The following is a 67,504-nucleotide window of genomic DNA, read 5'->3' as shown; positions in this document are numbered from 1 at the left end:
GTTCGCTGTGGTTGATAACTATAGTTCTTGTCATTTTTTATTATAGATGCTAAGACATCGAACTCATGGAAATACACAGTTGGACTATTAGTCCAACTGTGTATTTCCATGAGTTCGATGTCTTAGCATTATTTTGTACGGTGTTTTATAGGTTTGTTGATTTAAAATCAACAAACATATAAAACACCGTACAAAATAACTTAAACACAATGCACCCAGTATCACGGACTCAAAATTCTGTGTAATGAGCGTTACACACATTAATCTTGCCATTGAGTATCAAAGGGTTAAGATTACTTTGTTTGATAAACGTTATTAACATTGTAGTGCCCATATTGAACGACTGATACAATATGATGTAATAATGCAGTTTATTCGACATATAAAACCCCCGATCATTACGTTATGTTTTATAATTGTTCGGTAAACACGGATGAATCAGTCTAAAACCAAGATCATGAATACTGTACACTATAGGGGCATACCATTGTGCTGTCACAGAGATTCCACTAATATATGTTTTGCGCTTCTGGCTCTATTAACTTCGTGGGAACTCCGGCTCTTGCTGAACAAAGAACCCAGACGGCTAAAAACTTGAAGGGGTATAATGACACTGCATGCCCCAGATGACTTCAATGGATTAAAATTGTGACATCAAACAAAGCAACAGTACAAATTTTGTCGACTGAACTTCATATGCGCAGGCATTATAGGAAGTTAACGAACGTTTGGATGTAAGTTTCATGAGAGTTTTTTTTTTTTTTCTTTTACAAAAACGGTATCAAGATTGACCATGACTACACCATGACGTAGGCTTATTGCGTAATCATTACACGATGATGTCAGGGGATTAAAATGGAGTCACTTGTGGCATAAGTAAAGGCCAATTTGAATTGGTGCTGCTATGGGGCTAAGACACATTGTTCTGATGGGTCAATGACACTATTATGCTAGGGAGAAGTTTGAAATACTCTTGATGGCCATTATCATAAATATCTGTTACGCCTCAAAACAGGTTATTTAAAGGGATGGTATAGTATTGGTGGAGATGAGAAATGCCGGCTTTTGACTTTTTGCGAGATATTAAGAAACCACTTGTGAAAATAACACAGCATACCGTTGTAAGAGGAATTCAAAGTTGTTGTTTTTTTTTTTATTTAAAAAAAAAATCGAATTTGAAATGACTGAGACATCCAAAAGCAAAGTAAAACAAAGCGATCGTAATAAAAGGTGGGTCCAACCTTTTATTAGGATTGCTCTGTTTTGGGTATATCAGCCATTTCAAAACCTATTTTTGATCAATAATAAATGTTAAATTCTTCTAGGAATAACATGTTCTTCCATATTTCATAAGAGGTTTTTCATTACTTCATCCCAAAACAAAAAAAAATGTTAGAAACCTGAAGTTAGGTCTCAACTAGAACTATACGTCGATTTTATTTTTTTTTCTTTTTAAATCTTGCTGAGGAACCGTCACACAGCCTCACAAAATTATGTGAAAGTAAACAAGAAACCTTTCTTGTCTTTTTATTCTTATTATCATAATAACACTAGATATATGAAAAAAAAATGATTATTCACGTTAACAAGGAAACATGTCCAAACTCTAAGGCCAACGTTTCACTTCATCAGGGCTGTTATGTCAGTTCCGACTTGCAGGTATTACAATAATCATGGCGAGCATCAGACTGTGCTGAAATAGGACACTAGGAATGTTCGAAATAGCTTTTTATTGCAGCACTATGGCAATAAAAGATATCATATTTCTATAGCAACAGCAGTGATGAATATAAAATTACTTTGAACGAAGCTTTCGCACATGCGGTGCTGCGGTGCCAAACAAAATAGTTAGGTTTAAAATTTATTTCAAAATCTATACCATAGACCGAGTTTGCCTCGAGCTTGTGGTTAAAACCTGTAACCATAAAGGGCCAAGCAAGTACAGCGAAAAAAAAAATAAGCTGCCCATGGAAGCTACATTGGCTTAACTTCTACATTATGTAAATTGAACAGATTAATAATCATGGATGTGTTTGTATTGGTTCCCTCGTTTCTGATGTTATGATGATAATGTGATGTTGTTGATGATGATGATGATGATGATGATGATGATGATGATGATGATGATAATGATGATGATGATGGTGATATAGTTGAGACTGGGAGAAGGATAGAGAGGCGGTGGGAGACGGAGAGGGAGAGAGAGAGAGACTATAGAGTCAGTTTACTTTCCCTATTAAAGGGAATATTTTGGAAGCGAATGCAGTGTGTTCTGGAAACCCAGGCACATTTGCCGATTTCAGTACTAGTAGTTAAAAGAGCGCCATCTAGTGACAATCAATGCGTTATTTTTTCCCCCCTCGTCTATCATATAGAAGAAAGGATGGGGGTACTTAGTATAGCAAGTATTGTACGCTGAAAGGCATGAGAAGAATGCAAAGCCATTTTTATAAGCCATTATTAAGCATGCGTGCACATGAAGTGTTTAAATGTAAAAACCGATATATTGATATATAATAATTTTATATATATTTGCATCTACTTGAAAAAGCCGAAATTGAAACTTCTTAAGAAAATAGTTAAGATAATAGTTTTGTAATCAAACGTAACGATGTTTTTATTTATTCTGGTTATAAAGAAATATAGTGTAGTATCATTGAAATGATAATATACATAATCAATTAATACAACATCAATTAATAACACGAGGTTGATATGAAATGTATCGAATAATATGCAATTGATTATGTATGTTATTATTGGAGTCTGTTATATAATTACGGATTGATTGATTACATAGTCATTATAGACTCACGCCAGTTAGATTTACATTAGTATATGTATATGAATATATACCTATTAGTGTAGCCATACGAGTGAGTCATTTTTGTATCATTACAGCCCTGATGAAGGTCCTAACGGGACCAGGTCCTAACGGGACCGAAAGCTCGGCAATAAACACGCACGTTGACCCTAGCTACGTCCACGATTGCTCTTCTTTTCACACTGAATATAACTAATGAAGGAGCTACACTGGTACTGTAAATGGTCGAGAACCCTTCTCGCAGTCTATATATATATATATATATATATATATATATATATATATATAATATATATATATATATATATATTATATATCATTCACAACATATATATATATATATATATATATATATATATATATATATATATATATATATTATATATCATTCACAAGGAGATTCTATGTCAGAGTACAAAATGTTTTCAGTTCATTGGTTTTCTTTATTATCTAGTTTACTGAACTTTGACAACAATAAAGACACCAACGTCGCATGTTGTTATGATAAAACCATCTACTCTTTAATGAAAGTGCAACTAGTGATAGAATTAATATCAAAATTGCTCTTCCGAAGAAAAGCGTAATCTCGAACTCATTATTGTAAGTACAGTTGAACCTCTATTATCCGGCCTCCCTTTATCCGGATCTGTCTATTATCCGGACGCAATCTCGCCGTGATTTTTTTAATCTTTTTTTAATAATTACGGGAGGAAAGGGGGATTCCCAACGGATACATTTCTTAATAATTATTTAGGTAAATCATCCCAAGAATTTATAAAAGAAAATGATTTCATTCTTGCAAACACGAACCTCTATTTTGGGGTCTGTTACTGTGTGTAACAATGAAAAGGTTGCAGTATACACATTACTACATGTGGTACTGTACAATGGGCTACATCAGTACATGACGATTGGGTATGTATATGTAGACTCTACATGTATAAAGCATTGAGTCTCCCGTATCCGGCCAAATCCCTTATCCGGACGAGCCCCGGTCCCGACTTGTCCGGATACGAGAGGTTCAACTGTACTACCAGTATGTGTCATCTATAGCACTCCTTGAAACTACAGGAATGGGGGTCGGAACTGGAGTCAAAACACAGCCGCTGCGCTTCATGCATATATTGACATTATTATTGTCCGTTTCCTTATAGAACAGAAGGAGGAAATTTACGGACGGGTGACATTTTAAAATCCCTTCTGGTTCGGGTGCACGTTATACGAGGTCGACACCCACGAGGCAAACCCCGACGAGTTATACAGCTCATTAGTCCTACAGTCCTCGTGCTAGACACAAGGTGAACAAGGCCCACGCGCTCGACACTTGGTGAGAAAGACCCACGAGTTCGACACAAGGCCAAAGATGCCCACGAGCTTGACAAAAGGAACAGCGCCATCTATAAACCAATGATTTAAGTTACGTTGTGTCGAGCTCGTGGTCCAGGCCTTTGTTGTTGTTGTTGTTGTTGTTGTTGTTGTTGTTGTTGTTTTTGTTTTTGTTGTTGTTGTTGTTTGTCAAGTGTCGATCTCATGTGATGGGCCCTATTTGCCAAGTGTCAAGCTCTTGGGCCTTCTTTGCATAGTGTGCAGCTCGTGGGCCGGTACCGTTTTACTTGGTGTCTCGCTCGTGGGGTATATGACTCGTAGGCTGAATGACTGCTCGATGGTGTATGACTCATGGACATATATGTTTTTCAAGTATCTCTCATGGGCCGTATGAATCATGGGTGTGACTCGCTCATGGTATGACCCCTCTGGTTTGCCCCGAGAGGCTTATTAGGCCTACCAATATGAGTATACCCATATCAAACTTGCACCTTGTGCCACATTGAGGAAGATGAAGACAGTTAAGTCAATTCTATTATCATTTTGTCGACACGGGGAGACTCTAATCTCTCTTGATTTTGAGTCATTAAAATGATGGCTATGTTTTTAATAAAATTCATACTGTGATTACGGATCAGCTAGCCATGTTTGTTGTAAGAATCCTTCACTTTGCAATACGATTAGACGAAATCGCAATATCATTCTTCTACTACTTGTTTTCACTCTGACTGTGTAACACAAAAACACACACAAGAGACGAAAAACGAAATAATGACAATAAACAAAAGAATATCAAAATACTTTGGCCGACATGTTGCGTTGTGATTCATTTCAGTTCACACACGCGAGGCTCATGATGAGTTGCTGAATTTTACAATGTCGAGGATTTAAAGCGCATGATCGAAAAAAAAAAACAACGATATTATTATAGAGTCTATAAACCATTTGATTGCGTTCCTTTTGTTTCAATTACCAATCCACGTAAATCTCTTTGACCGTATCATGAATAAGGAGAAGTCATTGTTGTAGCAGAAAGACAATAAACTCGCAGCTCTACGCAGGCTGAACTACATAATGGACAAGAATATTATTATCATACACTAGTTTATAGGTGGCAGCTATCGAGCCAGGTGAAAGATTTTTCAACCTGTCGACTCTTGGTTAGATATCCGAAGATATCGACAGTCCTTGAGTTCGTTGAACAGGTCGCCGAGGGACCGCGTCTTCGGAAGCAGGTCATCGCCAATTACTCGCTGAGGACCGTTGCTAGTCAACGACCGATTCGTTGGCCACTCCCTTCTGATCTTCCGACAGTTTTCCTCCATAGACGTGGTGCCTGAAAACCGACGCATCTCTTCAATGTGGACCAGCTCTCCGACCACCCGTGACACGCCACGCCTTGGTGTGGAAGCGAACGTCTGTTTCATGATACAGGGGGAGGATTCGCTTTGCGAACCGCGTCGCAAGGACCCAGTGGCGCGCGACACGCGTTTAGACGCGCCCGGAGAAAGAGGCGGAGACCTGCCATGCGTCAGCGACCCTCTTGGCCCAATGTGCGCATTGGAAGCTGCAGGGGAAAGCGGCGGGGACATAAGTTGACTTGTGGACGCGCGATGTCTGATGACTGGATGTCGGAGAGGAGGCAAATCCACAGAAGATGTCCTGAATAGCAGGAGCTCGGAAGTTCCGCTTGCCTGCTGGTGAGGTGCGCAGAAGGTCGGATCATTGGTGCTATGGCGCCGAGCGCTGCCGTTACTCCCCTGCGTCATGGAGAGACCCACCGGTCGCGCAATGTCCGACACACGTCTCCTCCTCACCAAGAGTGCAGACTTACTAGTCAGATTTGATTGGGTCGAGGTTCTACTAGGATTGTCCGTCGGTGGAATTGGCGATTCCTCCGCGGATTCAGTATGGGGTTGAGGGTCACTGCTTGCTTTACTGGTGTCACTGAATACCGCAACATCGTCATCGTCCAGACAGCTCCCCTCTTCGCCTCTCTCGTCCACTGACGTCGTCTCTCCGATCATCTCCAACTCCCTACCGCTGCAGAAATTTGGCATGTTCGTCACGGGAATGGAAGCTGCGTCGGCAGCGATGCTCTCGTCACTGATGTCACTCCTCGACATCGCAAGGTCGAGGTCACTGTCGATATTGTCTGCGACGCTTGTCTTGGCAATAGAAGCCGGGGACGAATAACTGCGCCCCATCCATATCTGTGGTAGGGGTGCCATAACAATATTCCTCCCACTCGACAATGATGACATGTGCAGACGATTGGACGAGTTAGTTCGCAATAGGTCTGTCACCTGCGTAGAGCTGGCAGTGTCCATCGCAGGTGAAAGCTCACCACACAGCGCCCTCTGGTGTTCTTTGCGTCTCACCGCGTCGTTCATCCTCACAGCTTGTCGCCTCATCTCGCTAGCCTCCGAGTCCAGTTCATTCATGCGAGATCTCATTTCCTTTGACAGTGCCTGGAGATGTTCTTCCAGCTTGCGCTGCTCCCTCTGGGCAGAGCTGTGGAGACTACCAGCCCGCCCTCTGACAGCCGATTGACTGTCGCCCATCAAACTACTTGATCGTTTGTTCTGATAAGCCATGTTTCTCCTCTTCTGTCTTCTTAGTTCTGTAATAGAATGAAAAGAAGAGATTGTCAACAGTGCCTATTTGAGTATATATATATATATATATATATATATATATATATATATATATTATATATATAAAGACGATGAAGACAAACAAGTTGACATAATGCATTAGAATCCAACTTCATTTATTTGTAAACCAAATTTTCGACCCTTGCACGGGTGCAAGGGTCGAAAATTTGGTTTACAAATAAATGAAGTTGGATTCTAATGCATTATGTCAACTTGTTTGTCTTCATCGTCTTCATGCTCTTATTCCAACACGCGGATAATAATACCATTATATATATATATATATATATATATATATATATATATATGTTCGGCAAATCAAAGAAACCCGCATCCATTATATGCGTTGTTTCGCCCTCTTGTGACGATAAAGACCATTCGTACTAAACCTTTGCTTGAGAATGCATCTGCCGTGATATGGTAAAAGAATGCATCTGAGCTCCACACTGCTGAGATGGAAAAAATGGCTATAATGTTTTGTCATTTGCACCAAATGCGCATTTCCCTCTAATACTTTCTGGACCGACTAAGTGTTTGTGTAGTGTAGTATATTTTATTGTTTGCCTTGTACTTCAAGTCTTATCTGTTACTTTTTCAAACTATTTAGGGCAAGGAGTGGAATCATGTTTATCAAGATACACCCTCAGGCCAACTGGGGCTTTGACCAAATAATTGCCGATTTAGTCTCTTTATGACAAAAAAAAAAGGACAATGAATCTGCAAAATAATACACCATGTAAATCCTTCCTCTCGCCAGCTCTCGATATGCAAAAGGGTGTACCTAGAGACACACCCTTTTGCCCTCACATTCATCCCCCAAATTTGAAAATGACTCGACAAAGCAGTATCATTATACAAGAAACTCATCTGGACAGTTGGCTAAACGGATTTTTGACCTCAAATACCCTTATGGCCAAATTTTCATATCCATGCAGATACACCCTTTTGCCATTACTGCCGCGCGTATTTCTTATTAGGATCTTATCGCTCGTGTCAGTAAAGTAGTTGACGATTTGATTTCACAATTTACATGATTCAATTGCAGTGATCGACACTGTTTCTCATTCATCTCAAAGAAAACTAAAATGTATTTCTCGTCAGTCAAAATTCTTCTTTTGAGACACATGGCAAAGACTGCGTGATGTCTTTTCTTATTGCAATGTAACTAGATTGTATGTGAATCTAATAAGCACTCTTGCAAACAACATTGTTCTGCCTAGACAGTTAAAAGAAGGCCGAATCGCCGAATATCGTTCTATGCAAAAGCTTGAGATGATTTCACTAAATAGGGATACTATGGAGTGCAATCATCTTTCAAGTGGATGACGGGAACGTCCTCCTAAATCCTGCGTTGTCATAGCAACCCGCGTCATCCAAATGAGCCGAAGTCCGCCAAATGATTAACCGTATTTATGGATCTCGGTAAATTACCACTCTGCGTTTTCAGTCTAGCTTTGTAACAAGAAGGCACAAACACGCTATGTCAATGATTTATGCACTAAAAACCCTGAAAGTATCCTTACGTGTTTATATTCTTAACGAACAATCAGTCCAGTTTTTTTTTTCTTTAATGCTGTGTTAATGCTGCTGTTGAAATTTTCCATGAATGCTGTTGTTTTAACAAACTTGATTTTGTAATGCATAATAATATTATATAGACTACCGGAGAGCGATCAAAGGCGAGCACTGATGTAAATGCCTTGCTTATCACTGATTCTCCTGTTTGTTATTTTTAACTGATTCATTACTTATCTAATATATCCAGGCTGCTATTTTCATCAGCTGATCAGAGTGCAAGAGACCTTCTGCACAAAGAGAAAATCAAGTCTATATCTAGATGATAAAACACAAGTTTAATGTTTCCTCGAATTAAGTTATGCACTCTTGAGGAACAGTAAAGAACAAAATGGGAAAATACGTCAGAACTCTCTGTCTATACTACAAAAATAAAGAAAATATAATGAGCAGCAAAGTAAACGTATGTATACCAGAGGTGCTAAGTGTAACTTCTTTTATGAGATTCATTGTTGATAAGTTAGAGATTCAGCGATGGATGGAAAAGGCGTTGCTTGTTTTATTTTGTCGTTTTTTTTTTTCTTTTTCTTTTTCTTTTCCGTCCTGTGTTGATTTCCCTCCCAGTCTCGGTATTCAGGAGCGTGGTTTTGTTTACCTATCAAACGCTTCGCGGGAGTACAACGAAAAATACACAGTCGTATAGTTTTCGGGAGCTTTCTTTACTTTAATCAGAGGTGTTGGAATGCCAAGCACATTCTACATTTCCTGCCGAGGACATTGGTGACGCATTAACTTTGATGATTCCTCGAAGACATTTTAACGGCTAACAAAGTGCATTTCCCTGGAATGAATGTGGGAGTGGCGTGAGGAACAAACACGAAAAGAGGGAAAAGAAAAAAAACAATGTAAACTCAATGTTTCCTCAAAGGCCACATCTGTTTCTCAAGCTTTGGGTTGTATCTGCTTTTCTTTTCGGCATCAAAGTGTTACGAGGAGTTCAAAACATCGCAGGTAAATCTGTAGCGATTGTCAGGATAATGGATAAGGGGGGGGGGGGGCATTGCATTAAGTGTAGTATGTAAGCCGTCGTGCAGTAAGTGTATGTAACGAAATAAAATGAAAAATAAATAAAAAGGAAACACATGATATTTCAGTTCAAATTTAAGGGTAAAAATGGTTTTCTTATGGTTATCAACGAACCTCCATACTCTTTCCGTGCTCGATCATAAAGAGGAATGATAGAACGCACGATTAGTTTGGGAGAGAATAAATAATGTTGTATCCCGTTTAATAGACGACATTTAAGTTAAATGAGTTATAACCACTTTATCATTCACGTGGCAGTTTCAGTGGTGGTCAAAGCTGAATGTGTACTCTGGATAGTGTATTAATAAGAATCAGAGCGTAAAGCCCCTTTTTGCCCTCTTAAAAGAATAAATAAATAAAGCACCTTTACAAGTGTGATTAAATTTTCGTCTTCAATGAAAATGAAACGTTGAAAAACTTTCTCCTTTTGCATTAAAAGAAAAAAAAAATCTTCGACACGGCATACGTATAGAATACAAACTGCAGTTGGATTTTGAAGCCTCACTGGCTCATTGCAGTAGCAAATGAATATGCTTACCGTTATTTTATTGGTCAATATCTTAGTCCTGTCGGCTGTTTGTAGCTTTGTATTCATTTTCAGCAAGTATTTCTGCTTTTGTATGTGCCATTCATTTTATTTCGTTAAAGATAGAAAGTCATATAACTGAAAAACGCTTTTAAACTATTCAGTGAAATTATTCAAAATAATAACATTTTTTGGCCTTAGGTATATTCATGCTTATACGATGTTTCATGAGGTCCATGCTTTTTATAATCAGTTTTGATGTAAGTGTCTGCCCAAGAATTTCGAAAACAACGAAATAAAATAAAATGAAAGTAATGAACATTGCATAAATGCTCGAAAGTTTTCACGAAAACTCAAGTTGCCCCATTTAGATAGGAATGTTAGGAGCGCAGCAGCAGTTTTGTAAATTTAAAATGACCAGAAATAAATATTCTTCTGGAGACAAGCAATTAAAGGTGCTTTGTTTGTTAAATCCCAAGATGAAAACAGTTCACCCGTCGAGATCAAGCCATGCCATTACACATTAGACCACCTGCCAAATATCACGTCCTAATGTTTGACATGCTAATTATAGGACGAATACTTTATCATTATAGTTATTGGTATCTTGCTTGCTCTGAATGACATCCAGTATCCAAAAGAAAGAAAAAAGTTTGTAAAAGATGTAAACCTAACTTCGTCACAACATCATAACATATTAAGACATGTTAGTGTTGTTTCACGCAAAAAAAAAAAAACAAAACAACCTCGCCATTGTATTGTAACAATAACTTTATGCTTTTTTTTTTCTTCTTCCTCTTTTTTAATCCGAGACTAAAATTCTGTATCATTTCGTTTTGTACATAGGCTACTTAAAGTTTCTTTACTCCTACCTTTCTGCAAATTAGCCGCGGCATCACTCAAAGGTAGCCAGGAGCACCTGACAGACTACAATAGCCACCTGCTGGACGCCATTTCAAGATACCACCGCACCGTGGGGAGAGCGGGGAAGCCTCGGCACCGGTAGCCCGAACTTCATCGTCAACAGGTGGGTGCTTGAATACCACAGTCAGTCGAAGTAACTCTGTCATTACCACTGGCTCCAGTAATGTATCAAATGAATGTCAGTGGTACCAATATAAAGGTTGTCATCTTCAAGATCTTGGAAAGGTTATCGAAAGGCTTCACGAGTGTGATTTATCGAGATAGAATATCAAACTTCCTCTTCCGATTAACGCTAACTGATCGATTGCTTATTCAGTGAAGAAGATTACTGTTTGTTGCGTTCAACAACTGAAATAAAGATGCAGGTGATAATTACACGGAGCTAATTAGTAATAGGTCCATATCCAGTATGAGTCCGAAGAGCGGAGATACGAAACCGTGTATAAACCGATAACCAAGTCCGTTTGGTGCGATTTTGTTATCTGATGGTTAAGGGATCTGGGCTGGGAGATTTGCATCGTGGACAGCCATGGTGCCTGCATGGAATCAAAGTTTCGAATAATCACCCGCTATGGCTCCGTTACGTTACCGATTACCGATGAGTTGATTCACGATATACATCAAGGCAAAAAAGCAATCGCATTATTTTGTTTCTCGGTAGTCTGGCATTCCCAGGCAAGCGCAGACGACCTGTTATTGTTAAAATACCTGTTGATGAAACAGAAGTCGACCCGCGTGCAATTACCGCGAAATTCTCTTGCTCCCGCAATGCTTAACTGACGGCGTTACTGCCTGTCACATTGCCGTCTGCTGCCGATCGCTGTGTTCGATGACGGACATCCGATCAGTCTCGCCCTGCCGATATCAATTGCCGCTATCGATTTCGAGTTAGATGTTTTTGAAGTTGTGGAGAGCATCCGTGTTTATGGCATCGTCTGTTTGTTTCAAGGTAAGAGGGGAACAGCAGATTGCTTAAAGGTAGCTGCTAATAGCTGCTGCTTCCCATCGACGTTAAGGTCCCTGGATTTCTTTGGTCATAGCCAGGAACACGAGGAATGCGACTTGCTTTTATTAATGATTATTGTCGTCAGCGTTATTATGATATCGTTTGTTTTTGTTTGTGTTTTTTATTCGATTGTAGTTGAAAGGAGCAGGAATCATGGGCTGTTCTCTTTACGAATAGTCACCCTACATTATGGCATGGGAAGGACATGACGAGGATATTTACATACGAAATAATAAAACACAATAATATACCTTTGATGTTAACTGTGGTTTGCAATGCAATCATCCGCGGACATGGCATAAACATGTATGAGAAAGGTTTAGTGGAAAGCGATTAAATGGAGCAATGGACTATGAATCTTGATGAGAAGATGCCAAGGCTACGTAATAATCCGAAGCCTTCTACGCATTCCCACGACATAATTATGCTGTTGTTGTTATATCTCCAGACGGATTTTGACGTTTCGCAGCTTTTCCCCTTTAGGAATTGTGTATATCTCTGCGAATATGTCTGTTACGAAGAATCATATCACCAACAACTAATCAAGGTCAAAATTCCCATGATATGTTATTTGACGGAAGTAACAATTACACTGAATCTTATGATTAGCATGCTGAATGATGCATCAGTATATTATGTGTATGAATACCTATATATGGTCATTAGTATAATCATCATTACCATAAAGCTTGGTTTTAATGTATACATATACGTCTACATAAAGATATCGTGTAGATGTATAGTGCAAGCATTGAGGCATGATAATTATGTGCATGTATTTGTGTGTTTTATATAACATGCTTATACGTAATTTATCATTTGTGAAATGTGTGCATGCATTATTATGCACATTATCATGTTGTATTTCTGCTTTATTCTTAAATGTTCTGAGATTTAGAATGGTATGAATTAAGTAGGTTTTATCACATTAAATGACAGAAGCATGCATACGATAAAATTTAAGTTGATGTTGGCTCTTCATTCTGTTGGTCGGCGAATGTATTCACTTATTATTATTTTTTCATATTGATCATTATGGAGCGTTGTATGCAATAAACCCGCATGAGATCAACAGCTCCAAAATATTATAGACTGGGTTATTGGAGATCTACCCGCCTCGCTTAGAATAGGATATTAGTCCCCTTCAATGGATTAAACGGTCCCTGGCCAAAATCTGCCTTAATGTGCCGTTGTGAAGGCCTCGTCATTTCCTCTCTGAGAAAGATAATTGGCTGTTTTATTTGGGAATTTACTGCGTATCCTTGTTGACGCAGGACAAACACGGGGACTTGTGATTCCCCCTGAGATACCTTAAAGGACGGAAGCAAGTTCAGCTTCTTCTCCTGATAGATGAATAATAATGAATTAATGCACCACCTTCTTCCAGTTCTGTGCATCATCCAGCAATATTAAGAGTCTACTAGTATGCGGTCAATGAAATGTAAAAGCAGACAAACAAACGTAAAAGCAAACATTAACTTGACGCAGTCGTTTAAAATGATTTCGTGTTTTCAAAATGTTTTGTGGTGTGCTGGTTCTGTTCTAGACGAAATGAGACCAATGAGAGTGGAAGTGATGAAAAATATCTACAAATGATGATGATGATGATGAGAGAGAGGGGGGGGGGGGTATGGAGCGGGAGAGGAAGAGAGAACAGACGTTGGGCCTTTAAATCGAGCTATCGGTTTCTGAAGAAGCCGACTTGGTTGCGGGGAAGAGCAGGGTAAGGAAATACAACCCGCTATTAAGCCACCGCATGAGCAAACACAATTAGTTTCGTGTCGCCTGATTATATATTCGACGACTTAATGCTGCATTAACCGAATATAAGGCAGATAATTCTCTCACAGCAGACGATCAGACTGTTGTCGAATAAAAGATGTTAGGTCGAAATTTTAATGAATAGTACAGGGATCATACAAAAGCTTCTACCTGAAGGAGAGTTTGGCATTTTTTTCCTTCTCAAATTGGTTATGGCATTTAGAATAGAAATGTGATGTTTTGATTTTTTTTTTAACGTCGCTTCGAATTTGATTTTAGAATGAGCTTTAAACCCGCTGTTTGAATGAATGATGCACATGAAAGCATTACAACGACTTTGAAAAGCATGACAGTAACTTTAAAGCATACATCTGGCGCCTTAACAATCGATCCTGTGGAAGATGTCGAGATAATCTTTGCAGGTGTAAAAATTAGCTGCCAATATCAAACAAAGAAAGGAAATTGTAGATTTAATCATTAAGTGGTATCCAAGATACGATATGATTGTCCTCACTAAAACAGGGAAGGTGGGTATTTCTTCTTCTTCCGGGTAAGTGCAGCCCACCATCTGGTGTATTTTCGCACTGTTTGGCGGGTCTGGTCGCAGTGGAAATAATGCTGTCCTTTTCTTTTCGTTTTAAGACTGAGCTACATGTTGTTGTCTTCTACTAACGATCAAAACAGCCTACATGACAACGATCAAAATGATCATACAGCGCACTGAACGATGAACAAAATAGCAAAACTTAATCACTATACACTATATATATATATATATATATATATATATATATATATATATATATATATATATATATATACGCTTTTAAACTTACGATTCAATGTTTTATATTTACTCCAAAAATATATCAAAGATTTATTGTTGTCATTTGCTATATGTTAGTTATCTTCGAACGCGCTTTAAGTGTTTTTGTGACCTGCTCGGCGTTCTGAGATTGTCTCTCTTATGGGTAATCTGTTATCTTTTTGAATTGTCATGTATTTACCCATTGGATTATTTTAAAACTAGCACCATGATCACTGATGATAGATCTCTTCACGAATTGATAGATAAGTGATCTGCTGAATCAGTAAAATGATCAAGTAAATGCACTCTACACTGCGTACATGATAATGAAAATTGGAGAATCTTTATATCCACACGATGTGTTGGATATGGATCGTAAACGTTACAAATTAGCAAAACTGGTACGCTGTATCAAAATTAAGATTCGTCTCTTGATATCGCTTGTTACAATGTTATCATGTTTTATATCAATATTAAAAGTATTTTTCATTTACACACACACACACACACACAAATTACTCTTTACAATATGTTTCGTATGCTTCTTTCTCCGTGTAATTTGCAGTCCTTTAAAATCTGGGCTTACATAGATTGAAAAAACGTCAAAGTGTAGTGTTGTTTAGACATCCATTATACATTGTACTTGCCATGCAGGTGAGAGAACTACGTTATTTTGAAATACTAAACACCACCTGTATTTTGATAGATACACTCGATGCATGCATCTGTCTCGGTGTCCGGGGGGGGGGGGGGCGGGGGGGGGGGGGGCATTTCATGAAGCATTTTGTCCATCAAACTTGTCGGACAAATTTGCTCTCAGCCAATCAGACACAAGGATTTCAGAAACTTATAACAGTTTGTCAGAAAAACTTAATACTTAATATCTAAGAAAATGCTTCATGAAATGCCCGACGCGTAACATACAACTGCCAACCAAACTGACATTTATACTGTCGAAAAATGAGAGACTAATAAAAGGGGCGTCTCTATGTCCTTGCTATAGGTACCTGATGCGGTTGTAATGTGTGTGTGTGTGTGTGTGTGTGTGTGTGTGTGTGTGTGTGCTATCTTTTGCTTTAGCTTTATTCTTTTTTTTTTCAGTATGTGTAGCCAATATTCTTTCCTTACCGCAAGAAGTCATCGTGGTCATGGTATCAGATATTGAAATAAGAAGCGAAGGTGATAGAGCAATCTAAAGTTAAACGTTTGGAGGATATACAAGTAACACGTCTGTTTGAAGTGATACAATTTGTAACCACCGGTATCAAGCGAGTACAGAAACAAACCGGGCTCTTTTAGATCTACAATGTATTTGGTCATTTGCTTTCGAAGTAATCGCAACTAGGAGTTGTCATAAAAACTTTCATTAAAAAAAACTTTCAAAACTTTGAAGAAAAAAAAAAACACCCTCTCATTGTCCGACTGAAAAACTAAGAGATGGTAAATCACAACTTGGGATATACATGTATACAACAGAGGCACATAAGACAAGTGTCCTAAAGTAACATGTACAGAAACCGACAGTGGCGGGCTCACGCCAGTTTAATCAATCAATTTTTTTTCTTTCACTTTTCCCCCCAATTATGAGTTTTTGGTGTGAAAACATAGTACACGTATATCATCATGATACACTGATACTTTTTTTGATATATTCTTTTTTTTTCCCCAACAAGATATCATCACTCATTTCTCCATTTCTTTTGTAAGAACGCAATAATTACGGGACGAAGAATGGCATGAACAACACAAAGATATAGAAACACTGCAAGACGCAGTGCTTGGAGTTAAGTAGCACTTAGAACATATCAATAATCACTTTAGTTTATTCCAAATGTTAATATTTCTACCTGGGTGATCACAATTCTATAAAGAATTCTAATTTGCAAGCACAATTAGAGGAAATCTGCATTCAAAAACTCTTACATTTTCAACAAGTCATTCCCACTGAAGATTACAATATGCACAAACATGGCAGCTACACAATCACTGAAAAGAATGTTGTTTTCTCATTCTTTTGTTTTTCTTGCTAATCTAGCAAATAACAAGGCACCTACTGTTTTGCCATATGAAGACCAAATTAATGGCCTATGTCATCTGAAGACTGGATTTCTTTGCTTTAGAAGTGAAAAGTGAGAAGAAGTGTTGTTTAATCCTTAGTGTTGATGCATGAGTGCAGAAAAACGTTTTTGAAATGTGCTTCAGGGATGTGAGAATTGAGTTAGATCTACATCTCCCATAATCCACACAAACAGGTAGCTATAAGGGGGCCTCATCTTCTAACTTGACTCTGGTGACAAATTGACTACACTAAGTGTAAAAACCTGTGGAAAGACAACTGAGAAATAAGAAGTGATTGAAGATATTGAACATTTTGGAGGACGACAATAAAAACTACCCTTCATCAAACTTTCAAACATTTACAAGCATAGTTCCATCAACCAAAATCGATCTCACCTTGAATAAACCTGACAATACCCAAAATAATGCACAGCTTGCTTCAGAAGCAATATGGAGATATTCAACCAAAATTAAAAACCACATGTTCATACCATGTTGCAAACACTGTAAGGTAAAAACAACGACTACGACAAAACATTACAAATAAAACACATTTTCCTGCTTGAATGACATGATCATTCAGCGTCTCTGTATAGAAGTACAGAATAATTAGTACTCAAAATGCATGTACATGTATTCATACCATGTGCTGATTGAGGACAAAAGACTTTGTGATATGAGTGTATGAAATATGGGTATCTACGAATCTTGAATTTGTTGGCAATTTAAACAAGAGTTTATAAACATTGTATCCAGCATCTGAATGACAGGAATGATAATTATATTAAGTTCAAACTACAGAACAAATCTGCCAATAAGAAAAGAACAGTGTGTAAACTGTGGGATTTTTGTTTGTTGTTTTCTTTTTTCCTTTCATGGTATCAAACTGCATTCTCCATTTGCCAGTTACACTGACATTCTACGTTGAATAACATCCAATAGCAACTGCAAAATAAAAGCTACATTGCGACATCAAAGTTTGAGTGACAGAATGTGAAGATAAGTGTCCCAAATTCCGAAGTCGTGTAGCAAGTGAAAGCATCTGCCTCCAAAAACTGGTTCCAAATTTACAACTTCCTGCATGAATATGAATCATTATCCAATAGCAAAACGGCACAATAAACACTGCATTATCGATTATGACATCAAAGTTTGAGTGATCAAATGTAACAATTTGTTTCCCTGAATTCCCAAGATGTTTAGCATGCGAGGGCATCTCCTTCCAAACCAGTTTAAATGCACAATTTGCTGTGTATGGATTGTGACAAAGCAGTAAAGCGTATAAAAGACTATTACATTGTATTTACATAGTGATGTTATATCGGTGACAGTTCACAGCCCTAATTTGTGACAGAAGTGCAAAATGCCCTGATATACATGTCTCATGAGAATTGTGACTCATCAAAACTCAATCTCCTCAATGTTCAGTCTGTATCAGCTATTTGCAGATAACTCTCTAGATGAGAAAAAAAAAGTCAATGAGATTTACAGATCACAAAACGTCATAGAAGTGCTCTGAAAATACAATGTATAGAACAATGCTATACAAACCAACTGCACTCAAAAGAAGCTACTCTGTGCAGAAGCATCATTACCTATGGTAAACAGAATTTTCAGCTGACAGTCTGAATAAATGATTCCATTTTTGTCATTGATGCACTTCCAAATATACTAACAAAGTGCTGAGCATTACATGTGAAATATTACAAATAAGTTAAAGGGGTATATCACATATCAAAGATGTTTGGGTTCTAAATGGAGAATAAAACACCTCATCATTTCTGTCAGAAAAGAGGCAAATCAAAGTCTAGACCTCCTAGAAGCATGAATTAGCAACTTTTGAAAGATCACAATATTAAAATAAAAGGTCAGACAGGTTTCCTTCTAGCTACACCTGAATCAGATCTCAAGAACATCTGGATCCCTTCACTAAATTTTATTTTCTTCTCTGACCTCATCTTCTTGCCTCTCTCCTTTCCTTCTCCTTAGATCTTTCCTCCGTCAGGTGCCCTTATCATTCTACATGCTGTCCCACAAGGAATGATCACAGACACGAGTTAGGAAGCATGCAGGGGTGGTACGGTAGTTCCCAGGTCGAAGCTCAAGGGACGGCCAAGCCGAACGAGGGAACAGCCAGGTCTGTCCACATCGAGGGCAAACTTCTTTTTGTGCAGCCTCTGGCATTGCGTGCCTATCAAAAGGCCAGATTACCTTCCTAACCCTAGCTTTCATCTCAACCTGGTACACAGCATGCTGTGAAACTGTGCAATGCCGTGCTTGGGTGGCAAACATCACATACCTGTCGTCCAGGAGGAGTAGGGTTACATAATTCTCACCCCCCCCCCCGGCCAATTCCTTAAGATGGTAAGTTGTTACCTTGAATTAGCAACATTCAAATCTGTTCAAGTTCAGTGAACCCTTGAAATGGGTGCCAGTAAGAAGTCTGGAACTTGTAGAGTACTCTTTCTTTCTTTCTTTTTTAAGATCAAGACTATATCACGAATTAGTTTTTTCCTCAATCAGAGAACAAGATCATATTCTCGGGAATGCTTCCACAGATATTCAACCTGTGTGCAGCAACACTGTACTTGAAAAAAAGAAATAAAATAAAACCTTCAATACTGAAACATTCATTATCAATTTGTGATCTTAAAATGCTGAAGTATACAGCTTCACGGACTACGTCAGAAGTTAAACTTGAATCTGAAAGTGTGAAACATTAAATCCACAAAATACTGAACGTTTGCATCACCTGCAAAAACACAACACACGTAATTTCAGCCTGATCAGCACCGGTCCTGTGTGACCAGCTACTGATCACACCTCATAAAATGAGGCATAAATCTTATCCTTCCATAAAACAACCCCCAATAACTCAGGAGACACTATCTTTGCTATTAAAGTATCGTGCATCATTCATTTCATCATCGGACATGACAAGTATAATTACACAAGACTGAAATTAACACATACAGTACAACTCTTTTTCCCCCAAGAAACTCTTGCATAACAAGAAGATGTCAGCTCCATGCACAGGAGACAGAGTGAAATATGGATATACGCCAGTGTTTTTATTTATTTATTTTTTACTTCCTGCAACAGTCAAGGGCTCTTCTGCAGATATGCCACAAGCGATTTGAACCACAAAAAGCCCGAAGAACATTAAGAAAGTGTATGAAGAAGAAAAAAAAATCCTTGGTAAATGCTTCCCATTCTATGTGTACATCATGGCCATTAAAGAGTTTATTGCAGAAGTCCACGGATGAATAACTTATACATGTATCAAACATCTCGGCAGGTCAAAGTTCAGAGTTCATCCTTTCCTGCGTCCTCGTCATCATCCATGTCAAAGTCACTGAGGTCGATGTCATCTTCCTCCGGGAGCTGTAAGACGAATGGTTTGGAAAATTTAGAACAAAACAAAGGCAGTATTTGAGTATTACTGAAAGCTTTTTTTTTCTTTAACCATTACTACTGGTTATCCACATGCTCAATGTTAATACTGAAAGTACACTTGCAGTGTATGCAAAGAGTCTGCACTGCTGATACAGACAAACACTATCGATATCATGGGGTAGAAAATGGATTCTAAAAAGAAGGAAATTTTGCTACACTGAAACTATCACATTAAGAAATAGATGGCCAGAGTAAGGTGAGATTAAGATGGGATGGTGTATGCATGTTTTCATTTCAGACCAGGGCTTGTATCATCGTGGTTGGGATGGGGGTGGGGGGGGGGGGGGGGGGAATCAAATTTTGCATTTCAAAACATTGCGAAAAATGTTGGGGGGGGGGGAGGGGGAACATATTCAGTCCCTCCACTTCTCCAGGCTAATAGGATTAAGTTTAAAACCATTCCACAATTAATTCAACATTAGGGAGCTTTAAATTTTCGTGACACAGACGTTCAGAGGAAAAAGAAAAACCTGTTCTGCACATACACAAAATTGATTTTAATATCGAAATCGATCTTGTGCCGTCTTAGTTTTCACAGTGGATTCTGGGCCATTTCAGCTTCCGTTCCATTCACGACGCAGAGAGCTACTCGATGCAATGATCATAATATGGGGATGCCATTTCACTTTGAAGAGGTTGCGTCCTCGCGTAATCTAAAGCTGTGTTTGTATTCTGCAATGTGAGGAGAACGGCTAAAGCAATTGTCTAAACGTCCGCCTCGCAAATCTAAAGCTCCCTTTTTATCTTGTCTGTAAAGACGAGTCGGACACTTGTCTTACCACTCCATCTTTGCCATCCCACGCCTCCACTGTTACTACCGATGGCAGACCTTCCCCTCGCAGTTTTTCCGTGGACCCTCTTCCAACGGCTACAGCCCTGCAGATATGAAGGACAAAGAGATGGATTAGCATTCACAAGATTTGGCAACGAAGACACAGCTTGATATCACATTATTGTGGTACACACAGCTTCATGAACAGTGTCAGTACCACAACATTGTTATGTTATTCTACGTAAGTTTACATTTTCTTCTACTTCAAACTAATAGTACTGCTTACGATATGTTTTATATTGTAAGTCTCATGATCTTAAATGCTTTAATGGAACATACAATTGTATGATTTAGATTAATTTGGGATATATCATAATTATATGTTTTTGTATATTGCTGTAATATAAAACTGATTCATCAGACATTGATGGTAATATTGTCTGAAGCAGTCTTCATTCAAAGGTAAAGGAAAGCAAAATGTTTCAAAGGACAAGTTCACTTAATACACATGTGGATGCAGATTGAGTGAATGCAGCAATATCAAGTAGAACATATCAGTGAAAGTTTGAGGAAAATCAGATGATCCATTCAAAAGCTATGAATTGTAAAAGTTTTTGCAGGAGTCACTGCTGGATGAGAAGACTATTACAGTTTGAGATGTCACACCGATAAAACGATAGGGCACATTCCCTTGACATAACGTATGTTAACCCATTGAAGATGTCATTGAAGATGAGTCCCAAGTATACTTGGGCAGATGTCTATAGACCGATTCTGTGACGCGCTATGTGTATTTGTGGCATGGGCAGCACCATTACTGCGGTGTCTCAGCCGATCCCCCCTCCTCTCTCCCCACCCCTCTCACGCTCGCGGAATGAAAAATTGATGCATGGTTGTTTTAGTCAATGGGCGTCTCGTACCGAGTGCGCGAATGCTTGCTTAATGCGCGAACCTTTGTTACAAGTGTGCGATAAACATGTTGCCCGTGGGGTGGGGGAGAGGAGGGGGGTCGGCTAAGACACCTCAAAATGAGCTTATGGCTGCGCCCAGTGCCACAAATTGTCTGCTGCCCTCAACGAACCCGAATCAGTCTATAGGAAATCTGTGTTATATGGCAAATCAGCCCAACCTCAATGGGCTTAAATAAGGCTAATATGATTCCCCCTGCCTTCTGAAAGAGGCAAGTCAAGTGCTCTTTTATTATGGTAGATTTAAAGTGAAAATATGTTGAATTTTCTTTACTGTAAAAGCGGATATTTTTGCGCGACTAATTTTTCGCGCTCGGTGGGGTAAGAAGAGTTTTGCGTGTTTTTAATTCCGCGGAATCAAGACATCAACTACTGGAACATATGGCAAGCAAAAATATTTACATGCTTTTATTTTCACGCTAGTTTTGGGTTGCGCAAAATGCGTGAATATTTCAACACTGCGAAAATTTCCCCTTTTACAATAATACATCGTGCTATACACGCGACATCACAATCTGTAGTACTCTTTTCATCTAGTGATGGTGGCATTTTTAACAATTTCACTAATGTGTTCTACTAATACTGCGGCACTTATTCAAATCTAGTTTATGTGAAGGTGAACTTTAACCCGTTGAAGACGAGTCCCAAGAATACTCGGGCAGGTGTCTGCGGGAAATGTGTGTCAAAGTAAAATCAGTCTGACCTTTTTTCGGGTTAGGCGACAAACAGCTCACCTTAAAAATTCATTGATTCCTTCTTTGCTGAAAGATCCCTTGAGGGTCATGGAAACTTTTTTCCTGTAGTTCAGGACCGAGAGGGCAGGGTAGCCAAAGCCGCCAATCCCGAGAGCCTCTTCAACCTTTGACTGCTGGCCCGCTGCCGTCCACACCCACCTGTTCAGGAATACAGATTGCAACAGAGACCATAACATTAACCCTCTGGCTACTGCAATCGAAAGTGCCATATATCAACACTATGAGAGAATACATGTAAATTTGTAAGTGAGTTTGTTCATAGTATTCTATGCTACATGTATTACATACCTGCCAACATTTCAAGATGAAATATCTCACTCGTGGATTGCAAAAATCTTATTCTACATGCAAACTGAAGTTAAAAATCTTACTTTCTGTCAAATCTTCAGAAAATACACATGAAAGGTATATCTAAATATTTTTTTAAAAATCTGATTTTTCTGACAGAAAATCTGATTGTGCTATTTTTAACGTAAAAAATCTTACTGAATCTGATAAAATCTTACTAGTTGGCAAGTATGCTATTACAAGGGACAGCTTGGTATTGGTTGAGATGAGGATTGGGCTTTTAACTTTTTGCGAGATACCAAGAAACCACTTATGAAATAGTACAGAGCATACCATTCTAAGAGGAATTCAAAGTTTATTTGATGACGATCGGTTTTGGAATGGCTGAGACATCCAAAAAACAAAGTAAAACACAGCGATCATGATAAAGGGTGGGTCCAACCTTTTATTACAATTGCTCTCTTTTGGATATCTCAGCCATTTCAAAACCAATTTTCATCAAATAAACATTGAATCCCTCTTGGAATTACCTGCTCTTTCATATTTCATAAGACGTTTTTCATTATCTCACCAAAATATGTAAGAAAAGAGAAGTTAGGTCTCAACCAAAACTATATGTGACCCGCGACAACGGTTTCAGGCAAAAGTCGCAAAAACAAAAATTCCCTCCTAGGCGGGGTACAAACATTTTGACCATTATTTTTGTCGATTTTGGGTTTTTGCAGAAATCGAATCCTTGATATGTTTTCTACATCTACACTAAGTTTCATAGCATAAGACTAAGTTTTTCCTATCGAAAATGGAATTTTAAACACCCTATGTTGGAGCGCACTCGTCAGTTTCGATCTTCTTTCGAACGCTGCGCCACTATGCCCAGTGTTGCTAAGGCGCGGCATCTCGCGTGCGATTGGATAGTGCGTCGCACACATTTACATAGTTCGGTTTTCAGAGATACACCTCGCAGCGTGTCGGAAATGTTTTGTCCACGCTAATTCTATTACGTAATACTCGTATAAGTCTTCAGAGGTTAGCATTTCCCAGGTGTTTAAGGCAGTGAAGTCACATAATGAAATTCAAAGTAGGTAAAAATTCCAGGCAGTCCCAGTTGGCTATAAATACCCGTGTCAGTGAGCAGTAAGCATCTTTTTCAAGTGTGACGGCAGTGAATTATACCAGGGAGGTGAGACACCTCCCTGATTATACATCTCAAACTCCAATGTCTAGTGATCAGGAAGACGACGCTACCTCTCAGCCCCCATCCCCGCGGGGAGATCAGGGCATGGAAGGCCGCCTTGAAGCTCAACTAGAGAGACCGAGATACTCTCCCGCTTCATGGATAGGGCGGCGGCACACCGTGGTAATGACAAACGGCATGCGAGCCATGCCAGCTGGTGTAGGAGAGCTTCTCCTCCCGGCGATTAGTCCGGACATGCGAGCCATGTCCGCGGGGACAGGGGCGCTGCCCCGCCCATCGAAGACTTCAGCGAGCTAGCCATCCCCATCGGCAGCTCAACAGACGACGATATTCTCATGTCAGCCTCCTCCCTGACAAAACTGATTGCGTTGCCCTGTATGGGTGGCCTTGACTCTGCCCTTGTGGTTATGGTCATTTTGACAACCGAATTGATCCGGATGCCATGTCCTTACAGTCAAACCCTTTCAAAGCCTGGTACCAAATTTGATTTTCTCATTTGGGCCAAATTTAAAAAATGGCTGATTTGCTAATGAAGGCAGTCACACTGCCCATATCAGAAGGTAAGTGCTCTATAAAATCGCGAAGCAAATGCTCAATTGCCATCGAATGCCCAAGCAGTTCTCACACCAAAAATCGAGAGCAAAATTTGGGCGATCCTCCTTCACGAGGCCTTGGGTCTTGTGAGCTCCCAACTTCTACAACAAAATGTAGTGAAGGGACTTCTACCACATAGATAAATCCTTTCTGAAATTCACAGATCATGCACGGATAATCATCCATGCAATTGACACAACGAGAATTTTAACAACTCATGTCACCATCGATGGCCTGACACTCCCGGGCTTTGCTTATCGTATGATCTGAGCATGCACCATCGAGGTATCTTGAAACCCCTTCTCAACCCTTCTCAACACACTTGCGCAGCAAGTCGATTCCACTTGGTAGAAAGTTGTTCAGAAAGACATCTGAGAAAAATTAACAAGTTTCACATAAGCATACATCGTGTGTCATGAATGCCTCTACGCAAGCCAGCAAAAAAAAAAAAAAAAGGATGAGTACTGTCCAAAACCGTTCAGTGCTGGAAATCTCAAGCTTTCCAAAGATGACTGGTCAAAATAATTCCCGAGCCTTGGATATTGGTCACAATATTTGGCTATGAAGCCAATAATTTCATTTCAACCCCATACCAATAAATTTTTCCTCTACAAAGCGTACATTCTACCGAGGAGGAAAAGGCAACCCATGAAGAATTGTCTCCGAACACTCTCGCAAAGCAAGCTATTAGAGAGATTCCTCACATGGAGTATCAACCCTATTCTAGTGCTACCAAAGACTAGCGGTCTAAGTCCAATCATAAATTTGAAAAACTTGAACAAATTTGTAAGATACGAACACTTCAGAGTGGAACAGTTTCGCTTGATTACGGCCTTAATTTTGCCCCTCCAAAGGGTGCATATTTATCCGTATCCGTTCACCTTGTTCATCAAGCATAGCCTTTCGAATGGAAATACTAAGTAGTATTTTCACTGCATTCCTTCAGTGCCTTCCATCTGGCCTTAATTCGACCCCACAGAATTTCCTTAAAGTTATGAAACCTGTCTTTGCCTCGGTGAGTAGTGGTATTAGAACAATCAACTATTTCGATGATATCCATATTCTTTCTCACACCAGAGAAGAGTGTCTTGACAAAGCCAATGATCAACTTGTCACCCTTAAAGAGTTTCAGTAAGGATTTCGACAAATCCAGTTTCAACCCAAAGCACGTCGAGACCTTCCTTGGTTCTCATCCACTAATTCCCAGCAAATGATTTTCAGTTTTTTCCTCAGAACAAGATTGACAAGGTTACTGCCTTTGGAAATTCAATCTTGTATGGCAACGAAACCAAATTTCGGGATTTTAATGCCTTCCACAAAGAAATTTACATTCTCGTCACTTGGGACTAGAAAAAATAAATCAACTAATGCTCTGCGTAAAGCAGAAGATGACATCGACACAAAGTTTGGTGTCGTTATCTAGTCATGCGATACAAAACATTCTTTGGTGGTGGCTGTCTCGCAAGACAAAGAATTATTTTCCACCTTCATTAGCATGATAATTTCAAGCGATGCTTGCATCTCAGTATGGAGCTCTGAACAATGACAATTCCTTTGCTCAGAGAGTCTGGAGTGCCAAACAGAATTCCCCGCATAGCAATGTGTGTAAACCTCTTGCAATTCAGAACGGTCTTGAAGCCCTGTGTGGCTCGTGTACAAAAAATGTGCTTATTTATATTCATAATTCAGTCAGACATTTCTACAGCTAGTAGCATACCTGACCCGAACGAATTCACGGCCAACATTGGAACTGGTGTCTAGCAATTGGATATCAGCTTCACATTCAACAGATGTAGATAATTCTGAAGTTTTCTGCTTGTCTCGCAGAGACATGAACAACTAATTGCTATTTTACATGTTTTTCACCACACAATCCACAAACTCTACATATGGATTAGCAACACTCCTCATGTCAAATGGAAGCCAAGTTTTATTGCCCTGAATTTTGATGCCTTTTTCCTTACCCTAGAACGTTTTCAGTCCTCCACAAGCTTCAACTGAACAAGGTGACCTGAGCAATCCCCACTGCCCCAATGGTGGCGGCAGCCATGGGTCTCATTATCGCTCAAAATGCGAATAGCCCCACCTCTATTACTCCAAGAGAAAATTCTTGCCCCACACCCTCACCCACCGACGAGCCTCCAGCTCACACTAGCCGCCTGCATGGGTGCTCTCTGCTAGCGATGACAAGTGGCAGACACATCGCAGCACATTGCAAAGCTCCTTTCATCATCATGGCGAGACAATACCAATAAACAAAACAAATGAGGGTGCTTGAAGACAGTAGCAATGTCTGTATTCTGAACAATCTTGTGATCCTTTTTAACCCGTCTACAGAACACGTTGTCAACATATAAGCCTATAGCATAGCTTTTCAACAAAGCCCACTCCACGATTTTTTTTACTCATAGACCTGCTCGGTCTTCCATACTACCCGAAACCGAGAGCTATGACATAGGAAAACAGCCCCTAATATATAGTCAGACTTATGAAGGGCGTATCTAACTCCGACCCTCGCAAGCCTAAATACAACAACACGTGGGATGTTTCAATTGTTTTGAATCACCTTTTATCGTTCCAAGATACCTATGAACTATAGATTCCTTCAGTGCCTTGAGCCAAAAACAATTTTCCTAGCTCGTTTCGGCAAAACGTACACAAATGCTGAGACATCTAGTTCTTATGACATTACCGGAAGATGATGCCACGTTTGCACATTAGAGATATGGAAGGTATATCTCTAACCAGGTAATTTAAGTGCCTTCTCTTACCTCCAACCCTAAACTCTGTGTTCCGATCAACTCTTCATGAGTATATTAAATGCACAGAACATCTCCAACAAGCAAGTTCAGAAAGCAAACTCATAATTTCTCCGAAACACCCCAACAAATCGGTGACGACAAGCATCTTGGAGCGGAGGCTGAAAGCCAGTCCCTCACAGCTGCTTGTATAAACACTTAAAATATAACTAATATATACTGTCAATAGCTGTACATATACATCCCTGTACACTGTACTGACTGCTGCATACAATTAGGTATGAATGTATTGTTGCTATGGGAACATGTACCGAGTTTGTTTTGTCTTCGAGATCAGTATGAAAGGGTACCACAGGACGTACCTCATGTTCATATACATAAGGATTTGGGAGCACGGTCATCCCGCGTTCATCCCAGACTCTGGTCTGGTAAGACATCCACGGATGCTAATAATATGAAAGTTGTATCACATTCTCAGCTCATAGCTACAGAAGCGCCGCAACTTCTAAACTTTCGCGCATGAAGTATAAAGGTCATTTGAAATCTTGTCCACAACTGACTGGACGAACGCTGGTACATTTTGAACCTTCTACCTTCTAACAATTATTGATTCCACATTAGTTCAACAATTCTCAGTTCCGCTGAGTTAGAAAGATACATGCAAATTGTGATAGTATGAGTATACCTGTATATTTAGTATCTCAGTTAAGAACAATGTCATAATACGAGTCAGATAAGACACAAGACCATAAATCATGTTACGTTGTGCATTGGAAAATGGCGACACATTATTCGGCCACTCGTTTAGGAGATTCGGTCCACCAAACTGATGAATTTAAACTCTAATATCAACTCAAAATGCAATGGACTTGCCTCTAATTATTGCTGCAATATTACTATGCCGAGTATGAACTGGTTAATGTCTAATTCTTCCTTCAAATTGTACATGAATATTAAGGAACATGATTAGGATTATGTCTTGATTGGAAAATCGGTACAAGAGGTCCATTGTATTTGATTAATTTGTCTGTGCGATATCATGCTTAATCCTGCTCCAGTTAAAGCACGCAAGGTATCAAAATGATATCATACTCAAAACCTATGCCTTGCACCTTATGCTACATGCAGTAGGTTCTCAAGCAAACTTAGCTCGAGTTCTTCTCTTGTTTGCGACAATGTGTGTCACCATCGATAGACATTCTCTATGCATGAGGAGTCATGACCAAAGTTTCAACCTTGTTGTGAAAACTGTCCATCATCCTTCTTGTCCTCTTGCCCTCACTCATGCCACTAGACTGACTTCTGTACGGAACTTTGAACATGCTAACCTCTGAAGACTTATACGAGTATTACGTAATAGAATTCCTAAATTATACAAGTAATAAGAAGTATAATTAGAATTCTATTAGTAATAATGAAGTATAAGTCGAAGAGGTTCCCACCCAGCATCTCATTTGATCGATACTCTTCAGTTCTGAACCCTCCCTTTACAACACTGTACAGAAGTCAAAACTGGTGGGCCCTTATACGGTATGCTGATGTTCTGCTTATTGCTTGACTTGAGATGTCCATACGTATAAGAATGCTCCGTGCCTTTTGAACAGCAATGATTGTGCTTTATTTATTGCTTGTCTGTATGATGAGAAGGACCAGTGAGCTAATTGTCTGCATTGCACCCAATACTGCATGGTGTTGCTGGTCTGTCTATTTAAAGCCGTATTCTCTTTGAAAAGATGCTTACTGCTCACTGACACGGGTATTTATAGCCAACTGGGACTGCCTGGAATTTTTACCTACTTTGAATTTCATTATGTGACTTCACTGCCTTAAACACCTGGGAAATGCTAACCTCTTCGACTTATACTTCATTATTACTAATAGAATTCTAATTATACTTCTTATTACTTATATAATTTAGGAATTATGCACGCATGCTCCATTGTTGTTGCTACAATAGATACCAGTACGCTCGGTCTTTAGTGTAAGCTCTTCGTTTGGCTTTCTATCCGAGCTTCTTTACCGCAATGTTTGACAACGGAATTAGTGAAACAAAAGTGAACAGCAACACTGTATAGGCAGCACTAACTTAATGTGAAAATAGATACGATAGGGAACATGATTTAAGAGTATCAGAGTGGCAAATTGCCACACAAATCGTACAACGTACGATCGGAAACTGACGTCGATACTGTGCGTGTAGTAAATATGACAGCAGGTTGACTCAAAAAGACAGCAGAAGAGAGAAAAGGAGTGGTCATAAATGACCAGTATTCAAATAATACACTGTAGTAAACGTCAAAATTGCACCAAACTAAGTAAAGTCCTGTTTGTTTGTTTGCTTGCTTGCTTGTTTACTGCACAACGCAACACATGTACAGCTTTAAAAAAAAAAGAAACTACAGAAAGCATGATCCTTTTCATCCTTCTGCCTTCGAAAGGGTCCCCATGATGAAACTTACAAGACAAATCAAGCACTATAAAAACGTGATTTGTAACGATGTGGAAACGAATGTGCTACCCGCTCCCGTAACGTATACACAAGGGCATAGCGTGTGGATGCCATTGAGTAATACGTGCATCATGCACACGTAACCAGCAGCTTGTAGTTATCGTATCCGCCATCTTGAAAGACGTACTGGTAAACAAACCCGAGCGAAACGCATTGTGCATTCGGCTCCATACGCTGAGTTCCGAGGAAGGTGCCCGGGAAATTTGAATCTCTCAGTGAGCCAATCAGAAGCCGCTGTGGTTGCTAGAGGCGGAGCTTAATCTCGATTGGCATCATTGTACAGATGGGTGATTCTCACCTCGCATCGCCGCCTGGCATTGTCTTCGAGCATGAGGGGAATCTTCAAAGCCCGTTTTCTCGCAATTTTGTCAGGCTAACAAATTAAAAAGTGCATTATATTTCGCTTCATATGAACACTCACAGTACCGGAGAATACAAGTGTTTTATATCAATGTAAAGCATAGGAAATGGGCAATTTGATTCAATGAAAAAAGGAATTTTCAAAATTTCTGACTTTTGCCTGAAACCGTTGTCGCCGGTCACATATGATCCCTTTACTAATTGACTCCATAATGAGCAAACCCATACCTCAATTGCTACTCTTTCCAATACCACTATTGCATTTACCACATGAACTGCTGAACTGCTGTTTGTCAAATGCTGTTGTTGGGTGTTATTTTGGGAGAGCAGGATGAAATTGTCTTTGGTTGCAGACGGCAGCTGTGCAGTGGTATTCATTCCTCACATCTTTCACTCCACTTCCTCCTCCTCCTCCTCTCAATACAGATGTAACAGCAGTTTGCAAAATAAATGATGATGCTACAGTAGGGTTGAACAGAAATTTCTGATTCCTCTTATTAGCTCAATTTGCCCGAAGTTCATGGCCTCCGATTTCCCTTTTCATTTTCTTTTTCCTTCCTTGCACGACCTGAGAAATTCAATGTTCCAACTTCTGTCACAATTATCAGTTAATATTTTCTGGTCTTTCCTCAATTATGGCTCTTTTTCTCTCTTCCAGGGACTCAAGATAGTTGATATAGAAGTTTCCATGCACACATTCACTCCAATGCATGTTCTTCTAGCCTTCCACCAACTACCCCACCCCCCTTTTCTCCATTGTTGTTGTGCTGGTATCTACTCACCCCCAATTTTTGTTCTTGTACTTTTCCCCAAGGCCCTTCAGAGTAGCAATGTACTGGTTCCTCCCCTCAGCTCCGGTATCCAGGATGTCTGGTAGAAAGGAGAGGACACACAGGGGGTGCTCCTGGCACGCCTCATCCAGCACCTGCTGCTCCGTCAGCTGCCAAAGCAATGCGGTGAAATGGGACGATTAGCACTTGAAGTTATAATGTAAGTGGTGGTGGTGGTGGTGATGATGATAATGGCAGTGGTAGTGGCGGTGGTGGAAGTGTCGGTGCTGGGGGCAGTGGTGGTAGTGATTGATGGTGGTGACTGTGGTAGTGGTGGTGGTGGTGGTACAATGTAGTGGTGGTAATGGTGGTGGTAATGGTGGTGGTGGTGATGGTGGTGGTGGTAGTGGTGGTGATGGTGGTAGTGATTGTGGTAGTGATGGTGGTGGTGGTGGTGGTGATGGTGGTGATGATGGCGGTGATGATGGCGGTGGTGATGGTGGTGATGGTAGTAGTGATGGTGGTAGTGATGGTGGTGGTGATGGTGGTGGTGATGATGGTGGTGGTGATGGTGGTGGTGGTGATGATGGTGGTAGTGATAGTGGTGGTGGTGGCCAAGGAGATAGTAGTAGTGGTGGTGATAGTAAAGGAGGTGGTGGTAGTTTGTAAGGGTGGTAGTGTTATTGTGAGTGTACATTACAGTATTGTAAGTGATCAAAAATGTAATGTAACATTTGACTCAGATGTCGTTAATTATGTTATTAATTAATTAATTATGTTAATTATGTTATATGTTGTTAATTTTTGGTAACATATCCATCTTGCTTTCACATCCTGCAGTTATGTTCAGGAATGACTGCTAAAATGAGGCAGCGAATGAAGAGTTTGAATGCAAAAACCAATTACCAATCCTCATCATCTTGAGATTTTTTTTAGACTGAAGCTGCAGCAGAAGAAAGATAATTATGTAATTATATAAAACATAGATGCATGTGAAATTTGCAACATCTTCAAAAATATTTAATGTTTAGTTAATGAGTGCAGTATCATTGGAAAGATCAGGGGCCCGTTGCATAAAAGTTACAATTATGGTAACTTTGCCATCCAATGGTAACTTCCATGGAATTCTTGATTTTGATTGGCTGTTGAGTATTGTTGCCAAGGTGGTTACCATTGGATGGGAAAGTTACCATAATTGTAACTTTTATGCAACGGGCCCTGATTTTTCTCTACGTGATGATGACCTTACTTTACAGACTTTGAAAATGGCATTTCTTTGTTTTTGCATTCATACCCCTCATCTATACTTTCCTCTCTCCAATTCCTTCCTTTCCTGAGACAGGTATGTATTAGAAAGACAACGAGTCTTGGTGTTCCATGCAAACAAAATAATTCATATGGAAGAGCACAAGTCTTACTGGTCGCACTCAGATTGTTCGTAGACGAATACTGATTGCCTGGAATATTTACTACATCTGAACAAGTCACAAAAACTTATCGGTACTCTTCATAAGTCTACTGACCCATACTCAATATTTTGGTGAGCTACACAAGCGCCATGCACACAGTAAAATGGGTCATCAGCGAGTCAAACTGATCATTACAGTGCACTCCCGTTATAACGAACACAGTTACAATGAAATTCCGTTTACAAGGCAGTAAAAATTCAGGCTACAATATCATCAGCTGTATGTTTTTTATTGTCTTTTGTTTGGTTATAATGAAATTTCATATATAACGAAATAAAACTGCCAGTCCACTGCCCCCCCAAGGAAAAACGCAGTATCTACATCCAGCTCCATTTCTAAACAACCGAGATATTCACCATTTTATCTTTTTGCCAAAGCCCCTGGAAAATATACTCTTTTGAAAAATTCCTTCATTGTGGAATTTTAGTCTATCTAGCTACCAATTTTCCTGGAAAATATCATTTTGTGTTTTTGTTTTGTTTTTCAGTTATTGATGAAAATGTAGATACTTTGGGGAAACCCCACGCAATTGACTGATTTCCCCAAGGAAAAACGCAGTATCTACAATGGAACGAATTTCCCCAAGGAAAAACGCAGTATCTACAGCGGAATGACTAGGATTAATCTTCTGCCATAATTATGTATGCATGTACATTGTTCACGTATTCTCTGGCCCTGGGGGATGCATCCTCCATCCCCCCCCCCCCCCCATTTATCCCCTGATTACAGAGTAGGCTTCATAAGATTATTAAATAACAGATCGTTCTTGGAACGTTTTGCTTAAAAGTGTATCCCAGACCGATCTTGCTGTAGGCCTAACGTTACGTCGATACGTGTTTAATATGAAGCTTGCCAGGGCTGTAATGTGATGCTACATGGCCTAGCCGCTAACTAGCATCTAGAATACTAGATCTAGATCTGTACAGTCTAGGTTACAGTCTGTCTAGACCAAAATAAATCTAAATCGGATGTCTGGACCTAGATCGATCTAGACTAGGTCTAGTTTTTATATCGTTTATTCTAGGCTGGCTACGTAGCCCAGCAGGCTACACGAGTCTACCGCCTCAGGCTATACCGTACATGCACGATGCTCACAGAAAAAAAAAAATAGCCTAACGTTAGAACTGCAGAAGGTTTAAGCCCTACACGAGCCAGGACTCTTTGATTAGAAAAAAAAAAAACACATCGAGAACCAGTCTAGAATGAAGTGACATCCGCTCTCTAGGCCTATTCCTTCTGGATTGAACCTAAGTTTAACGTAAATAATTGAACATTGACACTTCACTAGACTTAGGATTCTAAAAAGTGGTTAAGTTTTAGACTTCTTACTACAGGCCTGCCCTAGAGTAGGCCTATTCAAGTCCTACACTAGATCTTTCTTTAGACTTTCGGAATACGGACCCTGAAAGTTCTGATTAACGTTAAGTCTAACATTAGAAAAGAGACGCAAGACTCAAACGTTAGGCATAGCCTAACTGTCTAGACAAGTCTAAAAGACTTAGGCCCTATGGCCTAGACTTAGATCTAAGGCCAAGGGAGGGTGTAACATACTAACATGTTACATAACCTGACGTTTATCCGATACAACACAAATAGATCTATTGCCTTTCGAAGAAACTTTCGGATTCGGAGCCTGAGGAATTTTGACAAGGGTCTAGGCCTAACAAAGTTACTTCACAACAAGTTACAGTACGGATAATGTTCATCATTGAGGTAGAATATGAAAGAATAAAGCTGATCGTTTATCACACGAAGCGAAGTAAACACAAATGTATGCATTTGTGTTTACCTCGCTTCGTGTGACAAACATGCATTGTGTTTACTTCGCTTCGTGTGACAAACAATCAGCTTTATTCTTTCAATATTGAAATAGTTTTGAATAACTTACTCATTATCTGCAGATAAATTTTTCTTGAGGGCTAGGCTCACGAGTAATTTTCCCCACGACAACATTTTGTTTTATTCCAAGTACACACTCCCACTAATAGTATGCTGACTAGCCGGGCCCTGTGCTGACTGCTGCACAGCATCAGTGCAGCTGTGCAGCTAGCTGCAAGCTGTCAGTGTTGTGTTGTATCATAATGTGCACTCGGTTAGTCTTAATCACACACTGTGTTTTATATTAGGATCACGATCTCATCAAAATATTTACTAATCAGTATTGTTTCGGTTAGATATTTTGAACATTATGTCTTATTATTGAGCAAGTATATCTAAAGAAAGTAATTTACGTTCAAATTACAGAACAACCGGCAAAGTATTCACATATATAAATAACAGTGTCTGGTAATTAAGACTAGCTTTGTAGATACTGCGTTTTTCCTTGGGGAAATATTCATCATGTAGATACTGCGTTTTTCCTTGGGGAAAGTGCAAGTTGAGTGTAGATACTGCGTTTGGCAGTTACGGAAAAGTGGCTTTCTAAACATTTTTTCAAAAATCTGAATATGTCATATGAAGAAGGATTGCCCACTGACTATATTTATGCAAAAAAGTGAAAATCGCCAAAAATGTTAGATACTGCGTTTTTCCTTGGGGGGGCAGTCCAGAGGATTTTGTTGTAAGAGGAGTCCACTGTATAGATAATGCTGTTGCAAGATTCATCACAGTTTTATGAATACAACTGACACATAAGTGCAGAGATTGGGTGAAGCCCGGAGAGGAGTATGATGTCCTCAAACAGGTTGCTGCTTACCTCATAGACCTCGGGTGGCGGGAGGGCCTCTTGAACTTTGGACATACACCAGCTGACAATGTCCGATGCGGTCCTACCGCCATCATAATCCTCACCATCTGAAAATGATTTTTTGCCAGCTGCAAAGAACTTGAGGGTGGGGTATCCTCTAACCTGGATGGAGTAAAATAGATAAATTAGAACACTCTGTCCACAATGTACCATCAGTTTTAACCCTAACTAGGCCGGGGGGGGGCCTCCGAGGCCCCCCCCCTCGACGTTCCGCGCGATGTATCGCTAACGTGAAAAGCTATCGCCGCGACGTTTCATGACTTTTTTCTGTCGAGTCTCCCGCATCTTTTGACACCAAATTTGCGATGCCCGGGCGCGCGGTTCCGAAGTTTCGCATAAATATGTACATGCATGTCAGACCAAAAATTGCTCAAAAACGTGAATTCGTGTACAATTTCAATGGAAACTGTGCTTACAGTCAAATTTCATAAAAGCATGATTATTTTGGGGTTTTATTGATTAAAATCAACTAATAACATATTTTCTCGTTCAGAACAATGTCGCGGACAAGTTTCATCAAAAAAACAATGAAAAACATAAAGTCGAAAAAACAAGGAAATACATAAGAAATTCAAAAAACAATAAAATACTTAAGAAATTTTTTTGGATGGCTCAATTTTTTTCGCTTATATTTGCTTAGGACACTAAAAAGAATATTTACACAAAAAAATGTACCCATTTCGGGCTTTATTTAGTGATTTATACCAAATTGTCTGATTTCATGCATCATTATGTATAAATTAGCATAATTTAGCATAAATGACAATTTTTCAAAAATCTAACTTCGTAATACTTTAGATTACATCATAGGCAATGTGTGTGCAAATTTTCGTCGCGATCGCGCGGTCGACGGCCGAGATCTTGAGGGGGGACCTGGGAGGCCCCCCCCCCCCGGCTCTATGATCTACCTAAATAGCCCGGCCTAGTTAGGGTTAAGGAAAAAAAAAACAGGCCTCAAGGAAACAAAGTTATCAACTGTCTCTGTGTCGTGAAAAGGTATTCAAAAATCATCACAGCATAAATTGGTAATTCAGACATTTATCAATGAAATTTACTGTTGAATAAGGATATTGAAAGTTCAATAGACTCAACTTGGCCGAAGGAATTGCTATTGGCTGTGTTAAAATTGCGATTGTGGAGTACAGTATTGAATGGAGAAATGTGTATGTGACATTCATATCAGGCTCAGAGTCAATATTTTTGTGTTCACGAATAGCACTTGACTTACGAAATTTGTGGAAAAAAAAAACCTCGCAAAATATATGGTGTATACAGTACAGACTGTATATGATGCCTCCAGTGGTGGCAACACTTACCTGGAACCTGGAGCTGATGACGGAGTGCGCTGTAGCATCCACTGCACCAAGTTTGACCTTGCCCTTGAGCTCAGTGGCCGCCTTGGCAAACTCGGGGGCCAGCCTCTTGCAGTGACCGCACCAGGGGGCATAGAACTCCACGAGCCAGAGGTCAGTGCTGCTCAGGACCTTGTCCTCAAAGTTGCTGTCGGTCAGCTCGACGACATCAGTCTACACGAAAATGATAAAAAAAGATGGGTAAGTGATGCGCATACATCATATATGCTCATTTGCCATATGGTGCGCATATTTTGTGAAGCAGGTCTTGCACAAACAAGTGTAGCTGTGCATATCGCTTTTATATGTTTTCCTCACCAAGAATTAGAGCCACAAAAACATAATTTCTCAAAAAGTGGTGGTCTGGCATCTACTTCTGGTGGCTACCCCTACCACAACAACTCATCGCAATTCATCACCACTCATTATAATATCGCCACCGAAAACTCACTTTGTGATCATTCAACACTCACCTTGCCCCCGGAACCACTGCCACTCCTGAAACCACTGCCCGTGAGACGACTATTGACCAGATTTTTGGCTGCTTTCATTGCTTCGTCGACGATCGCCGCGGCAGTACGGGCTCCTGTTCAGTAAACAAGGGAGAATAGAAGAGCAAGACAACTGTGAAGCACAGCAAAGACAGCTTGGTAAGATTCAGTGCTTGAATAGACCCGATACTCCAGAGCCTCTTTTCTCAGTACACACTTTTACAGAGTATACATGCTTTCTTTCTAGTAATTGCATCTGTAGTTGGGTTGGGAGAGTCCATTTAAATTGAGTTATACATCAATCTGCCCATAACTAACAAGAGACCCGCGGGTCTACATTGTAGCGCTCACCTGAGTATCGCAAGTTCACCTTTCACGCAGTCACTAATCTAAATTATTCACAGCTCTACTAAAATTTCTTCTCAAGTAGAAGATGAAAATGTACAATAAGGGCCGAAATTTTTTAAGATTCCTTAATTTGGGGGGATTGGGGGCCCTCTGGGGCCCTCTGGGTGGGGCATGGTGCCCATTTTGATAAATTGAGATCCTAACCCCCTAGGGATGCTACCTGCCAAGTTTGATAAAAATTGGTCTTGGGGTTTTCAAGAAGAAGATGAAAATGTAAAAAGTTTACGCACGACGGACGCCGGACGCCGGACGCCGGACGACGCACGACGGACGACGCACGACGGACGCCGGACGAAGGGTGATCGCAATAGCTCACTTGAGCCTTTGGCTCAGGTGAGCTAAAAATCCATGTCTGGTGACTTTTTGTGATGCAAGGTCACATATTGTAATATTGTGACTTCAGTTCACCCTTTGCTCTGTATTCTCTCTGATGCACACGGTACATGATACAATGCATATTCACATCTTGCTTTTAACCCGTTGAAGAACGTTTCATTTCGCTACAACATGCATTTCCCATAGACACCTGCCCAAGTATAGTCGGGACTCGTCCTCAACGGGTTAACAAAAACCCTTGTTAACATGGCTCTCTTGACCATTTATCTACAATTGATGGTGATACACCTTGTAAATTATGCTGTGTGATATTTCCTGTCAAATCCGTGCTTTCATCGCATAAATATGAAATTTGTGCCATGAATTCATCAGATACTAAAATTGCCATTCTCATCTATATGATTTGTGTTTAACTCTCAAGCCTTAGATCAGCAGTTTTCTTTTCTGGTCAGTTGAAGCAAAAAAATCACAAGTTACCTTGGTAATCACTTGGGCTGTCCTTGTCGGCACCAAAGACTTTAATGGTGGGAAATCCCTTGACATTATAGGGACTCCCAACAGAGGCATGGATGTCCATGTCTACGGCACCAACCTTAACAATTCCCTGTCAAAAGAACACAGGAATGTCGACGGTAATGACTATATATGATAATAACAACTGCACACTTACAACCTGTACATTGCATTGTTTGATCATTTAGATTATTTAGACCATTTAGATTTAGATTATCTAGATCATTTACCAGGTAGATATTTCAGATCATTTAGATTATTTAGATCATTTAGATCATTTAGATCATTTCTAAGATCATTTAGATTATCTAGATCATTTAGTTCATTTCTAAGATCATTCATTAAATATTTTCTTTATTTTTTCACTAAACTGTGCTCTGAAGTTGTATTCACAAGCAAAGAGATTTTTACATTACATGGTTGATCCAAAATGGATGTATATCATCTATATGTTTGACTTAGGCCTGGAAGACTGAATGTCTTAAAACAAAATAAAAGAGAAAGACTGAACAAAACAAAAGTGAGGAGGTACACATTTCAAAAAATAAAAAATAAACACACAGACAAGTGAACAATACACATTGCTAGGAATCATCACTTCACACTAACTACTGCTAAAATTTCTGAACCCTCAATACAACTGTCTGATCAGCATGAACTAATAATTGTTTGTGTATGCTAAAAGATCTCAAATTTTATAGCTGATTGGCAGCAGCAGCACTAACTTCTAATTGCACTGTCTTTAAAAAAAAAAAAAAAAATGGAAGGAGACATTTCATGATAGGCAAAGCTCTAGCCTACCTTCAAGGCTGCTGCAGCTTTTCTCCACTCCGGGGCTAATGCTTTGCAATGACCACACCTAATACACAGAGGAACAAAGATCGCGGGGTGGGGGGGGGGGATTGGAGAGAAAGAAGTATATTAGGTACGACAAATGATAGTCTAATGAAAAAAATAAGTACAGTAGTTCTATACTCTTGTGATTCAATCAAATCTGAAAATATGTCAGCAGCCAATATCAACAACTAGGGAAAATGCTGCGGGATTGGTCAAACTTGTAAAATTGCATACCTTGGAAATCATATCTTGGAAGTGGGCTTAAAGTTATACCAAAACTTATGTGCCCCTCTGCCAGCAGCCATCTGCACCAACAAAGATGATTAAATTCTATGTGATAGCCTCAATTCTTGAGTAGTCCCCCTTAGCAACTCATAAACAGAAACAACTTAAATGGAGAGCAAAGTGCCCTCTAAATCAGTGATAATTGTTTAACTGAAAAATGTTGTTGACCTTTTGAGGACTGAGGAGTTGAAGAAAGAAACAACAAGAACAAATAATGAACCCTATCCAGGCACACATCAGAAACCACATATACCATAAAATGACACATTCTTACCATGGGGCATAGAATTCCACCATCCACACATCATCGCTGTTTATGACCTCTGTTTTGAAGTTTGAAGCCGTCAATTCTATGACATCATCACTCGGACTGGAGAGGACGGAGGCTGCTCCAGCCACCAGCAGAACTAACGGAAAGAAGAAAATTAACAACATTAATAAATAAATAACAGATAAATCACATTCAGAACCTCAGTGTCCTCTATACAAGCCGTAGCTTATGGGATGTGGCAGAAAAATGCAGAGATATTAAGGTCATGCTGATGCACTTCATGTTGACACTGGGCATTAGAAATCAAACAGAAGTGAATTTTACAATCTTTTTACAGTAGCTAGTTGAAGTGCTTTTGTATGGATACGATTGGACTAATCTCAATCTAGACCAAACTTTATGTCAGTCAACTGCACTCTCGTGCAAAACATTGAGACACCAAAACTTGCGTGGAACTGTGAAGGAGGAACTAGAGCATACCTCATGGCTTTGATACTCAAAGTTATACAAAGTTTATTTTGATATGAATCGCACATCGCCATTGATCAATGCCAGCTAATCATGAAGCGATCTACATTGTAGGTAAGCATCCTTGAATCCAACCTTGCTGTTCTTGCTTACATGCTGGTAACTTTGCTAAGTACAATTATGGGAAAGACTTCCATGTCCTTCCCCCCCCCCCCCCCCCATTATGCCATACTACTTCACTCTACCCTAACCTTGTTAGGTTACGCAAGGATGCATGCACTCACTCACACACATTTGATTTGGCAAGCGGTGGGCATGGGAGATAATGCGGGTGGCTGAGGGGGACATAAGGAAGTCTTGCCCAACTAGCAAGGGTGGCTATAGCCTTTTGTAAAGGCCCTCTCGCTGTATGGTGAAGAGAGCCCGGCTGAGTGGGGTAGCGCGACATGGGCCTTTTGAGATCTGCTTCGCATCCTTTTGTTAGCCCTTTGAATTACCAACTTTTGCTTCCCAATTTCGGGAGCAAAAGTCGACCAATCAGCGTATCTGCTCAAACACGATTTTAATACAGCGAATGCATGCCACAGACCTCCACGGGAGGTCAGTGATGCATTTGAACAGGCATGACAACACCAAGACCGAGTATGAAGATGAGGGGAGCGCGCCATTCCATTGGTCGACCAAAACCCTTTACTTTTAATATGAATATTCAGTAGGGTTCACGTGTCATGAATAATAATGTGTGAAGCAGATCTCAAAAGCATACTTGCCAACTCTACCGCTTTTGGCGGTAGACTACCGCTTTTTAGAGGTTTTGACCGGCTACCGATTTTCTCTTCTGATCTACCGATTTTGTAGCAAACCTATACCATAAAATGAAATGGAAGTTATATTCTCCCTTCATTTTGCATTGATTCCCTAAAATAAGCTAGTAATTAGAATACTAATAATAATTTCAAGGAACTCGTTCCTCAAAAACGCCGTATTCAGCCTTCTAATATGCACACATGTATGCACACTGCAGTGGCGCACTAGTCTCTATCATATCTACGTGCGTGCAAGACTTACTGTACACGTGTACGTGTAACTCGAACCACGCATAATAGTAATGTTTTGGTAGCTCACGTTCTGCAAGAGTGAATGCTAGGAATGGAAACCCTCCCAAACACTGCAGAAGAGAGCAAAATCTGCCACGTACAGGAATCTCACAGCCAGGTCATCTGCTAATTAATTTAGATTCGGTGAGGGCAACATTATGTCTTATTCATCAAACTAGCTCCACAATAGAAAGTACACTATAAGGGGATAAATTATTTGCCAATATGTTTGATTACTTTTTCACATATGCTTAGCCTACAAAAATTATTTACCAATATGTCTGATTTTATTTTTATATGCATGGTCTACAAAATAGTTCATAGATTTACATGGATTATATGTTTTTTATCAATACCAAGAACCCTTTAAAAAGGTTAAAAAGCATGCACCAAATCTCATATTTTGATATTGAAAAACAAAAAAATTCCACACCGTGGGAGGGGGGGGGGGACACCCCCTCCCACACCCTCCCCCCCCCCCACCCCCCTCGCGCGCAAGCGCTCGGGCTTGGTTGCTTCGCTCCCTCGCAAAATCTACCTCTTCAGGATCTCAAAATGTTGGCAAGTATGCAAAAGGCCCTCGCACTGTCGCGCTCAGCTGGGCTCGCTTCGCTCGCCCATTTCAGCAAGAGGGCCTTGACAAAAGGCTAGGGTGTGGCTAGGCCTTTCACATGGGTAGGGTAGTAGTTTTTTGTTGTTGTTGTTTTTTTTTTTCCTGTCTTCTTCTTCTTCCTCTTCTTCTTCTTCTTCTTTCAGACAAGTCACCTGGATTTAACTCACAAAACTCTGTCCTCTACCTCTGGCATGGCCTTAGCTTAGGACCAGCCTCAGCTCTCCGGAGTCCAAGGCTGCGTTTATCCATTTTCCATATTTGAAACGTGCTTCAATATCCACTGATCAAAACGCATATGAAAATGCCTTTCACTCAGATTGCTTCTTGATTTGTTGTTTATTTAAATCTGTCGTGAGTTGATTGGGAAGTCATTTTAGTACTGCGCAGCAGCTCGCAGTTTGACCCTTTCATAACAGTTAGTAGTAGACCTCTATAAATTTACATAAGGAGCAGATATGTGTAGGCCTAGATCTAGTTAGCAGTGTGTGGTGTGATCTTGTTTATGCACATCTGTATCTGTATGGTTTAGTCACATCAGCAAAATGTCCAAGAAGACACATCCACGCTAACTTAATAACATAATATAGAGTGACATCAATATCTATTCTAACAACATTCTGTTTACCATCCATGTTTAACTTAGATCTAACACGTTACTCTTTTCATTAGGTCTACATTACAATGTGTAAAATGCGTAGGTCAGCTCGGGAAACCCACTCACAAGGGGGGCCCCTCCTTATAAGTAACCCGTCCCCCTTATAAGTAACCCCGTCTCCCTTATAAGTAACCCCCGGGGCACCCCTTATAAGGAGTCTCCACGCTTTTTTGCAATGCAACGCGAAAATGAAAGGACTGCGGCAATTCGCTTGATTATGTCCATAAAGCTTCACAAGTTTCCTAGTTACTCACGAAATTTGAGCAAAATCGGTTCGAGGCATCATACCTAAAATCATGGATTTAAATGTGATGTCAAACGACCCATGCGAATGCTGAAATGCGAGCGATTACTGGCGTGAGTGTCGCCAGGCGCGGCGGCACGGCAATGCTTGAGTGCAGACTTTCGTTCATTCAGGTGGCTTTATAGCTGAAAGCCACCTGAATGAACGAAAGTCTCCGTACTCAGTCGCCACGTCTGCACTCAAGCATTGCCGCGCCGCCGCGCCAGCGCCTGGCGACACTCACGCCAGTAATCGCTCGCATTTCAGCATTCGCATGGGTCGTTTGACATCACATTTAAATCCATGATTTTAGATATGATGCCTCGAACCGATTTTGCTCAAATTTCGTGAGTAACTAGGAAACTTGTGAAGCTTTATGGACATAATCAAGAGAATTGCCGCAGTCCTTTCATTTTCGCGTTGCATTGCAAAAAAGTGTGGAGACTCCTTATAAGGGGTGCAGCAGGGGTTACTTATAAGGGGGACGGGGTTACTTATAAGGGGGACGGGTTACTTATAAGGAGGGGCCCCCCTTGTGAGTGGGTTTCCCGAACTAAGGTAGGCACCCTACTCGATTCAGCATTTCAAGGGAGAAGACGTTACAGCTGTGTAGCCGTGATAATTAAGATTATTGACTTCCTTGAGTTTGAATTTGAACTACTCGACCGTCACTGCATTGCACAGACGCAGGCGCTTGGCTCAAGCTAAAGGGCTACATTCTGACAGGGGGAAAGGGGGTTGGACAACTCGACCGCGGGATAAGTCGTCCCTGGACAACTCGTCCCTACCCCTGGACAGCTCGACCGGGTCGAGTTGTCCAGGGGCGGGTTTGCGATTGGACAACTCGACCCAACTTTATTTGTGCCTGATTTTTACAGAATGAAACACATTTTTGTCATAATATTGACATAGGTTAGTGGAATGATGTATGAAAAATGTTTTATCGCATTTTAAGGCAATTCCTTTTTATTTTCTGATGCTGCGAAGCAATATTTAACGGTATCTTCTCTGCTCTGAGAGTCTCGGTGACGGAGCTTTTTCTTGTGACGAAAGCTTGCATGGTAAGGTGAAATTTGTTGAGAAATTTCCATTAAATGCTTAACACCAGCAATAAAATATGGTATTTTACATAGGTACATGTGTTTTCTATCCTTGGTGACATTTTCATGAGCAGAGGAATCATTTTAGTATGAAAAATGAAACAATTGTCTACAGTATGTCGAATCGTCTTCGTTCGTACTTGTTCGGTTTCCATATCGCGGGACGCGCGGCGCGCTGCTAGCTGAGAGGCTCGTCTCGGCGTGGCGCTCGCCCACTGGCCACCGGACCCCCTCCCACGTGCACCGATACCAGCACAACCTGTGACGACAGCCTGTTTGGTAAGGTGAAATTTGTTGAGAAATTTCCTTTAGATGCGAATAACCAACAATAAAATATAGTGTTTCATATAAGTACATGTGTTTTCTATCCTTGGTGACATTTTTATGGGCAAATGAATCATTTCAGTAAGAAAAATGAAACAAATCCTATGTCGAATCGTCTTCGTTCGGTTTCCACACCGCGGCACGCTGCTCTCGAGAGTGGCACACGCAACCACCGATACCGGCCCGCGGGCCCCCAGGCTGTAGGGCTGGCAGGCGTGCAGCTCGATGGGTGGAGCGAGCCGTGTTGCTGCGTAGCTACGAAGTCGACCGTGATCTAAATTCCAGTCAATGAAACTATTTCATACATTTCTCTTAACTTTGAACGATGTTATACTGACTAAATGGTTTGAAAAGTGTCTGAAATTTCACCGACACTGTATTGATTCGTAAGTAAGTCATCATCAACATGACAACCAGTCTTATCATGCAAGCCCAATAATTCTCCGCAGTACCACTGCCGGCTGCCATACACTTCCCACAAGCAATGGAGAACCTGACTCCATATTGATACAGTACTGTGGGGACCAGTACTGTACTGTCAACAAATAATGGGGGAAAAAAAAAACAGAGTGACAACAAAGGAAATAAAATTTTCACTCTTTTTCTTTTACTTTTTTTTTGTGTGGTTGGTTTGTTTATTTCTGTTTTTGCCAAAAAAAGGAGAGTTGCTCTGCATGTCCTGCATTTATTATAAAAAAAAAAGAAAAGGAAAAGAAAAGGGTGTACATGAGGTACTGGCTGTCTTAGCTTGTCTGAAAACTTCAAATGTATGTGTATTAATCCTCTATTTTTTTTCCCTATGCACTTCTCTCGGTCTTTGCAGAAGATATTATTTTTGGGGAAAAAATGCCTGTTACTTACACTTAAACACTTGTAAGTTATATTTACCAGTAATTTCTGACAGTGCTTCTCTGAATTTGATGATATGATCTGAACTAATCCTTTTTAAGAAAAAAAGGGGGAATGAAAGGGGGGGGGGGGGCATCCCAGGCCTGCGTAGAACATCATTCTAATACCCTGGACAGAGTTGTGTCAGAAAAACAGAAATGTATAATTCTTAATTTCATTTTGTTACCTATATGTATGGTACAGGTTACATTGCCTCTCTCTGTCAAACTCAAAGGTATTAGATTTTTCTTAAAATAGAATTATGGTCATAATAGAAATATTTCTGTATGGTACGGTACTTAAAATTATCTCTGTCTTTGCTAAAGATATAATCTGCGAAAACTGTTTGATGTTACAGACACTTCACTACACATTAGTTATGGTGTAACATTATCCTAAGGCCACGTTAAAGTCCATCAAACCATCCAGTTCTCTCTAACCCTTAGTTTCATCACAGAAAACAATGTCACACCTTTCTTCACAACATATTTCTGGTCTGGACATGACTAATTTTCATCACATTTTATTTATCAGGGCATAAACAAAGGTGCATTTTTAATACCATCTTGTCTTATTTTATGTCCCAGTTTGATGTGAGCTCATCTGTCTACTTATCTGGTATCTAGATAGAACAACCTCAAATTTTGCTGAATAGCACTTCAAAGAAGGGAGTATAAACGAAAACTAGAAATGTCACTCAAGATGATTTATACCCCCACTTAAATACTGGTATTTTCCATTAAAGCCTATTTGACCTAAAAAAAAAAAATTATGTATTTTTCATAATTACTATTTCTACTGACTGAATGTGCACAAATTCGAAAAGAATTTCATGACCCTGCACGGCATTCCTGATTTTGAGGCCATCAAAAATGTGCTGTTACCATGACACCACACTTTACTCTTTAATAATGTATCTTGCACTTTGAATATCAAATCAAATTTGAATATCAATGTGTTCCATATATCTGGTAATTTCTAATTGAAAAAATGGCATATCAAGTCTTATTTGCTAGTCCATTACCCCATTTAAAGGGCCATAATTTGCTGTTGCCATGGCAACACACTTTCTCCCCAGTGCTGATTAAAATGTTATAATGTAAACAGGACTCCACAGCTGGGATATTCGGTTGCAGGGGCAAGGTGTCTAGCAGTGCATAAAGCCCCCACCTCCCCCCCCCCCCCCCTCCTCCCGAATGCAAGTTTGCATGTAAGGGCATTCACAGCTTTACATTTAGCTCAACGTGTGTGCTATCAAACTTTTGTCTAATCACTTAAAAACTGGGGAAGTGCGATCTGCAAGTCCTTTTGTAATTTCCTGGGTCACCATGTAGGGCCTACATTTATCATGGAAACCACCTTCGAATACATTTGTATACTAATATATCTTGCACAACTTTATATTGAGTCAATTTTTGTTTGAATCTCTTGAAAACCAGCATAGTTTGAGAATTCTACACTTTTGAAGGATTTATAATATGTACAAAAATGTTGTTACAGTGGCAAGATATCTTTCGACACTCACACAAAAGTGTCTTGCACAACTACACATTAAAATATAGGCCTACTGATTGTATACATACAACTGAATTGCCAATTGAGAGAATATATTTCAATCCACAACTTTAGATGCATGATTTTCATAAATTTTGCAATTATCAAGGCAATGCATCAATCAGTAAGGAGGAAAAGGTGTCGTGCACATCTGCATGTGATTTAGCGGTTACACCTGCCAAGATTTAGGTTTACAATGTACTGCTAAAAAAATGAGGGTAGTTTGATCCACAAGACTTTGCAATGGACTGACCGACGGACCATCCTTTACAAAGTCTTGTGGATCAAACTACTCTATTTTTTTTTTTTAGTACCAGCTTCAGAATGGGGTGCTGTTTGTTATTCCCAAAGTTCGCTATTCCAGAGGTTGGTTAATCTGAAACATGCAAATTCCCTATACCTAGAGGTTCTTTAATCCGAAAATGAAAAAGGGTTCGTTAATCCGAACATTTGTGGCATTATTCCGAAGGTTCGTTATTCCTGAGATTCGTTAATCCGAAAATGAAATTTGGAATAAAGAACCTTTGGAGTAACGAATCTTAGGACTAAGAGCCTTCCGAATAACGAACCTTTGGAATAACGAGCTGTAACCTTCAGAATGATTCCTCTTGCTTCAGGTAGTATTTCTGCTCAGAATGAAACCTCAAAATGAAGTATTACTGTATATATACTGAAGATGATTACCTTGTATTCAGGTACTCCTGCCTCCATCCAGTTTCCTTCTCTTTGGGAGGTTTTCTCCGAGTCATAATACAACAGGCCATCACCATGTCAAGGAAACCTTGTGTCTTAACAGTCTTTTATCGAGGCCAACAATGGTGGCAAAATTCATGAAAATGACCGGTACGGGTATCCTGTGATAAGGTTTAATAATCATGCTTCATCCTTTATTTTTGCTATGCCATTATCATAGCAACCAATTCAGGACACTGCAAAGATGTGTCATGGACTTTTGCATATCACAGTCATCATGTGTACCAAAGTTTTGAGATATTTGCTTAAAAACTATGAAAACAGATTAAAATACATTCATAATTAATTTTTTAAAAGAACATAGCTTTACATTATTATGGCTTCATTAGCCTTCACCATACCTTCAAGAAACTGCATTATCTTGATAAAGACAGAAACACAAATAATTCTTGTCACATTTTCAACTAATACATTGCTATTGTCTTGTACAACTTGATTGGAACAAATTGTTGCAACAACACAAGCAAACACCTTTCAGAATGAAGTGGTCACTATAGTTTGATAGAAATTGTGGAATATAAAGCAAAAGGGGAGAAGTCTGATCTGCCCAGATAGTCAGGATCCATGAAATGAAATTAAATGTGGTTCTATACTTCTATGCATATTCATGCCAGCATCAACGTAAAATGCATTTTCTCTCCCAGGGATTTTGTGTATTTCCTCCCTTTTCAAATTAAATACATTTTTTTTTTTATTATCATTTTTATTTCTATTATCAATATCATTATCATTATCATTATTAGGCCCCTATTATCATTATCATTATGACCGTTATTATGACTATCATTATGCTTTGATATGATTGAGAACTTGCATTGGTTGGTTGACACTCACTTTCATTTTGTTGCTTGCTCAGCCCCCCCCCCCCCCATGCTTTCACTCTTTTCCTTTTTTATCCCTCTGTTGTTCTTTATCTTGTTTGATATTGCCTCCCTATTCATCCTGTTCCTTCAAAGGTTTCCCCCTTTGGTCCTCGGATCTGGATCATCACTGACCCTCCTCAGCCTTTTGTCTGTCCATCTCCCACTCTAATCCCCCTCCCTAAACCTGTTGGGCTCCTTGCCCATGACTTCCTACCCTCCCCTTTTGTTTTCCTTGTTCTGTGTCCTTAGCCAGTCTCTGACTATTCTTTATGTGTGAAGTCCTATTATGATTGCTTTCCCTGCCTGTTTGTTATTTTGTCTCTGACAAAGATTCTGCTATAGGATCAAAAGCTCAGGCCCCTTTTGACTCAATTTTACTCCACTGGCTCTCCACAAATGGATAAGCAGTTTTCAGCAGGTTTTTTTTTTTTCTTTTGCTACACTTAAAAAAACCAATGTGTGTACATATAGGAGTATGTTGTAGAACCAGGAAAACATTTCATTTTATGATGCCTATAGGACAAACACACAAGCTTTTTTATAACATGAGCAATTTCACATTTCTAACCCATAGGGCCTATATGGTTGTTTGTTTTCACAGACAATTGCTAACATAACACAATCTGATGAGAATCAAGTCCAGTGGTCTATATTATAGTTTGATAACATGGTTGAAGATAAATTACCAAGATGGGACAAAATGTTCAATATAGGTAGTTGAAATTCTACAAATGAAATTAAAAAACTATCAGTACTCTTAAAAACTAACTATAAGAAGGCTGAAAATAGATGGTAAATTTTTGGTCAAGTTATGATGTCACAGTATCTTTTTGTCCCCGCCGAACGAGTTCGAGCAGGGGACTATGAAACGGGCTCCGTACGTGTGTGTGTCTGTGTGTCCGTCCGTCTGTGCATCCGTGTGTGATCAAAATGTTCAAAATGCTACTCCTTCGCCATTTCTAACCCAATTTTGATTCTGTTTGCTTTATATGACTGGGGGATTTGAAGGGGAGATAGAGATACAAGAGAGAGAGCCTGGAAAGAGAGATGAGGTGGTGGTGGTGGTGGTGGGGAAGGTTGATACGATTTATTATGTTACCTTTCACAAAAAAAAATGTCCAACTGTAGCCCGTTTGTCCAGTTACCTGACAAAATTATAAAGGGATCCTTGATATAGAATTGTGTTGACCATTGTTGATGAGACCATCAACAACAAAAAAAATGCACAAGGAATCCATGATAAAACTTTTTAGTAGATACTAGTAGTCCTTTACAATGTTGTGGGTTGGTCGATGGAGGTGCACACTGATTTTGATTTTTCAGTAGGCCTACTCATCGCATTTATACACTGAATCTTTTCTTTTTGGATATTTTTGTATTATTTTGGTCTAAATATTAATTTTCCCGGTAAACTGTGCGCTTAGAAACATCCGTATTAAGCCCCTTATAAATGTACTGTATATTACTATTATTATTATTATTAAAACAGAAGATCAAAGTCATTGAAAAAAGGTGGAGGAAATGTCTCTGGTTGTACGAGCCCTTTTGCATTAATCTGTCTGTGTTATGCATTTATTTATTTACCCTGACCCTAATGGTTTGCAGTGACGATTTGCTGCGTGAAGGGATCGAGTCATCATCAATTTAATCAGTGTCACCTGAAAAGTTTGGTGAATTCACCTTTATGCCCTGATCATCGGTTGCCAGTTTGTTACTATCAGCCCCATAGAAACACTTTCTTGCAATGAAATGAATGGGGTTAACACAGTTTTGTATGCTATGTTGCCATATAGAAATATCTAATTATGACCATAATTACAATTGTGTTGGCCATTGCTGATGAGACCAACAACAACAAAAATGCACAAGGAATCCATGGGGGGGGGGGGGGGGGTGTCCCTTTTTGATGCACTGCTAACCACCTTGCACCTGCAACTGAATATCCCAGCCTGTGGAGTCCTGTTTGCATTAGCCAGAAGAAGAGAAAGACACATTTCCATCAGTGGGAGAAACTGCATTGCCATGGCAACAAAAAATTGTAATATCTAGATACCTGTTGAGCTTCCCTAAGGAGCCGGGTTGGAAAAAAGCAGTCAAAATCACTATGACCCTTGGGCCTCTCCAACCAACTTAAGGAAGCACATCAGGGAGTAGTTGAACATAAAAGAAAAGAAACAGTACAATTTTGAATGAAGCGTGTACACCATTAGGATTATTCTACATATGGTACAAACTAAAAATATCATTGTGGCAAATGGGTATTCATTCCACCCCCTCCCGTAAAAAAGGAAAAAAATCCAGTGTACAAAAAGTATTATCAGAGTACATGACAACAACAACAAATGTCCCCTCTAACTGCACTACTGACTAATAATGTAATTCTTTACACCCAAACCCTATCCCAAGGCCCAAAACCTCCGCCCCTCCCCTAAAAAAAAAAAAAAAAAAAAAAAAAAAAAAATCACTGCAGACAGCAAAGTGTACGATGCCAGCAAGTATCATCAACATACTCCAAACCATCTTCGATACACAGTAAAAATAAAAATAATTTCAAAACTTAAACTTTATCATTTAAACTACCCTGAGACTCCATGACCCAGCACTTTCTTTGAAAAATCCTCGTGTGGTATTACATACACCACTTTGCAATGTATATTATATACCTGGAGCCATAAATTCATAAATAATATTAGATAATGTGAGCATGAATTAAGGCATGAACATTAAAAAAAATATATACAATTACTAATCAGATAATGTTATATACGTCTTACATATAGAATCTGAAACCCAGAGAAAAAATATAACTGTAACTTGACACATTTGGGTATTTCAAACAAAGTCAAGATACAGAGATTCTCATACACATGTACATTGCATGTATGTCATACCTGTGGTTATCAATACACTACATTAAAATGAACCTCTCAGCTGTTGAAGGAAAGATGAGAGAGAATTGATAACTGCCGAGTCCCTTACCGAGTCAGGTAATTTGTTCCAGAGTCTGGGAAACCTACGGGTGGGGGACAGGAAGAGTACCTGTAGTGTAAGTAACAGGCCTTTTTTTTTCTCCAAAATAATATCTTCGGCAAAGACCGAGAGAGAAGTGCATAGGAAAAAAAAAATAGAGGATTACACATACATTTGAAGTTTTCAGACAAGCTAAGACAGCCAGTAGCAGTTCCTCATGTACACCCTGTTCTTTTCTTTTCTTTTTTTTTTTTTTTAATGAATGCAGGACATGCAGAGCAACTCTCCTTTTTTTTTTTGGCAAAAACAGAAATAAACAAACCAATCACACAAAAAAAGTAAAAGAAAAAGAGTGAAAATTTTATTTCCTTTGTTGTCACTCTGTTTTTCCCCCCATTATTTGTTGACAGTACAGTACTGGTCCCCACAGTACTGTATCAATATGGAGTCGGGTTCTCCATTGCTTGTGGGAAGTGTATGGCACTGGCAGTGGTAGTGCGGAGAATTATTGGGCTTGCATGATAAGACTGGTTGTCATGTTGATGATGACTTATTTACGAATCAATACAGTGCCGGTGAAATTTCAGACACTTTTCAAACCATTTAGTCAGTATAACATCGTTCAAAGTTAAGAGAAATGTATGAAAATAGTTTCATTGACTGGAATTTAGTTCAAATGTCGAAGAAAAGATCACGGTCGACTTCGTAGCTACGCAGCGACACAGCTCGCTAAACCCATCGAGCTGCACGACTGCCAGCCCTACAGCCCGGGGGGCCCGCGGGCCGGTATCGGTGGTTGCGTGCGCCACTCTAGAGAGCAGCGTGCCGCGGTGTGGAAACCGAACGAAGACGATTCGACATAGGATTTGTTTCATTTTTCTTACTGAAATGATTCATTTGCCTATAAAAATGTCACCAAGGATAGAAAACACATGTATTTATATGAAACACTATATTTTATTGTTGGTTATTCGCATCTAAAGGAAAACAGGCTGTCGTCACAAGTTGTGCTGGTATCGGTGCAAGTGGGAGGGGGTCCGGTGGCCAGTGGGCGAACGCCACGCCGAGCCGAGCCTCTCAGCTAGCAGCGCGGCGCGCGTCCCGCGATATGGAAACCGAACAAGTACGAACGAAGACGATTCGACATACTGTAGACAATTGTTTCATTTTTCACACTAAAATGATTCCTCTGCTCATGAAAATGTCACCAAGGATAGAAAACACATGTACCTATGTAAAATACCATATTTTATTGCTGGTGTTAAGCATTTAATGGAAATTTCTCAACAAATTTCACCTTACCATGCAAGCTTTCGTCACAAGAAAAAGCTCCGTCACCGAGACTCTCAGAGCAGAGAAGATACCGTTAAATATTGCTTCGCAGCATCAGAAAATAAACAGGAATTGCCTTAAAATGCGATGAAACATTTTTTTCATACATCATTCCACTACCTGTGTCAATATTATGACAAAAATGTGTTTTATTCTGTAAAAATCAGGCACAAATAAAGTTGGGTCGAGTTGTCCAATCGCAAACCCGCCCCTGGACAACTCGACCCGGTCGAGCTGTCCAGGGGTAGGGACGAGTTGTCCAGGGACGACTTATCCCGCGGTCGAGTTGTCCAGGAACCATTCTGACAGTATCCCACCCCGGCCCCCGCCCCGCGCCTCCATCGCGCGGCTAACAACAGCAGCTGCAGCGATACGCTGCCGCGAGACTCGGGGAAGCCGAGATGAGCGTTGCCCTCGATATACGTGTAGATCCTACACAATGCATTACCCTACTCGAACACAATACATACACCTAACGTTACACGATGTCATTGGCTCATGCAAATAATCACCGTTCAACTTTAAGTAAAGCAACAGCCAGGATAGAATTTCATGTAATACTCACCGAAAAATGCACGCATGGTTCTCTCTAGAAATGTGGTTCGAATGAGAAAACTCGTAAAATCGACTCTTCTAATTCCTTCCCGAAACACTGAACTCGGACCGAAGTCGATTTGGAACGTGTTTGCCGTGGCTGCATTTCATTGGACACTTGGTACACGTGTCTCCCGTTTCTGTGATGTGGCCCTGGCGTAGCCCCGCCTTTCCCTTGTTTTTATGCAAGCGCCACCACAGGGCATGGTTGTTCAGTGTGATGGATCGAGAACGTAAACATTGATTGTGTCACCGTTATCGGTGATTCCTCCGTTAATACTAAATTTTTCATCTGTCATACTCTTACTGTGACCGTTTACCCGCTAGGTGATACACATCATGAATATCTTAAAAGATTCGGCAGTGGAGAATGCTCTTAAAGGTACGATCGTCCTCTCTTCACAGTATTTGTAAGCCTCAATTTCCCCCGCATTACCGCAGTCAAGTGCAGTATGGGGTAGTGTTCTCGGTCCCACATAGTGATTTTTGTGCTGTACGAGTGAGCTTGGTTTTGCATCAAATCGACAAATGCTTTTATGGCCCTAAAACCCAGGATAGCCGCTTTTATAACCTATCTGGGAATAAAGCATTTTTGTTTACTGCATTGAAATATTATAGATTCTCTATGCAATCCCAACTTTGCTGGTCTTTGAAACTCAGACTTTCATTTTCAATGAATAAGATAATTAAATGAATTCGAACGAAGATGTAGAGTTAAGTTTTGTATTGTTGTCAATATTACAAAATATCTGATGTAAAGAGCAAATTGTCTTGGGCCCAAGGATCTCGTTATACTGAGTTTCCACTGTACTCTCCAACTTCCTCCAAGTTCTACTAAACCTCTGACTAGTAAACATGCTATCATCAAGACAATTCAAGTAGTTTAACCGAAATCAATATTATAATGATCAAACAACTAACCAAAAAAAAAAACCAACTGCCAAAGAGGTAAAGGTTAAACATTTGTTTGTCTTTTAATAAATTTATTCAATCAGATATACATCTACAAGAAAGTCTGCCACTATTTTCCAGTTTTATCAGTCATTTCATATGTACTTTGACATGTTTTATACATACATTGTATATTTGTATATGGCTGTAGATATTGGTGAAATCTATACACGTCTGCTGGACCACAGAGCAGTTGTGCAAGGAGAAATCAAGTACTTCATCAAGGAATTTGAGGTAAGTAAGAGCTTTATGTTGTTGATGGTAGACAGGCCGCTTACTTGCGATGAGTAAAACACTATCTTTGACTAAACCTGTCGGGGCCTGTCTGAGGTCCCTGCTTATGATTAGCATATTAATAGGAGCCTGATCCTATGTCAGCATTATTGATTGCATCATCATAATGTCAATGTAGCATTCAACCACCAGATCTCAAATCAGTGAGAATAGCAATATGGATATTGCTCATACAATGTACTTGGTTTGTGGAGATGATAGAGGAGTTGGAAAGAAAGTATTTTTGCTTTTCACAGTCATGTTTCTATGATATGCAGGGAGGTATGGTGATAAGTTCCTTCTGTAAGTTTGGAGTGTAGCAGATATATGCATGTCACAAGCTAATGTTCATCTAGTGTATTCTAACTCTCACACTGATCTTGTTTTTCATTGTATCATGGTGCATGAATTTGAACACAAGTAGCACAGAACTTCCAAGTCTCCCTGATCCTGCTGCAGGCTCCCTGAATGGACGGTACAGTTTTGGTTGAGATGGAGCTTCGGTTTCCAACATTTTTTTAATGATGATTTTTTTTTTGTTTTTTTTTTTGTTTTTTTTTGGGGATAATGGAAAACCTCCTATGAATTGTGAAAGAGCATATTATTCTAAAAGAAATCAAAAGTTTATTGATAAAAATTGCTTTGAAATGGCTGACATATCCAAAACAAAGCAATCATTATAAAAGGTGGGACCCACCTCTTATTAGGATCGCTTTGTTTTACTTTGTTTTGTTTTTTTATGCCTCCGCCACGAAGTGGTGCCGGAGGCATTATGTTTTCGGGTTGTCCGTCCGTCCGTCCTTCCGTCCGTCCGTCTGTCCGTCCGTCCTTCCGTCCGTCCGTCTGTCCGTCCGTCCTTCCGTCCGTCCGTAATGATTTTTGTGGACAAGGTAACTATCAAAAGCTGTTGAGGTATCCTAATGAAACTTGGCATGTATGTGTATTAGGGGGTGAAGTTGTGCCTATCAACTTTTGGGTGCACATGCTCGAGGTCAAAGGTCAAAAGGTCAAGGTCAAATACATAAAATTTCACTATTTCCACTATATCTATGCAATGCCTGAAGATATTTTCTTGAAACTTAGTGTATACATGTATTACCCAATTTAGATTCTCTGGTGAAAGTTTGGGTCATGAGGTCAAAGGTCAAAGGTCAAAAGGTCGAGTAAAAGTATTAAAACTTCTTTTTTTTTTTCTCTGTAAATTGGAAAATTGTTCAAGGTATCTTCATGGAACATAGTATATACATGTACTGACTGGCAGTGATTATCTAGAGAATGTAGGGTTCATGGGGTCAAAGGTCAGGGGTCAAAGGTCAAGTGCAACACTTCAAAATTTTACTATTTCCCTCATGTTCATGCAATGCCAGCAGGATCATTTTTTTTTTACACTTGGTGTATGCATGTGTAACCTAATAGAAATTCTCTGGAGAGTTTTTTTTTCTTTTTTTTTGCCTCAAAGGTCAAAAGGTCAAAGATAAAGTGAAAGTGCTGAACTAACTTTTTCCTCCATATTTCGGAAGTGGCTCAATTTATCGTGAAACTTACTGCATATTTATGCATGTTCTACCTGAAAGTGATTATCTTATGAATTTTAGGGTCAAAGGCCAGATGAACATGGTAACAATTTACTATTCAGTACAGAAGTTGCACTTTTTCTCTATACCTGTACCATGAAAATTACTCAATGCAGAAATGTTTGAATGGGTCAAAGTCAAGTTAAAGTCCTTAAATCCCCAAATACATGCAGTCTCTTATTCATCCAATTGAACCAAGGTCAAGGAAGGTGAACATTCAACACATTTGTGACAAACTTGTCATTTCAATATTTTGCCAGTTTTGTGAAAATGTAATCTCACATTGTCCACATGTACTATCTAGACCTATTAGGAGAATCATGCATTATGGCGGAGGCATATCAGTCGCCATAGCGACATTTCTAGTTCTATATCTAAGCCACTTCCTGTTAGAATTGCATGCTCTTCAACATTTCATTAAGTGGTTTCTATATCTCACAAACAGTTAAAGGCTGAATGCTCACCTCAACCAAAACTATACCATCCCTTTAAAGTCTTGTCATTTTTTTATTTTTAGAGAATATCAAATTTCAATGGTATTCGAATGATTTTGTCTGTTGATTTAGGAATGGTTATCGCATAGTGGGATGCACATAATACACAGGTCTCTCCCTGACTGTTCTTTCCACCCTCCAAGGCTCAACATTCAGTGGCCCGGTTGCCCAGGGCCACCAGAAATTAGATGTTGGGTCACCACTTTTTAAGAAAAGATATGTTTATTAGTGACCTAATCGGGCTAACAAATATCATTGTCGCGTCACTTAAAGTAAAAGGTAGTATCAAGTCTTGCCCTCCCTGGATTGAAGTAGGAATGTTGGCAACTCTGAATTGTCAGCATGTTCAAAAATAGAATTTGGAGGAGTGAAAAAAGCCCTCTGAAACCTTTTGAATTCAAGGGATTTTTTTTTTTTTCTTTATTTGTTGCAGACCAAGCGCAGTGACAGGGAGATGAAAAGGCTGAAGGCTGACCTGGACAAACTGAAAGAGGTGAATGAGAAGGTCGCCCCTGAATGTGTGGAGAAAATGAAAGACCAACTTCCAGTGCTGCTTGACCAGTGTAAGTTCTTCAGAGACAAGATTGGTTAGTTCCGGTATGCAGAGCGTTGTTGGAGTTGTTGGTTGTGGAGTAGAGTCTTTTTGGTGGTCGTCAAACTTCAGACTCTCAAACTGATCAGTGGGAGCGGAGGGGATGAAGAGAGAAGGTCATTGCACTCCTAGGTTGTACTCACTTGTTTATGCTTTCATTGTCCTTTGTAAGAAACAGACTTTTCTTTTTTTTTTTACCTCATTCTAGAGGGGATGGCATGATTTAACACACAACATCCTTCAGCCAGACTCACACTGACTCAAATTGAGCCATTGATTGAAGGCATATTATGTGCTATAGACTATTAAGCCACCTTACTGACCTATGATGTATTTTGTAGCATAAGTAAGAAGCATTTCATTATAAAAGGAATATGAAACAAGAAACTGAAGCAATGCCGTTTACTAATTAATATCTTAAATGTGTGCATTTCTCAACCATTGTTTTTGCAGTGGAGGCAGCAAACAGAATATGCAGCAATTTACAGAAACATGAGGAGAAACACATGGAAGTAAGTTCTTGTATTTCTTTATTATTTCATTTTCTTAAGTCAAAGATAGCAGGATGCTCTTGCCAGCAAAACAGTGTCGGGATACTGAAGAAGATTTGAGTCCTTTTGGCTCTGAAATGATATCTCTAATGATAAACATATGACAGGATACACTATGGAATTCTTCACATGGTAAAGATTACCCTTCTATATCAAGTCAGGTGTAAGTTATCACAAAGGAGACTAGATATAAAAGCAAATAGACTGATTGCTGTCAATAATCCCTGCTGCACACATATGTAATGTGAACTTCACCTATATCACCTGCTGCGCTGATACAAAAAGTAGATTTCACGTGTTGCAGCATCATTGGGAAAGGGATTGATGTATTCAAGGAGGATTCGACCCATGAAGCTTAATTTTTAGGGCAGAATGTTTCTTAGTCTTGCGTTGATACTAATGTAAGCAGCAAAATCATTAGATTTTTGTTTAATGAACATCATAGTGTGAAATGTGCTTCCTGATTGCAATCTCCAGATAAAGACTGGGGTTCATCTAGATCTTACTATCAGATGGCATCTTCCATATAACAGGGAAAGCCTGTTATACAGACATCAACATAACCGTCAATTTTATCTCACAATATGATATGCAACTTGTGTGTAACTATGATATTTTCTCACTCATTTTTATCATACTTGTAAATGCTTTATTTTGTAACTGTCTGAATGTATCTGTCTACAGCAATGGAAAATTGCAACTGCTGAATTGACCTTGCTAAGATTGGAAACTCATTGTTTAATAGCTCATTTCAATGGGGTTTCCCTGTGCAGTAAACCTAGCAAGACTTACCACATCCCAGAAGCTATAGTTTTAGCTACAACATGCGGCTGCGTGTATCTCCTTCCCAACAGATCAAGACTTTGGAGGAGCAGCGACGTTACCGTGAAGAGAAGTGGTCCTACTTCCTGGAGGAACTCTCCAAGGAGAGGGACAAGGAAGACGTGGAGCACGTCAAAGAGATGAGGGCCATCGATGACCACTTCGCCAAGCTTGTCGAGACCCTCAGCACGTCATCGTCCTGACTTGTGGCGACCACATAACTTTCTATGAAACCAAAATCCCAGAGAGTGCAATTTATCAGTACCTACTACCGTATGTATCATCTCGATGAGATCGGACTATGTCTGAAGATAGAGACTGGTGGAGTGGAGTCAGGCTGCTCTGTTGCCAATTTTGAGATTCTAGTATTATAAAGATCAGCACTTTGAGCTGAGCAGTCACAGGAACAATTTGCAAGTCTTGGATTGATTGTATGTGGATGCAAATTTCTCCTCAGGTCGAGTGAGTGAAAAATGAATTTGTACTTCTTTCCAGACTGTCTCGGAGTTTAACCCATTGGCTTTGAGATATTACATGTGCAGTCAACCTCTCCCAAGTCAAATCTATTTTGACTGAAGAAATATCCTAGACTTTAAGAAACTTCAACTTATGAGGAATTAAAATCAATAGAATATATAGAGGAGGACTTGAAAAGACCTTCGACTTGGGCTGTTATTTGAGTTATGTGAGGTTGACTTTAGCAAGGTTGACTATACGTTATGTCTAGATGTGTGTAGTGTATGTGTATGTATCTGTGTATACAGGTATATACGATGTAAGTTACACTCATATTTGTTTGTGTATGTGGCACTTTGGGATAAGCAATTGGTTGAATCCATGTCTTGTTGAAAAGGTGATCGAATGAATATTTTACAGTGTAGAGACTCTGTCTCTGTACATGTAGGAGTGTTGCTAACCTGCATGGTCTATACCACGTAATCACTTGAATGAGCTGACTCAACATGCTGTCTGGAAAGTGAGGTGTACAAAAGCAACCAGTACCGTGCACTTAACGAAATTGTGGTTACAACAAAGTCAAAATTCAGGCCACAAAATTATCCGCTCTTTGTTCTTTATTGTTTATTTGTTCAGTTAAACTGAAATTTCGATATAACAAAAGAAAATTGCCGGTCCCGGGGACTTCCTTATAATGGGAGTCCACTGTACAAAATGCAACTCTTTTATGACTCAGAATACTGCAGATACATCAAGAGTTCATGATGCTGATTGCTTTCCTTGTTCAGAATGTTTAATGCTGAGACAAATTGATATGCAGGGAATATATTTTGGGGATTGTTTTACAAGTAATGTATCATGATTTGTTAGCTAAATACCAGTCAGTAAGTGAATAGATGTTACCAGGTGATAGTGGGCAGTTTATAATGTCCCTCTACGGGGAAAATTTAGATTCAACACATACTGCACTTTGTCCACCAATTGACACACTTGTACACATGAGTGCTTTCTGTGCTGATTGTCAGTGAACAGAGATTACCTAATTCCCCCATCTATTGTGTCGCCATAGCTTCCTTGTTGGACAGGGGCACATTGCTACACCTGAGTGTGGTTGCTAACTTTTCAACTAGGTCAAGTTTGGGTGGATCTCCAAATGTTGATGAAAAGCCACGGCAAGTTGAAAAAAAAGAATGTGTCTGGGGGCATAAACGGGCTAAACTTCGTGAAATATTTGAAGAGTTTGTTTGCAAAAACCGATAAGTCCATATGTGCCAAATGGAGATATTTGCGATGAAAGGTCAAGAAAAATAAAGAAAATAATAGGAAAATTTTTGCTTCTTTTGACCATAACTTTAAAAATATACCTTCATGTGTAGTGACCAATATATCATTTGAAAGGTATTATTTTGTACTTTATGACAGAGACCATACTTCAAAATTCTCAAAAATGGACTTATCGGTTTTTGCAAACAAACTCTTCATTTCAATCTTTTTATGTGAAAGCTGCCAGCCCATCTTTGTGCAATGAGTTTATGTTGTCCTCTCTTTTGCAAGTAATATTGTGTTGACACCTTTCCAAGTAAAGGGAGAACTACATGTAATTATGAACTATTGAAAGTCATCAGGACCACCATTACAACTAGAAACTGGTACATGTACACTATCTCATAAACGTATTTAAAAAAAAAAAGAGACCAGCTAAATACAGTAGTGGAAACTTGGGATCACTGAATTTACCTCATGGAAAACGGTACGTCATTGTAGTCAAGCTTATTATGCTATGGTTTCCGTATGCACATTGTGAGTACACTTGTACTGTAGTGGTAGGCAACATAGTGTGCATTCAAGAGCTCTCCTACAGGGTACTGTACCGTACCCATACCAGAGGAACGCTCGAACGCTCCAAAAGTGTACCGTGCCGTACTATAGTGAACCAAAAGTGGACCACTTTCTGATGTGCTCCAAAAGCGTACCATAACCCTAGCAGAAGTTGGTATGAGAAGAATATGTTTAACACAAACATACGTTATAGTACAAAAAGTTCTTTCCCTTTGTTCGTGGCATCTAAGTGCACCAGGTGAATGACTATATTGCTACAAAATGGGTGACCCCCTCTAAAATAACTCATGAGGCATGTTTTCTACACAAAGTGCTCGAACACTCCCAGTCTGGCACAGTAGAGTACAGTATACATTTGATCGGTTTGTTTTGGTTCACTTTTGAGCTCTCGAATGCGGCCGAACTGCTTCAAACAATAATCTTCATTGAAGTCTTGCTCGTACTATATCATCTCGTCTGTGAACGTATGTGTGCATGTTTATAAAGTAATTATGTTTAGATTATAATTGAATCAAAGATTTGTGGATTGCATGAAAAAGATTTTAAAAAGTGCAATATTCCAATGTGATAATAAAATGAAATACTGTACATAATTTCTGTTTCTTTATGTTCGATTACTATGTGCTTTGAAAGATATTGACTCTATGCATAATATATGTACAATATAATATATTCATATTTACCGGTAATAGTGGAAAGTTTTGTGTTTATGGCTCACCCATTTTGTTTTTTATGGTGTGTCAACTTATCAATCTATGAATGTGTGAGTAAATGGAAAGAAATTTACCAACAGACAGAGTATTTAGAAGAAAAAAAGTTATGTTCAACAAATTACAATGTTCATGTTTTATTTGTGTGTGTGTGTGTGTGTGCATGCTTGTGGTTCTAGAAATGTTAAAAAGATACCATACATTGAGGATATTGATTTTCAAGAAAAGCTTTTAGAGCCCAAAAATCCGTCAATGAATAATTCATCAATTGTGACTTTTACCGATAATTTAACTGGTAAAGATTGCCAGCAATTAATGTCTTGGGGAAAAAAAAAAAGTTATGTCATTATTGACCAGGGAAAGTGATACATGTATCAAAAATTTATGCTGTATGTAAATATGAAGAGTTTTACTGCAAAATGAGTTAAGCGCCATTCTTAAACATTTTCAAAGGAAGTCCATCATCAGATAAAGCAAAATTAAACCATTCCAGTAATACATGAAATACATCACTTGTGACATAACAAGGAATATTCTAGAAGTTATGATTAAAAATATCTGAACTTTCTTATTATTTTTTTTTAGCAGCTTTAATCACATATATCTCAACCTAGCAAGAATGCTCGTTTTGCGATAAAACTGTTCATTATGAAACTTGTAGTATAATGCGCTTTTTAGCTACAACTTCTGTTCAAGGGCTCTGACAGAGAATCAATGGCTCTGTATTGATATACAGCACACTGCCCTCTTTCGTCAGGAACCGAAAAGTAAGCATCGGTTTCATTCCACTCGTCTCCACCTTCTCGAGATCAGTCACTGGTTTTGACGTGCGAGCGATTGAGCACACATTAATTGACTGAAGAAAAATGTGATTAGCAAGAGCTGTATGACAAAGCTTGTTGAGAGCTGGGCGAGAAAGGTCAAGGTTTAGGAGGTCAGAAGATTTATCAGATTTTGAATCATAAAGAGGAAACAAGGGAAACAGAAAAAAAAAATAACAGTAGTAATCTCTATCACCCATCGGGCCCCACTATCAGACTATAATACACACATTCAACTCCAACCCTGAGGTGTTTGATGAATAATATCCTATCCGTTCAGATTGATGGCTCATAAAAACCACAGGATGAATAAGCAATGGGCACCCCTTTTTAGGGAATGCGTGTGTGAATTCAGAGGGGCACGTGCGATTGTGTGTGGAACGTTCACAGTAACTCCTCTCTGTATCCATCCCATGTCATATATATGCATTTTTAGTTCGTAAAAGACTGTTGCTTACGTGTAGATTGTCTGTGTATACATCTTCTCTTTTCGTTTTACTCATGTTTGTACGACTGTATTCTCATGCACTATATCATCTTATATCTTTTGTGTCATTATTGACAATCTACGAGAATTGTGTTCACTGGTCTGTCATACTGTTTACATATACTCTTTGCTTTGTTTGTAAACATACCCCGAGAGGGGGTCGACAGAGTCAAAAATAATTCTAACTTCTAACTTCTAACTTCTATCTATCTATCTATCTATCTATCCATCCATCGATCTATCTACACTGTATATATATCTATCTATCTATCTATCTATCTATCTTTCTTTCTTTCCAATCTCTCATCTCTTCCTCTTGTTTTATACATGTATAACTATTATTTTACATCAAAAGATAAGCGTTTTTCTCTGTTTTCTGTACCTACGTTATTGGTTGTATTCCATTCTAATATTACATTTTGATGACAATGATTCATGTGCATGTCAAAATTTTGTCATATTGTGCTTTGAAGCGAGTACACAGCAAGGGGGCATAAAGTTAACAGGTCGGAGCGGATAAATCTCAGATGGTGGTTCCTTGATTGTTGCAGAGGCGGAACGGGGGCGGGTACCGAATTTTTATCCCAATTTGCGAATTTCACCTCGGATGATTGATATAACAGAACGTGGGCATACTGGAGGTATTACGGCCGAGAATATTATTTTCGTAGATAATAAAAAAAAAAAATGGAATTATTTACTGATGTAGTCAATATCAAAGGGTGCATACCAGCACGCTCTCACCCGTATCAACCTGTTTGAAAGCATTGTAATGTCGTCTTGGACTGTTATTGTTCAGAGTGATTGTTTGCTGTCGAGCTAGTGAACTTTGACCCACTTTGACCTGCGTGGTCCACATCAAGAAGCACCCCATGACGTGGGAGGCTCATAGAAAACAACAATAACAAACAACAACAACAACAACAACAACAACAACAACAACAACAACAACAACAACAACAACAACAACAGCAGAAACGAGAAACTCATTTCGAATCCCCTTCGAATCTTAACTGTATCTCCAGGACTCCCACACAACGAAAGAAAGAACCTATCAAGAAATGCAAAACGGTTACGTTGAACATTGCTTCACCAGCTTTTGAAACTTGTCGTGTGAGTGTAGATCTTCGCAAGCCGAAAACTTTTAGCAAATTTTATCAGGCATGCAGTGTCACGCTGTGTTTGGTATTCAAGGGATGGTACAGTATTGGTGGAGATGAGAATTGGGCTTTTAACTTTTTGCGAGATACAAATAAAACACTTATGAAATAGTACAGAGCATACCATTTCAAGAGGAATTCAAAGTTTATTTGATGAAAATCGGGTTTGGAATGACTGAAACATTAAAAAACAACGTAAAACAAAGCAATCTTAATAAAATGTGGGTCCCACACGTTATTACAATCGCTCTGTTTTGGATATCTCAGCCATTTCAAAACCAATTTTCATCAAATAAACGTTGAATTCCTCATGGAATTACTTGCTCTTTCATATTCCATAAGAGGTTTCGCATTATCTCACCGAAAAATGTTAGAAATCTGAAATTAGGTCTCAACCAAAACTATACCTTGCATATTAGTACGAGTTCACCAGTTCAGGAAAGAGCCAACTGATATTCCTTGAATCATTCAGTTTAAACATTAAGGAGTCTTCCGACAATTCAGGAACGAGATGATGGATTGCAACGATAAATGATAAAAAAAACAACAACAACTGTGACATGTTTTGCATTATTTAAGATATATCCCTTTAAGCTACAAACTGGACCAGTTCAGTTTGAGGTTTTAAATGGGATTCACATAAAAGAAACCATCTCAGCGGGTATTCTCAACAGCACCTAGAAACACTGCATCCGAGATTCGGAAGAAAAAAAAAAAACATCACTAAACTTCGCTGCCAGGTTCTGAATCATATGTGATGATCAAACTGGGAATAACCCATTATCCTAAGGTGGAACTAGCCGCGTAGTTATGTGGTGAAGCACTAGACTTTGACTCACAGTGTTTAATTATAGGTTCACAGGCCCTAGTGCTTCACAACACTCTTTTTTTTTTTTTCAAGTGGTCCATGTATTTTATTTTATGTGTAAACAAAAACCGGAATCCTTTGAGAACATCAATGTTTAATTGACCAATTTTATTCTTTTTATTTCTGCATTCTTTTTTTTATACCCATGATTTCACATTAATAACACAAAGTCAATTGCACACATTTATTGACTGATATTTGAATTTAAGAATGTGCAAGCGGAGCCAAAAAAAAAAAAACCCAAACAAAATATTGAAAAAAAAAGTTGTGTTGGTGCGCAGTTCATTGCGTCTTCTATAAAGATTATTAAAAAAAAAAACCTAACGATTTTGTAACTGAAATGTAGTGTTCACAGACATGACGTATAGTAACACGGGTATAGCCCTTGGTTATGTCGCTTTGATGAACACTTGCAAGCTTTTATAACCTAGACCTAAGACAAATGCCACTATGTTGTACATTTTCGCCCGAACTGAAATATAGTAGGCTTGCTAAGGGCGAAAAAAGGGGTGATCGCTGCATTTTATAGTACAAATGTCCTATTTGGCACACATGTTCCTCTGTACAATCGGAATTTTTCCATCTAAAGAGACAATCTGTATCTATGCAAAGCCTTAATTTACATAATTTATGCAAAAATACATATAAAAATTATTAAAAAATATATGTGCATCCAGCGGAAATACCTAATTTGGTAGAAGTACTCTATAGAGTAAGTGGAAACAATTCCTGCAAAAATTGATTTCATACCTATGTAAATAAACATAAAATTTGCATAATTACGCAAGTTATTGAGCAAAAATCTGCACTTTTTAAAGAATTTCTAAACTATTAAGCACTGGATCTTGTAGTACACAGTTTAAACCTGGGATGGATGTTCCTTGGGTCAAAAGTAAATGATTCATCTGAAGAGACAAACTGTCTCTATGCAAACAACCTGTTATTTGCATAATATGCATATCAATACCTACACATCTATAGATAATCAGAACAAACAAAAAGCCTTAATGAAGCCTTAATGAAACTCCCCATAAATCTCATCCTAGATAGGTATAACCCGTTAGAAACACTTAATGAAACAAAATGAGAAAAGAATTTGAATAATTGAACCATCATTACCAGCTAATTTACATAATTACTAAAGAAAGTAAAGTAAAAACATTATTATTAAAGTTTTTCTTACAGTCTAAGAACTGCATTTTATGATGAAAACTACCGAAGTAGTATGCATTTCCTTTAGTCAAAAGGAAATGGTTTGTAATATCGAAACACTATTTGTCTATGCAAATACCCCCTAATTAGCATATTGTGCATATTAATACCCTAATGTACCAGAAGTCAATGGTCAAGGTCGACATTGTATCACTTTACGCGATAACTCAAGACTGGATTATGCAAATTTCACCAAACCTGATCCAAAGCTGACGTATGATGGGGCAAGTAATTAAGCAGTTTTTAAGTAAATCTGCAAGAGGTCAAAGGTCAAAAGGTTCAAGGTCAATGCTAAAATTATTATTTCCCCATATCTATGCAATGTCTGAAGGTACTTTCTTCAGACTTAGTGACTGCATACAATGTACTATCAAAATAAGATACTTCAGAGAGCTTCAGGTCAAGAGGTCAAAGGTCAGAGGTCAGGTGAAAATGTTAAAATTTTACTTTTTTGTCTGTATCTCACAAATGGTTCAAGGTGTCTTCATGGAACTTGGTACTGGCAGGGATTTTCTAGGGAATTTAGGGGTCATTTGTCAAAGGTCAGGGGGTCAAAGATCAAGGTCAATTGGGCCCTCAAAATTTCACTATTTCCCTCATGTTTTTGCAATGCTTGTAGGATTTTTCTTGAAACTTAATATACAGTGTATACATGTATTACCTAATAGATATTCTCTGGGAAATTTCCTGCCAAAAGGTCAAAGCTCTTATGAAAGTGCTATATTTCACTTTTTCTTTCATATCTTGAATGTGAATCAAGGTATCATGAATCTTAGTACATATTTGTGCATGTTCTACCTGACAGTGATACCTTTGTTGATTATCAAAAAAAATTTAAGCCCTCCCCTCTCAAGTGTTTTTGTTTCCTCTTACTGCTTGATAAGTAGGAAAGGACATGGAATACAGTGACATGGCATAGTCATCACCATCATTACATTTAATGTGTGGGTCGCATAGAAGTTAATTTTGATGCACACAAGTATAACCCCTGACATTCTTACCTTTTACATTTTTACCCGTGTATGTATTTCTTTTAATTTAACCTCTGACATATTTACACTAAACCAGATAACAAAATTATTTTTTTGAAAAAGCTTCAAGATCATGTAGGTCATGATCATCTATACAGGTATTAGCTGATATGTGGTGGAATATAACATTCTTTGGACCGCCAGGGAGTTACATTATCAAAAAGGGAAAACAATCACAACCATGCAGGGAGAATATGACATTTACGATTCTCGTAAACAGTAGCGTGTGACGATCTGTTGACAAATCACATCCTAGTAATTGTAAAAGCCATCGAATATACTCTTTTATGACTACGAACATATTATTTCTGCTTTGATTTATGGTTGAAATTGACTGATTTTAAGTCAGAGACTCAGATTATTTGACTTAAAGTATAACATCTCCTATATTGTTCACATGACAATTTTTGCATATTATTGCCTTATCAAAATGTTATTGTGTATAAATTTTCTAGCATAGTTTCCATGCCATAGTTGCTCATAGTATACTGAGTTAACTTTTTTTTTCAGAAACAGACTTTGTTTCTAACTCAAGCTTGTAAGT

The 67,504-nt window shown here is 39.2% G+C and overlaps 2 protein-coding genes across 2 annotated transcripts; one reads left to right on the top strand and one right to left on the bottom strand.

Annotated features, from left to right (window-relative positions):
• Positions 1 to 15,942: 15,942 nt before the first annotated feature.
• Positions 15,943 to 53,248, bottom strand: LOC140239937 (protein disulfide-isomerase A6 homolog). The gene is made up of 11 exons (XM_072319753.1): positions 53,091 to 53,248; positions 39,629 to 39,761; positions 39,034 to 39,091; positions 38,197 to 38,323; positions 36,958 to 37,070; positions 36,449 to 36,658; positions 35,082 to 35,234; positions 30,930 to 31,087; positions 22,422 to 22,580; positions 20,727 to 20,823; positions 15,943 to 19,875 (listed from the first exon to the last, which is right to left on the bottom strand). The coding sequence occupies exons 1-11, from the start codon at positions 53,104 to 53,106 to the stop codon at positions 19,798 to 19,800; spliced, it is 1,302 nt and encodes a 433-aa protein (XP_072175854.1). The 5' UTR covers positions 53,107 to 53,248; the 3' UTR covers positions 15,943 to 19,797.
• On the top strand, positions 53,242 to 60,040 carry LOC140239938 (biogenesis of lysosome-related organelles complex 1 subunit 5-like). The gene is made up of 5 exons (XM_072319754.1): positions 53,242 to 53,501; positions 54,222 to 54,304; positions 56,845 to 56,974; positions 57,457 to 57,515; positions 58,409 to 60,040. The coding sequence occupies exons 1-5, from the start codon at positions 53,459 to 53,461 to the stop codon at positions 58,577 to 58,579; spliced, it is 486 nt and encodes a 161-aa protein (XP_072175855.1). The 5' UTR covers positions 53,242 to 53,458; the 3' UTR covers positions 58,580 to 60,040.
• The last annotated feature ends 7,464 nt before the right edge of the window (positions 60,041 to 67,504 follow it).

This window comes from Diadema setosum, chromosome 16 (genome assembly GCF_964275005.1).
Source record: "Diadema setosum chromosome 16, eeDiaSeto1, whole genome shotgun sequence".
Lineage (NCBI taxonomy): Eukaryota > Metazoa > Echinodermata > Echinoidea > Diadematoida > Diadematidae > Diadema > Diadema setosum.
Note: the sequence above shows the minus strand (reverse complement) of the source record. Positions and strands in the feature narration are given on the sequence as shown.

Bases quoted from the DNA above. Each gene is read 5' to 3' on its own strand.
- LOC140239938 (XM_072319754.1), top strand. From the start codon at position 53,459: ATGAATATCTTAAAAGATTCGGCAGTGGAGAATGCTCTTAAAG. The intron at 53,502-54,221 runs GTACGATCGTCC...ATATGGCTGTAG, and splicing joins AGTGGAGAATGCTCTTAAAG to ATATTGGTGAAATCTATACA. The intron at 54,305-56,844 runs GTAAGTAAGAGC...TATTTGTTGCAG, and splicing joins ACTTCATCAAGGAATTTGAG to ACCAAGCGCAGTGACAGGGA.
- LOC140239937 (XM_072319753.1), bottom strand. The intron at 39,092-39,628 runs GTAAGAATGTGT...TCTGTGTATTAG, and splicing joins GTGGAATTCTATGCCCCATG to GTGTGGTCATTGCAAAGCAT. The intron at 22,581-30,929 runs GTGAGTAGATAC...ATTCCTGAACAG, and splicing joins TACAAGAACAAAAATTGGGG to GTGGGTGTGGACGGCAGCGG.